The sequence below is a fragment of the Lepus europaeus genome, chromosome 4 (genome assembly GCF_033115175.1).
Source record: "Lepus europaeus isolate LE1 chromosome 4, mLepTim1.pri, whole genome shotgun sequence".
NCBI lineage: Eukaryota > Metazoa > Chordata > Mammalia > Lagomorpha > Leporidae > Lepus > Lepus europaeus.
The window spans coordinates 149,426,460-149,498,548 of NC_084830.1; the positions used below are offsets into that span (position 1 = coordinate 149,426,460).

General features: G+C 43.3%; 1 protein-coding gene across 1 annotated transcript; it reads right to left on the reverse strand.

Moving 5' to 3' along the window:
• Window positions 1–20,447: 20,447 nt before the first annotated feature.
• Window positions 20,448–39,962, reverse strand: ISOC1 (isochorismatase domain containing 1). Its single transcript, XM_062189226.1, has 5 exons — window positions 39,657–39,962; window positions 30,174–30,293; window positions 29,864–30,067; window positions 28,241–28,357; window positions 20,448–21,637 (listed from the first exon to the last, which is right to left on the reverse strand). The coding sequence occupies exons 1-5, from the start codon at window positions 39,960–39,962 to the stop codon at window positions 21,491–21,493; spliced, it is 894 nt and encodes a 297-aa protein (XP_062045210.1). The 3' UTR covers window positions 20,448–21,490.
• Window positions 39,963–72,089: the final 32,127 nt, after the last annotated feature.

Consider the following 72,089-nt stretch of genomic DNA (forward strand, 5'->3'; position numbering starts at 1 on the left):
TTTCTATACTTAATGATCAATCTATAGACAAGGCATACAAGACTCCTCGATGGTACTTCAACATGTGGACTTTTGCTTTCTAATCCAGCAAAATAACCGCCCTCCAGTCTCGAATGTGTAACACAATGGCATGAGTAATTATCTCATGATAATCTCAAGTCCCGCCCTCACTCAAGGTCCACAGACGGCACATTGTATACACATCAGGGGATAGAAAGCTTTCGGAACACCTTACAAGTTTATCATGTGGGGCCCGTGTTGTGGCACAGCAGGCTAAGCCTCCACCTGGGATGCTAGCATCCCATATGGGCACTGATACGAGTCCTGGCTGCTCCACTTCTGACCCAGCTCCCTGGTCACACACCTGAGAAAGCAGTGCAAGATGGCCCTAAGTGCTTGAGCCCCTGCACCCACATGGGAGACCTCAAAGAATCTCCTGCCTTTGGCCTAGTGCAGTCCTGACTATTGCAACCATTTGAGGAGTGAACCAGTGGATAGTCTGTCTCTCCTCCTCTCTCTGTAACTCTGCCTTTAAAAATAAATGAAAAAAAAATCAATATTTGTAAAAACACAGTTCATCACATGACATCAATGTGGGTGTGGGCTGTAGCTACGGAACAGGGTTTGGCAGGGGAATAGTGTTACTTTACACATGAGAAGACCTTCCAACGTCACCTTAACAAAATGATGAAGATGCGTATTATCAGAGCAGTCATGTGCCTACCCTGTCACATGAAAGACACATCCTCTCTGTAACCTTCTTCCTCAAATCCCATAATGTCCAGTAGAATCAGAAGGAAAATTAGGAGACAATCTCCACAACACCAGATGAGGACAAAAAACAATCAAAGTCACTGAAAACAATGAGACTGAGAGCCTGCTGTAGGCCAAAGGAGAATATGGAAATACGGTGATCCAATGAACCCTAGCATCCGGAATTACAATCTGGTATAGAGGAGCTGGCGCCACGGCACAGCAGCTTAAGCTGCAGTCTGCAGCACCAGCATCCCTTAGGTGCCAGATCAAGTCCTGGCTGCCCCACTTCCCATCCAGCTCCCTGCTAATGCACCTGGGAAAGCAGTGGAGGATGGCCCAAGTCTCTGGGCCCCTGCAACCATGAGACCCAGAAGAAGCTCCTGGCTTCAGCTTGGCCCAGTCCTGGCTGTTGCAGCCCTTAGGGGAGTGAACCAGCAGATGAGAATTTCTCTGTCTCTCCCTCTTCATTTAATTTTGTCTTTCAAGTAAGTAAATACTTATTTATAAAATAAGTATGTAAATTTGTATATAATATAAAATATTTACAAATATATACAAGCATATACTTATTCTGTATAATATATAGATCTATATATTATATTTATATAAATACATTATATTTATATGTATTTTACATATTTATATTTTATATATAAAAAATAACAAAAAAGCAAGAATCTGGTATAGAACAAAAATGGACCATAGCAGGAAAACTAGTGAAATATAAACACAAATAATGTCTACAGTGTAGTTAATATTTTACCAGTGCTGGTTGCTTAGTTTTAACAAATGTACCACAGGAAAGCTGCACTATCTTTCTAGTGTTTCTATAAATCTAAAACTTTAGTAACCTTTTTTAAAGATAGTTTTTACTATTTGGCATTACTGAGAGCAGGCATTGTGGTACAGCTGATTAAGATGCTGCCTGGGAAACCCACATCCCGTGTTCAAGTGCCTGGGATTCAGTCCAGCCTCTGCTTCTGATCCAACTTCCTGTTAATGTGACTGGAAGGTAGGAAACAATGGGCCAACTACTTGGAGTCTTGCCATCTCCATGGGAGACCAGATGAAGTTCCTGGCTCTTTGCTTCAGCCTGGTCCAGCACTGGCTATTGGGGAGTGAACCCACAGATTGGATGGAAGACCCCCCTCTCACCTCCTCTCCCCCTCCAACTTTCAAATAAATAATTTTTTAAAATGCTGATGTTACTGATAATAGATGCTAAGGGCAAGGACAAGTAATCACCTGCATTTACAGCTAACACAGTAGAAAATTCAGGGAAATAGTTTAAAGCTAACAAAGCCAGAGGACAGACATAAGCAATACTATCTTTAGTTACAAATACAACCAGCAGAATATCTTATTTAATTATACTTTTTGAAGGGAGATAAAAGGTAATTTGGGGGACAGAGTAACTACTTGCAGCAAGACACCAGTAGTTATTTCAGAGGATGAATAGAGAGATACCATTTAAAGCAGTTAACTACCCGAAGTGAACACAGAAACAGTTCAGAGCTGTTTCTGATAGTATGATTGCTTTGGAAATCCATCTGGCCTATGTATAACTATGGATGACCCACAGTCATACTCTTATAAATGTGTAAATACATTCACCAAAAGCAACAGATGAGACTGGACGTCGCAACGTAAAATTCATTACAGCCCAAAGCTGAGATCATCACACAAACGCCCAATAGCAGAGCAGGAAAATACCCATCAAGCTCAAAAACAGTCCAAACTCAAGCATGGCATCCCAAGTCAGGGCAGAATTTACAACTGCAAAGACAGAGAGCTGAAAAGAAAACAGGTGAGATTTCTGAAGAACTGGTTATATTTCACCTCTTTTGCTGGCTACCTTTCTTTGATCACTCAGAATTAACTCAGAGATTCACATATAATTTGCAGACCTTTCTCTACAGATATAGTAACACACAAGCATACTGCCTTTTTTTTTTTTTTTTGAAGGTCTGGCACTTAGGAATTGAGATCATCAACTGGGGGCAGCATGTTGCTGCTTTACTTCATAGATGTGTTTTAAAAATCCATATGTAACACATCTATAATCTGATGCCAGGGATGATCTGGTATACTGAATTTCAAGTAAAAAATGAGGTGCCCACCATGTGAACACATCCAGAATGACTCAGTGGATGTGTTGACCAAATGTCAACCCGGGCGTTACTGCAGACTCTGCAAAGAGAGAGCTGGGCAAAGACCATGATAAGATATCTAGACAGAGTCCAAAATTCTATGTACACAATTAACCTGCAAAGCGAACAGTCGTGTTGGACATGAGGGAAACCAAAAAGACTCTCAAGCATCAACTTAACAGAATCAATGGTGCAAAGCATCTTTACTTAAATGATCACTCAGGCTTAAATCTTATCCTGTGATGTTCTGGCTTTTTTTTTTTTTTTTACATTTATTTATGTGAATGACAGAATTAGAGAGAGGGAGAGAGAAAGAGAGAAAGAGAGAAAGAGAGAGAGAGAGAAAGAGAGAGAGAGAGAGAGAGAGAGAGAGAGATCTTCCATCTGCTGGTTCACTCCCCAAATGACTGCAGTGGCCAGAGCCTGGCCAATCCAAAGCCCGGCGCTTCCTCTGGGTCTCCAATATGGGTGCAGGGACCCAAGCATTTGAGCCATCTTCTACTGCTTTCCCAGGCACATTAACAGGGTGCTGGGTTGGAAGTGGATCAGGCGGGACTCGAATCTGCGGCCATATGGGATGCCAGCACTGACTTTACCGTCTAGTCCATCACCAGCCTGATGTTTTGGTTTTAAAAGTTTCAATGTTTGATCTCACAGAAATTTTAGAATCAAAGATGATTCCTCTCCAAGGATATTTTAAAAGGACAGAAATTCCTTCTTGCCACCAGTGGTATAAAAGTGGCCTCGACTGGGGCTAGTGTAGTGGTGTACTTGGGCAAGCTGCCCCTTACAATGATAGCATTCGGTAACAGAGCATCGGGTAAGTCATGGCTGCTCTGTTACTGAACCAGCTTCCTTACGATGTATCAGGGAAGCACTGGAAGATGGCCTGACACCTGTGGTCCCTCCTACTCATGTGGGAGACCCACATGGAGTCTCAGGCTTCGAACTGACCCAGCTCCAGCCATTTCTCCCATTTTGGGTGTGAACAGTAGAGAAGATACCCTCTCCTCCCCTCTGTAACTGCGCCTTTCAATTAAGCAAACAAGATTTAAAAATGAGTAAAAGTAGCCCCAGTTCCCTAGGTAAATGGACTACAGTGACTCCATGTTACATTTCCGTAAGTCAGCTCCATTTCATCTAAAAATCTTTTTGCAGACTTTTTGTTCCATTTACCCTAAACACTGTCACACTTGCTGTTCCTGTAGCAGGCTCATTAGCTGTGTAGATGGAAAATCCCACCTTCATTCTCCAGGTTTCTTTAGAGGTACATCTTGTTCTAATGAACATAAATGGCATCTATGTCTTGGTTAATCATACAAGGGTACTTTCAAAAGACTGTGGAACGTTGAATTAAAAGAACAATTTACTTCGGTACAGAAAGTTTGAAATCTACATATACAGAGGGTCTTCAAAATATTAATAAAAAATGCATTGTATGAAAAAACTATAACTGGATTTCAAAATTATTTAAACCAAAATACACCTTTTAATACCACTTTTCCACAAACTTTTAAAACCTTCCTCATATATTCATGATGTTTGGCATAAACACAGTTTTGTCTAGGCCGCACATGTCCCATATGAAAATCTGCCAGACATTTGCTCACTACTTACTGTTAAGATTATCGATGTGCACAATTTATTTTAGACAGGGACCTGGGAAGCAACCCAGGATGGGCAGTGGCTTGGCACCTCTGCTTCCTAAGCCTTTATTTCCCCAGAAGTAAAATCGAGGTATTGATTCAATTCCTCCTTTCCTTAGTCCAAGTTACATGGAATATATTTAGATTACAAGTAATGAAATATGGTCTTTGTTCTGTCTCGGTATCACAATGTAATTACCTTAAGCCCTACTTTTCATGTTAAACAAATTGTTATGAATTGCTAGGAAATAATTTCTGCTTTGTCTTTTGGTAGCTAGGAGCAGGGGGATGTGCAATGCTGACTCCCTTCCCGGGCTGTCTGGCTACTTCTGGGTTTCTATTTCCTCACTAAGACCTATACTCCCTCCATGCATCTTGTGGAAGGGAAGAAAAAATTATTTTCTGAAGCTATGAATCCACCTCAATGGATCAATTAACATAAATTCATAAATTAACAAGCAGATTAAGAGCACACATGCACACACTCTCACACAAACACACACACAGAGGAGACAGAGACGAGGGGGACAACTCTTTTGTCCTCTGGCTCACTCCCCAAATGCCCACAACAGGCAGGGCTAGGCCAGACTGAAGCCAGGAACTTGAAACTCAATGCAGGTCTTCTACTTAAGTACCAAGGACCCAAGTTCTATTGTTACCATCTACTGCCTCCCAGACTAGCAAGAAGCTGGAATCAGAAATGGAGCTGGTACTGGAAACCCAGGTCCTCACCTAAGAGCTGGGGACATCCTAAGTGCTGGACCAGTGCTTGCTCCTAGTTACACCTGAAGAGCTGACCTCCTTCCAACATTCTGTTCTGTGAAATCTGGCCTGTATTTTGAAAATTCTCTCTCCTTTTCATTCTTCCAAGTGATCACAGTTTTAAAAATCACGTAAAATTTATCAACTTTTTGTCTATGTAAAGACACTAATGGTTTATACACAGACTACATGAGAGATTCTGAGGTAGACCTTGTGGCATAGGGGTTAACCTGTTGTTTGGGATGTCCACATCCCATATGGTAGTGCCTTGGAGGGATTGGGTTCCTCCTCTTCTGATCCCACTTCTTGCTAATGTGCCTGGGAGGCAGCTGATGACCAAATAGTTGAGGTCTTGGCCACCCATGTGTGAAACCCAGATGGAGTTTTTGGCCCAGAGCAATTGTTGAAGGCACCTGGGGAGTGAGAGCAGACTAAAGATTGATCTTTCTTGTGCACGTGTACACATGCACACAGACTTTCACTCTTTCAAATAAATATTTCTTTAAAACGTCAGGTTCTAAGAATGCCAGAATGGTAAAGTTTTAAGTACTAGGAATATGTGTTTATCTTTTTTGTTCTCATTTAGTCAATAGGCTTTAATTAAGTGACCCCTCAAATTCTCAGAACCAGATGGAAGTTCAGACTCATAGAATGACAGATGTTCTAAACAGCACTCTGGCCTCAGAATCAGCCCTTAAGCCATTTGGATCTGGCTGAAGAGCCCATGAGAGTATTTTAGGCATGGAAAGCCAAGACACTCTGACAAAAAAAAAACAAAAAACCCTTAAATGAAAGATCTCTGCGAGTGAGATCCCAGTAGAAAGAATGGGCCATCAAAGGAGGAGGTACCTTTCTCTGAAGGGAGGAGAGAACTTCCACTTTGACTATGACCTTGTCTAAATAATATCGAAGACAGCGAACTCAAGAGGCTTCCATAGCCTTGGAAACTCATGACTAGAGCCTAGGGAGATTACTGACGCCATAAACAAGAGTGTCAAATTGTTAAGTCAACAACAGGAGTCACTGTGTACTTACTCCTCATGTGGGATCGCTGTCCTTAATGTGTTGTCCAATGTGAAGTAATGCTATAACTAGTACTGAAACAGTATTTTACACTTTATGTTCTGTGTAGGTGCAAACTGATGAAATTTTTACTTAATATATACTACATTGATCTTCTGTATATAAAGATAATTGAAAATGAATCAATGTGAATGGAATGGGAGAGGGAGTGGGAGATGGGAGGGGTGCGGGTGGGAGGGAAGTTATGGGGGGGAAATAGCCATTGTAATCCATAAACTGTACTTTGGAAATTTATATTTACTAAATGAAAGTTTAAAAAAAAAACTCAAAGTCTAAACATTTGCCAACAGTGCAACCTTAACCGGACTTCAAACTACAGCCCAATGTGCACCACTCACTCAATGAGATGCCACACCCTCAGCAGCAAGGGAAAAATGTTTTTCTTCCTACGAAACACATGTCACATGTGTTAAAGGGGCATCAGGAAACTCTGTGCAGGGGGTTGTTTTTGGGGAATACCATGTGAGTTCACAAATATCACCACCATGTTCCATGTTGCAGAAATGCGAGGGCTGTAGGAACAGCCTCCGACTGGCAGCTGGGTTGAGGAGCAGGGGCCTCGTTTTGCTCCTAGTTATTGATGGCAAGTTTCCAGGCGTCTCTGGGCCTCAGGTTCCTCATCTTTAAGGGCTGTAGTTAACAGTAAGTAAATTCTCTATTGACAATAAGACTGGATGACTGAATAATTCTAAGTTGGGAAGAGTAAAGATTTGCTAAGAATTCAAGTTTGGGTGCAATGACTGATTTAATTTGGCTCAGAAATTAATCCCATCTACTCTCCCCCAGCCCACATTGGACATCAACAAATTGCTATTCTGCGTCTACTACATGCCAGGCAGTATGTTAAGCTCTGAATAAAGACCAATTGTTTTTATTTTATTTCTCATCAATTCTCATATTAATGTGATAGTAATACAAAAAGAAGAGATTCCATGTAGTGTTTCGATTCAGTTCTAAGAATGTCATCACACTTCCTTTCCACCCTCCCACTCTCCTCCTTCCTTCTTTCCAAAAACTTCCTCAAAGTGATTTATACCTTCCGCTGGTCCACAGAAACTTTCAACATAAAACAAAAGCCCAATTGTTTGAAATATAAAAATCATAAAGTACATTTAAGTACACCAAAACTGACCAAGCTACAAATTAAATTTCTGGTGTTTCATGAACTTGAACAGCTGTTTTCTTGCTGTTTTACTCAAACACATTTTTTCAAACTTGACACGTCTCCACTGTCCTGCACAGAAAGAACAAATGTTGCATTGTAATTTTAATAATCTGTAAAAATGAGGACTTCAGGCCGGCGCCGCGGCTCACTAGGCTAATCCTCCGCCTTGCGGCGCCGGCACACCGGGTTCTAGTCCCGGTCGGGGCACCGATCCTGTCCCGGTTGCCCCTCTTCCAGGCCAGCTCTCTGCTGTGGCCAGGGAGTGCAGTGGAGGATGGCCCAAGTGCTTGGGCCCTGCACCCCATGGGAGACCAGGAGAAGCACCTGGCTCCTGCCATCGGCTCAGCGCGGTGCGCCGGCCGCAGCGCGCCTACCGCGGCGGCCATTGGAGGGTGAACCAACGGCAAAAGGAAGACCTTTCTCTCTGTCTCTCTCACTGTCCACTCTGCCTGTCAAAAAAAAAAAAAAAAAATGAGGACTTCAAATTAATCTCCAATTTTTTAACACACACGTAACACCTGTTCATATAAACGTATATTCATGTTTTTAAGAAACTCTAAGTGAGAAAATACTTTATTTAGATAAATTCTATTATCGATACTCTCACAATAATAAATATTAAAAATCAGTGTAAATTTCACAGTGCCAAAAATAGGCACAAGAAGGACCAGTGTTAAGGCTCCCCTAATGGAGTGCCAGCTTGAATCCCAGCTGTTCTGCATCTGATCCAGCCGCCTGCTAATGTGCCTGGGAAGGCAGAAGAAAATGGCCCGAGTGCTTGGGCCCCTGCCACTCCTGTGGGAGACTAAGTTGGAGTTCCAGTCTCCTGGCTTCAGCCTAGATCAGTGCTAGCATTTGCAACCATTTGGGAAATGAACACATAGAGAAAAGTTTTCTTTCTGTCTCTCCCTCTCTGTCACTATGCTTTACAAGCATATGGAATACACCTTCAAAAAAAAAAAAAAATAGGCGCAGAGCCAGCATTGTGGTATAGCAAACAAATCGCCACCTGCAAAGCCAGCATCTCTTACGGGCAGAGATTTGTGTCCTTGCTGCTTAACTCCCCAGTCCAGCTCTCTGCTCACAGCCTGGGAAAAACAACACAAGATGTCTCGGAGCCTGGGCCCTGCCACCCACGTGGGAGACCTGGAAGAAGCTCCTGGCTCCTGGTTTCAATCTGGCCCAGCTCTGCTCATTGTGATCATCTGGGGAGTCCATCAGCGGATGGAAGATTCTGTGCCTATAAAATAAATAACTAGGCACAGGTGGCTTGATTGCAAATAAAACCCATTGATCCTCCACAAATATTTTCTCAACTCCAGCTAGTAACTGCATCCCTCTGAACAAAACGAAACTGTCCATCTATAAGGCGAGTAATTCCCAGAAAAAAAGCAAGCATCTACTTCTACTTGGAAGTTGCTGTCAGCAGCAAAGTAGGACAGGGTTGAGAGCAGACAGCAACCGGAGACAGCACCCAAACACCGTGTTCCAAAGGAAGGTGGAAGTGGACAGTGTGCCAGGAAGAGCAGCATCGGGAAACAGAGGCCAGTGTTCACGTTTAGCTCATGAACACAGCTGATGCATCACCATCTAAGACTTAAAATGTACCTTAAACTGGTATTTCAGGGTTCATAAATGTCTGCACACCCACAATCAGCAGTCCTGGAAGTACTGAAAAACGTTTTAATTTTCATCTTTTTGATAATGAACACAGAGAATGTGTGTTGCTGACTGGGAGGTCAGCAGCTGTGTGTCGCAGGGGCCGTCCCAATAGGAGACATTTTCAGAGACTAAGGGGCCAGCCTCTCTGTGTGGATTTGTCAAACAGGGCTATTTGGAAATCTGTAAACAGCCTGAAAGGTTTTTCCTGGAGAGCACAGATCATTCAAGTGTGAAAAATGAGTAAGAAATAGGAAAGCCTCCCAAATATGGAGCTTCTAGAGGGGCCCGTCGTTTTCAAGTTCAGTTTAAATCTAGGAGACTCAGCCAGGAGAGCAGCCAAGGGCTCCCAAAGCTCCCCAAGCCGAACTTCAGGAAGTGCTCGGCTCACGTTCGTACAGAAGACTAAGATCCACAACACAAACGTGGACTGCATCCGAAACCTGGGCTGGAGGAAGCGCTTCTCGGCAGACAGCAACTGCACAGCCTAAAGCTTCAAGACCCAAAGGTGTTTTTTTTTTTTTTTTCTCCTCAGCATTTTCTCTTTTCAAAGATTTATTTTATGTATTTGCAAGGCAGAGAAAGAGACACAGAAAGACAGGTATCTGCCATCCACTGGTTCATTCCCCAAATGGTTGCTGAAGTCGGGGCTGTGCCAGGCAGAAGTCAAGAGCCTGAAACTCCACCCTGCTCTCCCAGAACTGTGGCAGAGGCCAAAGTGCCTGAGCCATCTTCTGTTGCTGTCCCAAGAGTATTAGCAAAGAGCTGGATCAGAAGTACGACAACTGGGATTCCAACCAAACCAGCACTCAGATACGGGACGCAGGCATCGCAGGCAGTGGCTCTACCCACTGCACCACAACACTGCGGCCTATTCTTGATGTACTCTAGCATGAAAGCCCTGCCATCAGAATAACTAGAGGAGCTAGGGAATAAAACACAGGGGCTTGGGGGTCGGCGTCTGACCTAGCATTTAAGATGCCCACATCCCACATGAGAGTGCCTGTGTTCAAAAGGTAGATGCAGATCCTGACTCCAGCTTCCCGCAGGTCAGTCTTCAGGGATAGCAGTGATGGCTCCAGTAGTTCAGTTCCTCAAACCCACATGGAAGGCCTGGACTGACTTCCTGGGTCCTGGCTTTGTTTGCTTGGCTATTGTGGGCATCTGTTAGGTGAACCAGCAGTTGGTAGCACTGACATATTCTCTCCCTCCCTCTCAATCTTTCTCCCTCTCCAAGTAAATAAATTATATATATAACCTGCAGACCAATATCCCTGATATTATAGATACAAAAATTCTTGACAAAAATAGCAAACCAAATGTAATAGAAACCTAACTACACAAGGATAGTTCAACATGTGCAAATCAAAAAGAGAACACAAATTATTTGCTGAACAAAATTAACAAAAACCCTATAATCATCAATACATATGGAAAAACAAATTCATCAAATTCAGTTCCCTTCCTGATAAAACCTGTTAGCAAATTAGAACAAAGTGCTTTAACATATGAAGAACTTCTATGACAGATTCATAGTAGCACACAGAAGGCACACAAGCTAAAAGCCTTTCCTCTATGATCAAGAATATACCAAGGATTCCCACTTTGACCACTCTCATTCAACATAGCACTGGAAGTCTACCAGAACAATTAGATAAGAGAAACAAAGGGTGTCGAAGTTGTAAAGGAAGAAGTCAAACTGTCACTGTTTGCATAGCACATGATACCACAGACACGCACACACCCTTAAGACTAAATCAAGAAAAGCAAATCAAGAAAGCAATCCCACTCAAAATATTTCTAAGAATAAATTTAACTGGGAAGTTAAGCATCTCTCTGGAGAAAGTTTTAAAAACACTGATCAAAGAAATTAAAGAGGTCATGCATACACAAAAAATGATACTCCATTTTGATAGGGTAGAAGCACATTTTATTAAAATATCCATATTATCTAAGTGACCCATTGTCCTTTATGGTTTGGCCCAAAGTCATCCGATTAAATTTAGAGTACCTAAAGCTAAGAAAAAAATTTAGTTTTACTCCAAGTTTTTTTTTGAATTCTTAAATGGATTATAATTTCCTTGCAGAGGCATGCCCTAAATTAGAGCCGTTCTTCATTACATCTTTGCATCCTCAGAATCTGTGAAACACATGGGAAACACCCACACACACACATCAATGTGAGCAAATAACCGTATCTAGAGACAGAACACATCCACAGGAAAAAAGTTAGGCCAGTGCAGTGCAGTGTGTCGGATTTCTGACTAGTTACAATAGAGGGAAATGAATGCCGAGGCTCGTGTGAACCACTGCATACCAGCAGCATACTCTGGTCAGCCAAACTCTCAGCAGAAGCATGTGATCTTGTCACAGCTGCTCATTTACTTGCCTGTTCCTCTCCCGTACAACACAAACTCCAAATTCAGGCCTCACTATACTCACAGTGCAGGGTAGTAAATAAATATAAACGTTCATCAGATTGAAGCATTCATAAAAACAAAACAAAAAGGCACAGATGAGTAATCAAAGATCCTTTCAGGACCTTGTATCAAACAGTATTCCTTTAAGCTAAAAACAACAGGCATACTAGTTCAAAACCAATCATTTCCTGCTTCATAAATGCACATTTTTGAGTAAGTGACAAGCAATGGCTCCTCACTTTTCTCTCCTGCACCAGCTGTTCTCTATGCGATGCTGCCAGGTCTCACAGGCTAAGTTACCAGGTCAACAGTTCCGCCTCAAAGGTGCAAGGGGATTCGCAAGGCTTTCACGGGGCAAGGCAAGCAAGACACTGAAGCCAACTGAACAGGCTGCTGGCTTAGAATGGCGACTCCAGGTCTCAGAACCTCATCTGTAAAGGAAACTGACAGAGGTAACTCATAGGGAGGTTTCTCACCATTACCAGCAAAGGCAACCTTCAGTATTCACAATCCCTCAATATATCTCACCAACTAAGGCTTCCAAGATACAAATAACTTTTGTCTTTCCGTGAACAAAAAAATCAGCAGAAAACTTGGATGATGGTGGGGAATTCCTAAGAATCTATTATTAAAACAGATTCCAGGATGTTGGAAATACCACAGGGAGACAAGATCCAGCATTTTTATTTTTCCTCTCAAGGCTTCTACAATCCCTAAACCGTTTTTATAAAGAAATCTAAGCTACCACCAGCAGGTAAGTTCCGCAAGCGCCAGGAGTGCATTTTTCTACAAATGAAGAGTTATGCGGAGGTGATGAAACCTCACTGCTGACCTGCTCTGGCTCAGGCAGTGTGGACAGTCTTATTACTACCCTGTGCCCAGAGGGGGCGCCCTGGATCTCCAGTCACAGGCACTCCATGAGTAGGGTACACGTGGGCCTGTGTACAGGTGTTCTTGCACTGGGCAATGGATCTTTCCGGTAGCCATATATAGGATCTCGCTGCCTCCACTGTGACAGACTCTGCATTTTGATTCCCAAATACCCTACGGATGTTGGCTTTTCTATTTCTGCTATGATGAAAAGATAGGAAACCACAGTAGCACGCAACACAGATCAAGAAGCCTGATTAACGTAACAGGTTTGACTTGCTGGCTACTCCATGCAAAGAACCTGAGTAATAACATAAGGCACATCTCATGGCAGGTTCATCCACATTAACTCTCTACGCAGCTTACCCCGAAAGCGTGAATAAGTTAAACTGCTTAGTTGCACGGGTCTTAAAAAAAGTCTCAATTTTCACAATACTTAGAATCAATGGGCTTATTGGGGTAACCCTTCTGGTTCTTGACTGTACACAATGTGGTTCATCTGATAAGGTATTTTTCCTTTTCATACAACTGAAAAGCATTTAACAATTATAAAACAAAAACAAAACCGTTGGAATTTGGGTACACACCAAAGAAAGGGAGAGTCAATTTCTTTGGTCTCTACCACTTGAAATCATTATCTGTGTCGGGAAAAGACCTGCTCTATCCCATTAGACTTCAGGTATTGATAACTGGCACTGTGCTAACAAACACTGCCTGAATTCTTTTCACAAAGAATAACACAGAGCTGTTATTTATCCTTTTACAGGTGAAGAAACTGGAGTTTACAGGATTAACTTGACACCATTTGCTTTATTGCAGTGGTCTCCCAGTTCCCTCCCTGAGACACCTGTTTGAGCCACTCCCGCAGCACGATGTGGGGCTGTGTGTGGGAACCTCAGCAGCAGTAATGCTTTACCACAACCACCTCTTCAGCTCTGAGAATGTAGCACATGGCGACGCATGCACGTATCTTCGCTTTTGAACAGATGCCATGATAATGTGCTTTTCCAGCAGTCTACACTACACCAAGGGAAGGGCTGCCTGCCTAAACCTGAAGTCCATCTTCCACAGTAACAGCTCACGAGTGCATCACTAACAACCCAGGCAGATATTACTCAACAGTTTTGGACATCCAGTAACCATCAGATGACTCCATAGGAGAAGACTGGGGGAAGACAACTTCACCGAACAACAGGATGAGGACAATTTAACAAAGGGAAGAACAATATGTTAAAATTTAACTGTCCAGGACTTAGCACAGCTCCATTCAATCAGCCTCTCCAATAGGACTAGAGGCGTCCATTTTTTCAAGCTCTCTAGGGATTCTGTTATGTACCGCTGATCGATATTCACTCTGCTACTCAAGTTTCAAGTGGGGTTCCAACTGTCTCTGGCTGCTACATGATGCTTCTCAAGTGTCCCCATGTGGAGCGATTACCTAGAACTCTTGCTGCACATCGAACTGCTCAGGGAGCGATGGGATGGGGCTGGAGATTCACCCTAGGTGTTTAAAGACAGACCTACACCCATGGAAATGGAATGCTAGGGTATACTTGTTACACTGTGTTTGGCTATGGCATTTTAAAACCTTCAGGTGATCATTACCACAGAGCAAACCTTGAAGACACTGGCTTCCACTTAGTAAACTATGAAGGAGAAGCAGTAAGCACAGCAGCACGTGTGGCTGAGGGCCCCCATCTACGGAGTCTGTATCCCTTTACGACAGCAGCCAGGCAGCGCCGAGCAGGGCCTGCCCCTTTAGAAGGTGTGCCCGTCACTACCTGCCTCCTTCCACTCATCTGTATTGCTTGCCTTGCTCTACGGGCAACTGAGTGTGCGCAGGGGGTTATGCAATGCCGATGGCACAAGGCTTCCAGGTCACCTGGTGTGGATGGCAACTCCCTGGTATCAGTGTACTTCATCAACACTGGCTGCACATATGCTCACTCATTTGCCTCGAGTTCCATGACACTGCCCTGGCAGGCCATTCGACGAGCTGCCCTTTCCACAGCTGGTATTCAGGAAGATTCCAGGCCACACAGCGAGTAACACCCATGAAACAAGTTCCTGTATTACAACTGCCAGCCCAAGACTCCGGGTATTCAACGTCTGTGTTTGAGGTGAACAGGATCTGACAAGATTATGAGCACTGAATTAGATAATAACGTGGCAATCGTGCCCAAGTGCCTGGCAATGCTAAGTTGCTATTACCTATTTTGTACCGTGCCCCTTCCTGAAGCATGCCCAGGCACAGAGAGCAGCCCTTCTTTAGGATAACTAGACTGTGAACTCCTCCTCCAGACTATAAACTTGGAGTAAAATTTCCTTTCCTGTTAAGAAATAGGCCAGAAAATGTGCTGTACACCAGCAAACAACACATAAAATGAAAACGGAAAGGCTCCATCCCTGCACTGGCTTCCCTGTGGCCCCCGTTTCGTCTCTCTAACCAGGCTTGCCCTCTTCTCTGGCCTCTTCCAGCAGAGGGGCCTTCATTACAGAGGGAATCGAGAAAGACAACAAATGAACCCAAATACACTTACTCCGCAGAACTGGTAGCTAAGTTGAATCCTTTAAACTCTGTGCCCCTGAAATCTGTCAGTGACAGAACATCCTGTGTTGCTCGGTACTGTTAACATGAATAAGTCCTTGTGCACCTGCAGTCACATCTTGCCACATTGCAATCAGCCAAAATAGGATGCAAGAATAGCAGGCTTGTTGGTTTTTTCTAGAATTATAGTTTGCAATGTTGTAACTTCGCATGGATTGAAATCATTCAATGCTTCATCTTCCCAAACATCCCTTTTATCTTTCTTAGGCCTTTCAATGCAGGGTTTTCAGCATGAAAGAGAAGATCAATCTATTCTGAGACTTGTTAAACAGCCAAACTGATCAATATTGCACTGTTTTGCGTATTTATATTTCATTAAAAGTTATTCCAATATTTCATAAAAGCTATACTGTGCTTTTAAAAAATGGGCATTCATTTGTTCATAGCAAGTTATTTGAAATTCTTCTGACAGTCTACCTCTAAGCTAGCTGAGACATTCTAACAATCTATTTTTAAAATGCTCAAAAAACCATCATGCCTTATCTAATCATGGGTTTTTTCATGACTATCAAAATAAAAGGTGGTACAATTTCTTGATATATTTACAACTATATTTGCATTTTCTAAAATATTCTGTTTCTCTTACAATTATAGAGAGAATCCTTCATTGAGTAACTATAATAATTTATTTCCCAAGAAACCTGTAACACTTCAGAGAGATCAGTGATATAGGATTTGCATTGTTTTGTTATGCAAAGATTATCAGGTCTGGGTTTTTAGCCCTAGGCAAGCTCTCAGTCTTATTTTAAATGATGTTTTCCAAAGAGTATAACCATGTTTTTAGACAAAAAGATGGATTTGTTTGTTATCCCATCCACTTCCTGTATTACAATGCTTAGAGATCTTTCTAAATAGCCTGTGGCAGGCTGCTAGAGGGAGAGCCGCACAAGCTTCAGAAAGGGCGCCTTTCCCCACAAGCGCTGCACCTGTCAGAAGACTGCCTCCCACCTGTCAGAAGACTGCCTCCCTTGGGTTCCCTCTACTTGAACTTGTCTTGCCAAGTGTGCCAAAACTTCAAGGTTCTGAACCTCTCCTACTCAAGCCATTTCTCAATGTTGTTACCACAAGGTTAACAGTTCCTTTTTGACAAACTGCAAGGTTGCTGACTGCTTGCTACAACAGCTCAGTGGGAAGTGAGCTTAGTATCCATTGGGTACACACTGCCCAAATTCCCTGTGGGACTTGGGTTCAGCTGGAGTCAGAGCTAACGGCTGAAGCTCATGCAGCTTGCAATGTTCTAACAAAATCCTTGGTTTCTGATCCAGGAATTTCACGTTGGGCCCTATTACTTAATTCTAACAAATGAAGGCTCATTTTGGTCACCATCATTCATGTCACAGAAGAATTTGTATTTCACTGACCTCCAAGTTACTGAAGTCTAGTTAGTTTATATGTTAAACTAAAATATGCAGAAACGAGTCCATCAATGATTTCTCAGCACAGACGGAATACAGAGGCTGGGCAAGTATACAATGTTCTATTTAAACCATGCTGTCTACCTGCAGAAATGTCGTATCATGGATTATAGGATACTTCAAGGAGGTTAAGTTTTGCCATGACCAAAGAAATGCTAACATTCCGATAATGATCAGATGTTGTTAGTTCTGTTCTTCATTCATGTTTCATGAGTTCTTTTCAGGGTCTTAATTTCCTGGAAAAATAGCATTTCCAGTGTCTTGTAGGTGGGGCTGCCTAACAGGCTGTTTTGAAGATCACAACATGCCTTCTCCAGAGGCTCAGTTCAAAGCTGTGTACGCAACATACATTAACAATGAGTGCCTGTGTATTAACTATAGGTTCTGAGACACATCACCTCTCATTTCTTCTTTCTACTGTCTCAAGTGGGAGGATTGATTTAGCAAGGAAGCAGCTGCAAGAACAATGAACAAATCTGAAGCCAAGTGACTTCTACAGTTGAGTAGAAAAATATACTGTGTAACTAACCATTATATCATGAAATGGGCCTCCGATATGACAGGTGTGTAGTGAAAAATACAAAAACATCCCTTATTATTAACACAGAAGACCACAGGACATGAATTTTTCCCTCTCCACACAACTTTCTGGAAACAAATTAGGAGCTAACTGGGATGTCCAAGAGACACTTCTGTTACTCTCTTGATAGCAGCCCAGTTCTTGTTTCCTTCCTGTTTTTTTCCTTGTTACACAATGACATCAAGGACATCAATACGATGTTATTACACTCATGAGCCAATCTGCTTGGCTTTTCTTATGTCAGTGATTCCATGAATAGCATGGTGGATGGTCTTAAAATAACCACTCATCACTGGCTAAGAAAACTAAGAAAGCATAGTTTTAATTTAATAAATTTGGCACATAACTCATTAGCACCAGGGTAAAAAATGCAGGTCAGTATTTTTTTGATGCAGAATCAGAGATAGCATCTTTCTATAATTGGACACAAGCCATTTAGCACAAAACTCTTTCCTTTCTTCCTTCTCTATGACTTAATGGGTATTTAGGGAAAACCTGTAATTAAATGCTCTTCATCACTAAAAAACAAAACAAAAAAAACAAAAACAAAAACTTGGACACTTTTTAAAATCCAAGAAGCAAAACAGCCAGCCAAAGCCCACCCGTAATTCTCCATTCACACAAGCAAAGGTACTAAGGGGCACCTTCATGAAAAATACCAAGTTCTAGAAGCTCAGAATATAGTAGACACAGTAAACAAAATCGGCACCCACACAAAGCTGACTTGGCAGGCAGAAATTTTTAAGATAAAATAAATATGCAAAATGTTAAACATTACCAAATGGTATAGGGGATTAGAGGGAAGGAGACAGGGACTGTACTCACATGCAGTGGTCCTGTGTCTTTAAGGTCTGCCCCTGGGGGCTGCCTTCTTAGGGGCCTCCATCCTCCTCCAGAGCAGTGGGGTGCCTCTCCTTTCTCTGGGAGGGCCCTGTCCCAAATAAGTGCTCTCCTGACTCGGTAGGGGCCTCCAATGCAACCTCCCGGCTTGCAGGCCAACTGCTTTGGTCTTTTAATACTGTCTGCAAAGCCTTACAGGTGCACGGAAGGACCTCGATTAGGGTTTGATTGCGGACCTGGGAGAAAACACGTTCCCACCTGGGAAGAGGGAATCTCGGGGCTATTCAGAATCACTCCCCACAGCAGGCCAATCTCTTGAAACAAAGTAAGAGCTGATCTACATCCCACAGGTTAAAAATCTTTAAGCATGTAAGTGCAAGCCTGAATTTCTTTCTTGCTTTATTCTAATTGACAAGTAAACATTATCTATATTTAGGATGTGCAGTATGCTGTTTTGCTGTATGTGCACAATGTGAAATAATTACCACAGCGAGGCTAATGACCACAACCATCATCTCCTACTTGTTTGTGTGTGTGTGTGTGTCTGCAGGTGCGGTGAGAATATTGAAGATCCACACGTCCAGATTTCAAATATCCTGTCTTCTAAACTTTCTTGGTAAGATGCTCTGCTCTTCAGGAACAGTTAGGAAAAGTTGGGAACAACTTACATGATGAAGAAAAGCATCATGGACTTCAGAATCAGAGAGCAGCAATGGACTGTGGAGACCATGATCTTTCGAGGGCCTTCCAGCTCCCGTCACATTTTCCCAAACATCAACTTTTTAAAAGGGAAACAGCCCACCTAAATGGATAAACGGGATACCCGACCGATACAACAGGGTGTTTGGTTTGCTGGTTAGAATTTCTAGAGATGTTTTAGCATTTCAGTAAATGAAGCTGCTCAGTTCTGTTCCTAGGCTCCATGCAGTTCAATATATTACACTGTTCTTTTGCTTATGTTCTTTATTTACACCAATTAAAAGAATTTCATTATCTTTCAAGGTTATAGATGCTTCCAATTTCAAGGCCTAATGTATTAAAATCAATTCAGTGTTCCTGTAATAATAAGGCTTTGTCAACTTGCTTGGCATGATCCACAATTAAGAAGAGAGAAAGCAGAATGCACAATGACATTATGCTGAATTTTAATGTTGCACTGACATTCCTGGACCTTTCATCTCACTTAATTCAGTTCCTATTTACTGAGAGGTTATGCCGTGTCTCATCTTGTGCCACACTGCAAGTTTCCTAAGGGCACCTTTGTATTCCGAGCACAGAGTTCGATGTTCAGTACTTGGGAGGTTCTCAACTCTTTTCCAGAATGGTCTAGCACATTTCCTGCTGTGTAGTTGCAAGGATGGAAATGTGACAAATGGCAGAGTGAAATAAAGGACTAACTCAGTCGGCAGTATCTGTGTTACACAGAAAGACCTCCAGAGATCTAAACCCTGGAACCAAAGACTATGCTGTTGCGTGGAATAGGAATTAAGGTAAGAGATGGAATAAGGTTACGGACCAGTGCACCTTAAATCACAAAAGCCTGCAAGACAGGAAGAGGAAGGCAGCAGAGGCAGATGTAACACAAAGACCAGATCTAGAATCACCCACGCGAGAGCAAGGAAGCTGCCAGAAAACACAGCCCTGTGCTCTCCTTGCTATCAGCTCAGTGAAACGGATTTCAGGTGGGCAGCCTGCGGAACTGCAAGGAACAGGTTTGTGGTAATTGGTCAGAGCAGCCACAGGAAATTAACTCAAGGTGACAGAATTGGCTTCAGCTGGGAAAAAGCTTCACCGTGGCGGCGTTTGACCGAGATGGGAATGGCCCACGTGCAGTGGAGGAAGCCCACTGTGAGCTCAATTCCGTTCTCCAGTGTGGTCCCCTCAGTGCAGCACTGGCGGAACTGCTTTTTCTTGGAAATGCATCAAGTCGGGGCCCGCCACTGAGTGACCCAGCCAGAACCAGTGCTTGACCGATGTCCCGGAACTGTCTGCCTCTGTGTGACAGCTGCAGAAGCAGGCTACCTTGATAACACCCACTTCAAAATGTGGAGAAATCCTTCATTCCTTTTTGACACTCAAATATCTCTAAAAGGTTACTCACACACACACAGGAGGCTAGGTTGCAGGTGGTTCCCACAGACAAAAGGAAAAAAGGAAAATATTTCTACTGCTCTTAGATCATGAAAAGGTGCTTTAAGTGGAGACCAGTGGGCCTGCGGCTGGCAACGGGGGCCAGGGGCAGAGGCGCCTTTGGAATTACTGATTTCTGAAATTAATAAAGTCATTGCATTTAAAAAAAAAAAGAAAAAAAGAAAAGGTGCTTTAGTCAATCCATTCGCGTTCATCCACGAAGAATCTTCCCTCTTTGAAAACTGTCATGAGCCGAAGGATTATAAATGTCAAAATCTTATTACCTTTAAATAAATATTAGAATCCCTGGAACAGTACTCATACAGCCATCTTGTGGGGGACATAATAATTTCATTCACATAATACATTTCTTCAATCACTTTAATATAAAAGACAGCAATGTTTCCACATTTCACATAATATTTTTAAAAATTTTTAAAACCCTCTAATAAGTATTTAATGAAAATAAATTTATTAAAGGTTAACAATGGCCACAGAATTAATACTACCAAATCATCAGTGATGCCTTTTACATTAACAATCGTATCTGGAGGACAAGTGCGGAAAACAGAACAGAATTCCTACATTTCTGCCCAGCCTTTCTGGACTGGCTAAATCCTGAGCATTCCAGAAGACACATTCCATCTGTCTGCAAAGATATTCAACTGGAGTCACACTTAAAGGTATGAAAACACCCCTCCATCAAGTCATCCCACCTGCTACAAAATGACTAAGCCACAATCCAATGAGTTTCTAGGAAAAAGATCCAGCTAAAAAGGAGAACATTAACAGAGAGATAGTAACATTGATCAGAGTAAGTGAATCAGTATAATCAAGAAAGATAGATAATTATTCAACATAATTTGGTTTGGTTAGATCAATGCAACTCACTTTATCTATGGACAACACTGTGAGGGAAATGGGGCACATGAGCCAGAGCCCTCCTTGTAAATGCACAACTAATAATCCTATTCCAACCAACCTGTAACGTAAAAGCACTGAATCCACATTAACATATAACAGTACATCTCACGATAATATAGATGTCAAATCATTATGGCTACACTTTTTTTCATTAAGGTACACAATTTAAGAAAACTTCACAAGACTGTTCCTTTCGACAGTTGTGATGTGTATACAGGATCGACAAAACAGGCACCTCTATTGTAATTTTTTTTTTAATAAATAAAAGCACATTAAGACAAAAAGAAGGTAAGCAGCACCTGAAGCCGTTGACATTTGTCACTAAATGCTGGTACCAGATGGTCTAGCCGGTTAAGTGTCACTACGAGGCGCAGAAAGGAACCATTTTGGATTTAACATGTTAATTCTAGTAGAGATAAGAGCTTCTCCGGGCTCACAGTCCAGCCCCCCGCAGCGAGCAGGAGAGCAGTCCTTCAAACGTCCTATACTTTGGAAAGCAGGCCTGACTCTGGAGCACTCGCCTTAATTAGATTCTGAATCTCCTTGAATTTGGGATGGTCTTTATCAGCCACCAGCTGCAGCAGGACAGCCTCGCTCGTGGTCACTATGATGCCAGTTCGGGCGAGACGCTTGGAGAGGGAAGATAAGAGAACAGAGAAGTCAGCCTGAGAATGAACACTATCTCAAAGCAGCCAAAGTATAATGAGACACAGTAATTAACGTCCTCTACAAAACCAAGGTCACAGCATCAAATTCACTTAGTAAAACAGACTGGAAACAAACAAAAAACAAACAAAAATCCAACAAAACAGGCAGTCAATGTTATGATCCAGTCACACAGGCCAGGGGCAGGAGGGTGAGCCAGGGTCCTGACCCCAGAGAGAGCAGGGGATGCTATAACCAGCCTCCCCACCCCCCACCCCGCCTCTGGACGCCTCTCACATGCACTCTCCTAAATGCGACCTACAGACATCTGCTTCATCCCTCACTCATTGATTCACTCACTCAAATAAGGGCTGCTTTGGACTTATGCTGGAATTGATTAAACTCTTCGACTATTGTTTCTCTGATTGAGATTAAAAAATCTAGTGACTCACATCTCCCTCTCAGCAGTTTAACTGATGTATTATACAAGCCTGTGGTATACAAGCTCATACCTGGCCCTGAGTGGTTATGTATTTAAAAGAAACAGGGAAGGACTAGCCCTACTAAAGCTCCAAGAGCTGTTCTATGGATAGAACTCAATTAGTATTCCATTACTAATTTATTATCCAATAGTTCATATCATAACATTTTTCACGTATTAAAACTACTGTCAAAATTAAAAGGATTCTTCACCTCTCCTTCCTGTCCCCAGCCATCTAACACACAGTCCGTGAGTCCCTCTCACGAGGCTCAGTGAGTTCCTGTCTCTGTGAATGGTGGTGGTTGAGCTGCCCGTCAACCAGTGACAATGGACCCACCACTGGTGCCACCTTCAACTTCAGAATCACGAAACCAGAGTGCAAACTTCAAGGTTGCGTAAAGTCTCCCTGACAGGTCAAAGGACGTCTTGGCCAAAGTGCTGCAGGGGAGTTCCAATGACCAAGAGCTCAAGCAGGGGAAGAGGAGCCAGAGACTGGGGGGGGCTGGAGGCGGGGAGAGGAGGCACGGGGGGAGGGAGGCAGGACGGGGAAGGGGAAGAGACCTCCATAGCAGAGAAGCCTCGACTGTAAGAGGAAGGGGTCAGGAAAATTCCCTGGCGGTCAGCGGAGACCCAGGGTGAGCTCGGGCAGCCCACCCTTGAACAGGGAGGCACGGCCACTGTTCCGTCAGACCCAGTCTTCCCAATGCACACGCTTTCTTCATGCCCCAGGAACAGAGGGGAGCAGAAGCCATCAGCACCCACCAGAAAGCAGGCAAGGGCGCAGAGCCACTGGACAGCACTCCGCAGCAAACACCAGGGAGTGGTGGAGCAAGAAGGGATAGGGAGCAGGCTGGCTGGTGCCCCAGGGGTTCCAACAAGTGCCCAAGGTACTTATCTCAGGTGGTCTTCCCTTTCATTAAAGACTTCTGGGGGCCAGCATTGTGGCGTACTGAGTTAAGACGCCACCTGCAGCACCAGCATTCCATATGGGTGCCAGTTCAAGTCCTGGCTGCTCCATTTCCGATCCAGCTCCCTGCTAACGTACTTGGGAAAGCTGAGGAGGATGGGGCCCCTGCATCCATGTGAGAGATCCAGATGATGTTCCTGGCTCCTGGCTTCAGCCTGGCTCAGTCCCAGCCAGCGTAGCCATTTGGAGAGGGAACTGGCAGAGAGAAGAAGATCTCTGTCTTTCCCTCTTGCTTTTTTTTTTTTTTTTTTAAGATTTATTTATTTATTTGAAAGTCAGAGTTACACAGAGAGAGGAGAGGCAGAGAGAGAGAGGTCTTCCATCTGATGGTTCACTCCCCAACTGGCTACAACAGCAGGAGCTCTGCCAATCCGAAGCCAGGAAACAGGAGCTTCTTCCAGGTTTCCCATGCGGCTGCAGGGGCCCATGGACTTGGGCCATCTTCTACTGCTTTCCCAGGCCATAGCGGAGAGCTGGATCAGAAGAGGAGCAGCTGGGTCTCGAACCAGAGCCTATATGGGATGCTGGTACCCCAGGCCAGGGCGTTAACCCACTGAGCCACAGTGCTGGTCCCTCCCTCCTGCTCTTCCAAATAAATAAAATTAATCTTAGAAAGAAAAAGAAATCTGGAAATTCGGCTTCCACCTCCTTGTTTAGTCAACTGATTATAATACTGAAAACCTTCTAAATGTCAGAAGGCCTTGTGCCTGCTCCAGACAGAAAGGAACGGAATCAAAATAAATCTCACTTCAGATGAGAGTCATGAAAACAGCACCGAATGTCCCGCTGTCCAAACCTGGTTCACCCTCACCACTGCCTGCCCTGCCCTACACTCCTAACTGCTGCTCGCTGTTGTATTTGTCTGTTTATTTATCTATCTGAGAGGGAGAGGGAGGGGGAGAGACAGAGAGAGAGAGATCTTCCATTCACTTGTTCCTTCCCCAGATGCTCTCAAGGCTGGGCTGAGCCAGACAGAAGCTGGGAGCCAGGAACTCAATCCGGATCCCCAACATGGGTGGCAGGGCTTCAGTAACCTAAGCCATATCACTGTCTCACGTGGTCTGAGTTAGCCGGAAGCTGGAGTCAGGAGCAGGAACCAGGGATTCAGTGTCTTCACCGCCCGCCCCTTCACTGCTCACTGTTGCCTCCGTGGCCTTGCTGTGACTCAACCCGAGTCACACAACCAGTGTCTGTCAAGTGCGATCCTCACTCCAACAAGGCAGCAAAGCTCTGGTCTCACTGAGCTTCCCAGGTGCTTAGTGAGGCAGGAAGGGGAGAAAACTGTTTCCGAGTCTCGGGAAGCAATCTGTGGCAAGGAACAAGCCCATCTACGATGTCTGCCTTGCCCTGGTGCTCCAGGTCCATTCTGCCCCACGAGGCTGAGTGAGGACGAGAGTTCAGTCACAGAGGCAGGGGCAGGCTGGGACACTGCTCACAGAAACAGCTTCTTGTGAAGTGACCGCTACACAGGACTACCTAGCTTCCAGAGTGTGATGTGACCAATATTGAGTTTAAAATAATCCAGCCTGTTAGGGAAAGGTGTGGTTTAGCAAAATGCAAGGTTTTTGAATCTGGCTCGCAGACCCGTCCCTAGTGCCTGCCCCAACCTGCAGAGGAATCTGAGCAGACAGCAACAGCAGTGGCCTTTCCAGACATACCTGGCAGGTCTCTGCCCCCCTGACAGGGGGTCCCAAGCCCGCTTTTGCTCTTAGGTTAAAAAGAGGGCACTGAAAATCCCACTGTTTAAAGCATACCTAGGTGCATGGGGGTTAGGCTTCTGAAGCTCTCCCCTTACACATGGAAACCCAGTCCAACTAGGCCAACGGAAAGGAAGGGTGCTCTGACCTGGAAACCTTCACATGGAAGAGCACAAAGGCACGAGGAGGGCCAAAAGAGGAAGCCCACTCGGTTTCCAAGCATCACACAATACTCTCTGGAAGCACCAGACATCAAGTTCAGGAGAGAGTGCGTCTCCTGTACCTTGAGTGCTGTAGAGCTGTACAAACCTGCCTGACAGATGCTCAGTGCCCAGGAAACACTGAGCAAAGCATGCACCACAGACCCCAGTAAAGTTCAAATCGTGCTCTCCATGCAGACCATGAGTCTAATAATCTCAACAGGATATTTTCAGCAAATAGGCTACGTTCTCCACTAAGGTAATAGAGGAGGAGGAAGCAGGACACACGACTAGTTTAACTTCCAGTTATTCAAGAAAGAAAAACCATTTCTCCTAAAATTCTGGGACAAACTAAACCACCTGTATATCAAATTAAAACTAAGAAGTGGCTAGCATTGTGGTGTCACAGGTAAAGCTCCCATCTGTGATGCCGGCATCCCTTATGGGCAACGCTTTCATTCCCAGATGCTCCACTTCCTGTTCAGCTCCCTGCTACTGTGCCTGGGAAAGCAGTGAAGACGGCCCAAGTAGTTGGGTCTCTGCACCTATGTGGGAGACCTGGAAGGAGTCTCTGACCCCTGGCTTTGGCCTGGCCCAGCCCCAGCCATTGTGGCCATTTGGGGAATGAATCAGCAGATGAAAGATCTCTCTCTGTCTCTCCCTCTCTGTCTGTGTAACTCTTTCAAATAAATGAAATGAGTCTAGATAGTAGGTTCTTCCCTTCCCTTCTCAGATAAGTCCCTTCTCAGTCTGAGAACTTATATAAGTGTACATTTCTGGTGATATTAACTTTATGAAAAAAACAACAAATAATCAAAACAATTTTAAAAACCCAGTAGCTAATTGGAGCATTTACTATTCAGGCATGCTACCACTTGCTATGAATACATTATCTTATTTAATCCTTGAAAATTTCCTATGACACAGATGCAATTATTATTTCCATTTCACCAACAAGAAACCTGAGGGACAGAGGTTACATCATTTGTTCAAGAACCCAATATACAAACACCAGCTCTGCACTCAGGTCCAAGTTATGCCCCCACTGTGTGGGCTGCTCATCACGGAGACGACAGGCAGCCTCTCCGAGGACGAGGTTCAGGCGCTAATAAGCTATGCTTTTCATCTCCGTCTCGTGGGAAGGCAGAATTGCCAGCAATCAAAATGTTCTGAGATAAATGCCATGGGAAGAGAAGTTGGAGAAACTTAGGAATGTAGGAAAAAAGCCCTTGAAATTTCAATACAGGCAAGAAAGGTTGTTTTTTGTTTTTTGTTTTTTTTGTATTTGTTTGCCTTTCGCTTTCTCATCCTTGGAAATACGTCCAGGTCTGTGCCTCAGCATCACAGTGAAGGTCGTGCAGGATGGAGAGAGCTGCTGCAGGAGATGAAGAGGAGCTGAGAGTGTCAGGGTTTAAACGCCTGTTCCCAGCGGGCAGTGGATGTGGTCACTCTCCTCCTTCTGCTGAGCAGAAGCAACCTTAGCACCGGACTACCACAGATGGCAACAGCCCACGGGGACTTGACAACAGGCGGACACAATCCCTCAAGCTGTTCCCAGTGGCGATCTCAGCACAGGACTCTGCTTAGGAAAACAGAGAAGGGCTGGCCAGCCAGGGCCTCAGCACAGCTGCCGCCACCCACTGCCTGCCTGCTTCCAGTCAGCCGGCCCCACTGCCCTGGGTTTCTCCTTTCTCTGCCTGCCCCTTCTTCCTCATTTGCTCCTCCTCACCAGCTTGGAAAACTCTCCAGGCTGAAGAGCAACTGGAACAAATCCTACGGAAGAAGTGGGGCCTAGGCCGGCTGGAACACCTGAGGGTCTAAAAAAAAAGACTATTTCCTATTCTTATTATAAAAAACAAACAGGGGCCAGTGCTGTGGTACAGCAGGTTAAAGCCTTGGCCTGCAGTGCTGGCATCCCATATGGGTGCCAGCTCAAGTCCTGGCTGCTCTACTTTTTTTTTTTTTTTTTTTTGACAGGCAGAGTGGACAGTGAGAGAGAGACAGAGAGAAAGGTCTTCCTTTTGCCGTTGGTTCACCCTCCAATGGCCGCCGTGGTAGCGCGCTGCGGCCGGCGCACCGCGCTGTTCCAATGGCAGGAGCCAGGTGCTTATCCTGGTCTCCCATGGGGTGCAGAGCCCAAGCACTTGGGCCATCCTCCACTGCACTCCCGGGCCACAGCAGAGAGCTGGCCTGGAAGAGGGGCAACCGGGACAGGATCGGTGCCCCGACCGGGACTAGAACCCGGTGTGCCGGTGCCGCAAGGCGGAGGATTAGCCTGTTGAGCCACGGCGCCGGCCTGCTCTACTTCTAACCCAGCTCCTTGCTAATGCACCAGGGAAGGCAGCAGAGGATGGCTCAATTCCTTGGGCCCCTGCAACCATGCGGGAGACCCGGAAGAAGTTCCAGGCTCCTCACTTCAGATCAGCTGAGCTCCAGCCATTGTGGCCTTTTGAGGAGTGAACCAGCGGATAGAAGTCCTCTCTGTCTCTACCTCTTTCTGTAACTCTTTCAAATAAATAAAACAAATCTTTTAAAAAATCTTTAAAAAATAACCAATAACATAACTCAACAATGAAATCCAAAGACACATCATGAGTCTAAAATTATTACAAGATCAGAATTAAATTTAAAAGCAAGAGAGGGATTGACAAACTACAGTGCATATTTCCCAGAATTACAGGACAGTCTGCTCTTCAACAGACTTGGAACAGAAGAGGAACATTGGGCAATGTTGACAAAGAGTTGCTTATTCCTGTCTCTGTGGGACACTGTGACATTCTAGAGCCAGCCAGCCACAATACATCGTGTGGTATCCTCAGTCAGGGACGCTTCCTCGTCCCGGACACTCAAGTCGGAGAAGTGGAATGTAAGGCTGAACCAGGCTTCGCTACACTCTGCCTCGGCTAGATCTTGACTGAGTGAAACCCAGGTGACTTGTTCTTAATTGGAAAATCTCTCAACAGATCAGCTTAGGCTTCTAGAAATTTCTTTTAGTCTACATATTAAACTAGAGAACAGTTACAACAAAAGACGTCCAGGAGCTTAGGGCATCACAAGAATCTAGCCAAGGAAGGGTCAAGATACAAAACAGGATGTGGTGGTGACAACTTACAAGTCAGGGTAGCCTCAAGTCCCTGGAAATCAGTGAGAGGTCCATCTTTTATTGGAGTTGGATATTCAACGCTCTTCTCACTTACTTGGCAAACTGGATAAACAATCTATTTTTCAAGGTGGACAATTACCTCCAGAGCAAACATCCTGTCCATCATGCTCCTCGATGAGGTGGCGTCAGCAACGATATGAACCTCGATGCCGCGGCCAACGAGCTCCAAGGCCGTTTGCTGGATGCACACATGAGTCTTGTAGGAAAGCAAAGACCACAGGTAAGAATACAGTAAGCAGAAAGCGTTTTACATACATACAGCAGCATGAAAAAGCAGAAGCGCACTACAAGTCTAACGACTTCCTTCTACATCTGGTTTTGCCTCTAATTGGCGAAGTAATCTTGAGTGTGAAATAGCACCTCGGGCTTTGGTTACTCATCTGTAAGGTCAGGAACTGGACAACATCACTGCTTCTCAGCCTGGGAGCCTGGAGCACATTCCTCAGGTTCTGGGCACATTTCCTGCACCATCGCGATGACCTCCCCATGGCTGACTGTGATCACTTAGTTTAGATCCCACCTGCATCTGAGTTTACCTCTGGATTCAGACCAAGGGCCCAACACAAAGGTTGAGTCTGCAAGGTAAGAATGTAGTGGGGAAAACTGAGCCGTGACAAGGCACCCCATGCTAAAGGCAGGCCACGCTAAAATTAGCCTACGGACCAGGCAAAAGTCACCCAGTTTCCATCCCCACAACTGTAACATACATATCGTAGCTCTGAAAATACTAACTCATAACCACATAGCAGCAGGGCATTCAGAGGGAAAGCATGCTCCAACAAAAACTGAATTTATACAGTCAACGGAGGCAGATCTCAGGAACGTCACAATGCCATCTTTATCTTTCCATGACAAGACAGCTTTGGAGAGTCATCAACTGACAATTCATTAAAATTAGCACAGGAGGACTGCTTACAGATCTTTCTGAATAAGCATGAGATCTAATTATGGTGAACAAGCAAAAAAAGGGCAAAAGTAGCATTTGGTATGTATATAAACGGGCATCTTCCACAATGTCATTTTTGAATTCAATATACAGAAAAACATAATGTACATCTAGCTAGAGACTACATCCTTCTACAAGTAAGACCTGCTACTTTAAAACCTATTTTCAAAGTATCACAAGTACAGTAAACAGATTCCCTTGTCTTCATAGTCTTTCTCTCAATCTCTTCAACTTCAATACAACAGCTGTCTAAAGTCTAGGAATAAATCAATGGAAATCACAAGCAAGTGAATTTTTGTCCTTGCTACATGACCTTTATAGTTTTTCTAGCATAAAAATATGACAAAAGTGAAATCCTACAACACACACATACAATGACTGTGCTGAACAAGTGTTCAAAAGCTTAGGTTAAAAGCTGAGCCAAGAAGCAGTTGGTCTACCTTCAAATCCAGCTCTAATCCTGACCTGACCAGGTACATGACGTTGGGCAAGTTGTATTTTGTTTCTTCATCTGTAATATGGGAAGTACTGGCTTCAGACTTCAAACTTAGTTCATAAAGTTGCTGTGAGGGGTTGATGAGTGAGTGGCAATACAGGGTCTGGATCAGTGCCACGCCAGCAGAGAACATGCAATTCACAGTGTGAATTCTCATTGTGAGGATGACCCACACAGCATTCCACACACAAAACTGCTGTCTAGAAACACCAAGACTTATCCAAATGCTATTGTCCCCAAATCATAATAAATGTACTCACTTCCACTCCAAAGAGCACAACACTCCTGACTCCAGGAATCTCTGCTAATGCTGCTTCCACTTCTGGTAACACCATGGAAAACTTGGTCTTGGGAAGAACCAGTTTTACCCCTGTTAAATCAATTTCTTGAACGGTGCTTCCAAGACCCTTAGGATACTGTTCTGTTACAATAACTGGAATTCCTAAAATCCGGGCCCCTTGCAACTGAAAAAAAAAAAATAATCAAACACAAAAACCATCAGCAGTATGCACGGTGTATGTAAGAAAATATGTCATGTTTCAGCACACTAGAACTCAGAAGAAAACATACCAGTCTCTGTCCAACACTAATAATATCCCCAAAATACTTGATGGCTGGTCTGAACCTTTCCTGCATATCACAGCAGAAAAACACAGTGCTTGAAGGTGTAAGATTTCCCAGGGTGGTGAGCTGAGGAAAAAAGAAGAAGAAGAAGAAAAAAAAAAGATTTAGTGCTTGTTATACAATGGTATTTATTTTCAGTGGAGGCCAATAAAGGAAAAAACAAATGCTCCTACTGTTTAATCCAGTAAGCTAATTTCCTTTTCTTTTTTTTTTTTTTTTGTAAGATTTATTTATTTACTTGTTTGGCAGAGTTACAGAGAGGCAGAGGCAGGGAGAAAAAGAGATCTTCCATCTGCTGGTTCACTCCCCAGATGGCCAATCCGAACCCAGAAGACTGGAGCCTCTCCCGGGTCTCTCACACAGGTACAGGGGCCCAAGCACCTGGGCCATCTTCTGTTACTTTCCCAGACCATAGAAAAGAAATCTGGATGGGAAGCAGAGCACCCAGGACCTAAACCGGAGCCCATGTGGGATGCCGGCACTGCAGATGGCAGCTTTCCCACCATGCCACAGCACCAGCCCTGCAGTAAGGCTAATTTCTACAAACATTATCAAAAATAAATTATTTGAATTATGGTGGGGGGGGGAAGGCCCACAGAAATACCTTCAGAATTGTTTTCAATAGTAAAAATTAGAAATAAACCAAGGGCCAATAATACAGAAATGGGTGAAGAAAATTAACACATTCACAAAATATTCTTGACCATATAAAAACCACAGACACACACACACACACACACGTACACATCAAAGAATCTGTTCCAAAGGAAAGGCTCACTCTAGAATGTTAACTATAAAATAAGCACAACTCAATAGGATTTAAATAACAAAATATGAATTGAAAAGTCAAATGAAATATATGAAAAATTAACAAGTGATCATCTAATTAGGAGTAGTAAACATTCTCTTCTTATAGATTGCTTGTGTGCTCCAAATGTATTTAAAAATATTTCCTGAAATTTATTTACAAATATGTTACCTGGCCTAGCAGTTCAAAACACCCACATCTCATATCAAGAGACCCTGAGAGGCAGCAGGTGATCGTTCAAGTAGCTGGATCCCTGATACTCACACAGGAGACCCAGATGAGTTCCCGCTCCCAGCTTGGACTTGTCCATGACCCAGATGTGGCAGGCCTTTGGGAAGTGAACCACTGGATAGAAGATCTCTCTCTCTCTCTTTCTTTCTCTCTCTCTCTCACACATACAAATAAATTAATTAATTTAATAAATAATAAAATAAAATAAATAAAATTCTTAAAAGAAGGAACTTCAAAAATGTTAGTGAGAATATGTTAATGAGAAAACAAAATAGACGATGGTTTTACTTACAAGCACAAAAGGTCAAATTTAAAATCATCTGTAGCAGAAAGCATGAAACATAAAAAAAGCATAAATTCAGAATTCCTGCTACCATCGAACTAGAGATATTAAGATGCTATTTTCAGGAATAACTTACAGTTTTTTTAAAATGCAACGGAATAAAGCCAAGCATGCAGTGTTAAATGAACTGCCCGGTGCTCGGCGAGAACAGACCGGAGGCTGAGAGCTGCATTTCATGGCTCTCATCATCAGAAAAGACAGTGACTTAACACAGAAACTGGGCATCAGATCACCAAGCCTGACACGAATCTCCATACCTGGTCTGCTCTAACAGCTTGGGCTCAATACACATCTACCAACAACAAAAACAGAAATCACTTCTGAATTCAAGAATTTAACAACCCCAAATTCTGGAAAAATCCACACTGCTTCTCTTCCCTTCTTGTAAACTACAGAATTCTCTGTAAATGATGACCCCTGGTTCTGAATAAACAAAGACCACAACTCTTCTCAGCCACACCTTAAAATTTTCCTCTCATTACCTGGCTTTCTCCCCATAAAAGCACCCCCAGATAACAATGATTAATAATTTTCTAGAAGAGTTCATGTCCAAGCGCACAGTGGCGGCTTCACCACCAGCGTGGCCCAGACTCTCCCTCATGAATTAACTGCATCGCCCAAATAAATCTCTTATCCTTGATGATATTAGCTGTTCTAAGTGGCTTGCACTTTATGTTATCCAGAGCCTGGCTGAGGGACTCTGGTACCTCAATCTCCCCTTGGTACTGCCTATTGTTGGATCACCTATAATCCAACACCAAATCCATGCTGGAATTTCAGAGCCATCTGTCATTCTAACACGATGCAGAGGGTTTTTCTATTTTTCCTATAAAATATAACGTTGACGTGTAACTGACTATACATTCTAGCTTTGGCTGTTTCCTTACTTAATTTTGTATATGCCTCCATTTTGGTCATGTTCACAAGTAGTGAGTATGAACTGTGGATATAAGCACTGCGAAGAAGGCCAATTTTTGTGCATTGAGGATGCTGATTTTAGAAAGATTTATTTATTTGAAAGTCGAAGTTAAAGACAGTGTCAGAATGATCTTCCATCTACTGGTTCATTTCCTAAATGACAGCAACGGCTAGGGCTGGGCCACGCCAAAGCCAAGAGCTTTTTCTGGGTCTCCCACATGGGTGCAGAGCTCCACGCACGTCCTCTGCTACTTTCCCAGGCACATTAATAGGGAGCTGTATTGGAAGCGCAGCAGCCAGGACTCGAACCGGCGTCCATGATGCCAGCATTGCAGGTGGCAGTTCTACTTGCTACGCTATAACACTGGCCCTAAGGATATTATTTTAAAAAGAACAATCACTGTTTATAACTAGGGATTTTTAATTCCCAGTAAATATGAAATCCTGGCTCAAAGGGCTCAGTGTAAACCATGGGTTCCCAGCGTTCCACAAATGTGTAAGTATACCCTCTATACAAAGCAGCTGGCCTGCCACAGGCCTGTGTGACAGGAAAGCAACACAATGCTGCCAGTGCAGCCACTCCACAACAGATGAGAAGCAACACATACGCAAAACAATACTTCCGGGCAGTTACACAGGTGCAAGAGCATCAAGGCACGAATGAGATTCCCGTGCCAGCCTGCACTCAGCCTGTGCACATTTGCAAGTCTGGTTGTGTAGATACTAAATTTACAGATGTTAGAAACAGCAAATCAGAAAGCAAACGGCTGGAGGCAGACCAACGGACAGCAGTAGGAACAACGGCTGACAGAGCGAAGATGCAAAAAACACTAGGCTTGTTAGGCTAAAGGCCTAACTAGCTGCTGTAACTCAGGAAAATATCAAACAAGCCATTCATTAGGAAATTGTTGAATTATATAATGTTTCAGAAGAGCTACAAGATATAATAGCCACAATATTTTTATGTTGGAAATTTTAAAGAAGTCAATCTAGCCAAAAAGCCCAAATAGTCAGAGAGCTGTGGTTCCTGTCACCTGATGCTTCCCTGTGCCTCATTTCAGCAGTGAGGCACTGTTTCTGCACAGAAACCACATCAGCTGTTTATCATATTAGAGCCAGACAGTGGTGGGCAGAGAACACGGCCCTGAAATTCTCACTGGCCGGCAAAACCTTTCTAGGAAAGGAACTCACCCATAAGCTTTCAATAAACAAAGAAACCTCAGGGAAGACAGTGGCAAGGCTGTTAGAGAATACGACAAAAGCAGAGAACACAGGATCAAGTCATCTAGGATGACAGGTGATCATTCTGTCAATCAGCACATCCCCCCATACTGAGATCTGGCCACATGCCCTTGAACGTGGTGGCATCCTTAACAGTGAAATCCGAAGCAAGAGAGCACCAGCACACAGACCTCAGCTAGGGAATGGTGATTACTGTGATTAATTATGTCGCACTGATATAGCGCACCCCTGCTGGAATGGGAGAATGACCTTCACGATGTTCCTTGCAACATCCCACAAGCCCAATGCCATCAGACAGACCAGCGTGGAGGGACCCTCAACCAGCATGCCTCAGACCTGCCAAGGTGATTAAAACAGTGAGAGTCTGAGACATTGTCACAGCCCACCGGAGTCAAAGGGAGCGTGGCAACTAAAATGCAATCTCGGACTGGATTCTAGAAAAGGCTATCAGGGAAAAACTAGTGAAATCCAGAGAAAGTGCGGAGTTCAGTTATTCCTAACACAGCAGTGTTGGTCCCCAGATTGTAACAAATGGACTGCAGAGAAACCCAAGGTGTTCACAACAGAGGAATCTCGGACCAGGAACACAGGCACTTTTAACTTTGCTGGAAATCTAAAACCATTCTTAAATTAAAAGCCTATTCAAAAAATAAACAAAAGGCATCCCTAGCTACACTTCGTGAATAACCTCCATAGCTCACAAGCCAGGAAAAAGGCTATGAGGCTACCAAAAACAAACCAGAAACCTCTCACGGTGGCCAACCAATCCTCTCCTGCCCCCACTCCAAATTCATGGACCTTCCAATCACCTGTTTTGAAAATGACACAATTCTATGTAATTCAGAAATTTTTTTAACTGTCATTCATGAATTTCTCTTACATCAAAATCTTTTGGAGAACTAAAAATACTGCCAGCTGTCACAAATTTACATATTGCAACTATGTTGCATCAATCCTGGCACAGCAAATTCAACATGGGTAACAAAGGGTTACCCAGTATCATCACAAATAAAAGTGTAGCAATTATAGATCAATGTATATGCAAGAAGCATGAAGAAATCACATGTAATACAGATGAGAAGTAAACTACTTAGAAATGTCCCTGGGAACATAAAATTAAAAGCATGAGTTTGATATAATTTTTTCAGAATACATGGAAAATACATATTATGAAAAAACTATGCATGGATTTCAAAGATTTTTTTGCAATAAAGTAAACTCAGACTTTGAACTCATGTTTCCATGAACTTCTGGAGGCACTCTTATGTGTGTACACATAGTCACACCTTCATATACCCTTAGGTTTATTCAGACACACACTCAAATACACAACGTTTACCATGTGCATTGGCTTTCTTAAGTCAAGAGATTGGACTCAAGAATACACTTTCTGTCACTTTCTGAAAAACTGTCACAACTGAGCTGTGACCTCAGATTTCATAATCCATCAGTGGATCATCCCCAAGTTCCAGCATTACGGTGCTCATGAGGATGGTTCCCCTTCTCCAGCACAAAAGGGCTCTGATGTAAGTGGTTTTCAATGACTGTGACGTCTGCAAGAACCTGAGCTGGCCCTGGTACAGGAGAGTGGTGTGGCCTTCACCAAGTCCATTGCCACCACGAAAACAACGCATGCTGAGTACAGTGTTGAGCCATGCCTAACCCCAGTACCTCAGAAAGCGACCCAGTGTGAGTGATGTCATTACAAAAAGAAACAACCTGGGTGGAGGGACACAGGGCAAAGGTTCTGAGGCCATGGAGGCAGAGACTGGGTGCCAGGTCTGCATGCCAACAACCACAGAAGCCAGGAGAGAAGCAAGGAGTCGTTTCTTCCTCACCCCCTTGGAAGGAACCGACCACACAGACAACTTATCTCTACCCTCCAGCCTCTGAGGGTAGTGGCCACCCCCAGCAGGCCACACAGGAGTCACCTATCTTCAGCAGGGACACAAAGCCTGCATGATCTGCCAGCCAGAGACAAGGCAGGGCATCACTGAGATCCTTATTTCCCTGCCACGTGCCTCCCAGAAGTGTGAGGACCACAGCCATGGAAGGTATTGCTCCAACACTGGCTCACTGAAAACTATCTGCTGTGGCTTCCTCAAGGGACAAGGAACTGCTACACAGCGGAGACCAGCAGACATTAGTATCTGAGTCCAAATCTCAATTTCAGTCACATAAATGAGATCAACCGTCAACATCTCCAAACGTAAGGACAAATACTGTGACAAGGTAAGAGAAACAGTATCGCCCTCAAAGGACCATTTCAGCAATAAAAGCTCCATGTCATCAAGCAGGAAATGTCTTGGCTTTCTGTGATATCCCTCATATAAAGTACAGCTCAGTGCATGTAAAAAAAAATGTACTCTCTAATGAAGTTAAATATCATTTACTATCAAGATCTTAGAAAGCTACTTCATCAACAACATTGAATCTACACTAGGGTTCCCCTTCACCAGCACCATGAAAGGGAGAAAATCCTCCAAATGCAGATCCCAGCTGCCACCCTCAGATACATTTTACTGCCAAGTAGCCTCTAACGTACTCACAGAGGTGGTCAGGACAACACCCTCCCAAGAAACCACGAGGGTGACCCAGCACCACCAACTCAGGATCCCCGACTGCACACCTGCTCCTTAGTCCAAGGAGCCTGTCTGCTTCTCACTCAGGGCCTGAGCCCAGCCATCTACCTACTCTAACTTTCACGCTCCTGGACAAAGGCCCTATCATGTTCAAAGGAGCAAACCAAAGGCAGACCGGATGCCTCTCCCGCTGCTTCTCCAATCCCATGGTTCCTCCCTTCCAGGGTCTCCCAGCTATACCCACGGCCACGCCTCCATTTCAAAGGATGGCAGTAATAAACGCCCACTCAAGGAAAAAGCGGCAGTCCAATCCCCTGCCAATTAACTGTCTCAGGAAGAGGGTCAGAATAACCTTCCCAGGGAAGCCCTTATCTTCTGCCCACACAAAGCTGCCAAAGTCCCCGCCCGGGTCCATTAGCTCTTCTCTCCAGCTCAGGCTGCCCTCCCCAGTTGCAGGCTGGTGGTATCATCAAATCTACCTGTTTCCAGGGTTAAATGTCTCCCTTACTCAGAATTCGAAAAATACCTTATGAAAAATTAAAACGTGTAAGCCACAAAAATGACCTAGATTCCCACCCTCCTCGTATAATCCTCTATTTACATTCTTGCTCATGTGTCTCCAGATTCACCGGACTTCAAGCACTGGACAAAGCTGCGGACATACACGCCATGCAGGAAACAGGAGCTGTGCCTTCAGCTGCCTGAGCTGTCAGCAGGCATCCAGGTACGTTGACAGGATATTTACGACTGATACCAAGAAGGCAACACAGCACGACACTGGCAATGGGGGTGGGTCATAAAGAGGAGTTCCCACGGCACCACCAACGGCAGGTGCAGCGTGCAGGCCCCACTGCCTGCTCCAGCTCACTGCCCTGAGCAGTCAGAGGGGAGCGTCCAGGTGAGCCCAGGCCCTGTGCCAATGAAGACCACCTGTATAGAAAACCAGTGCATAAGCTGGGGCCCAGAGGCCCCAGGGTCTATCGCTGGCAAAATAATAAGTCCCCATATTTAGGCAAAGGGACTCCCATTGGAGCAGAATTCACGCTCTTTGTCCTAACCTTAGGGAAGGGAACTGCCACCCCCAGCAGCATAGCTGCACCAGGAGCCATCCTAGTGACAGCCACAAATGCCAAAGATCAATGAGCAGCAGCAAGATAAATGAACAGACAAAAGCTCCGGCGTGTGACTTGTTTTCTACCCTGCTCAGCGTTCTCCTTCAGCACAAAATGGAAACAGGAATGCAATGGGGGCCCTGGCGAGCTCTGCCTCCCAGGGCCGTGTAATCTCCATCACCTTCCCACCGCTCTACTTCTTGATGTTCTGCTCTTCCGCAAAATGGAGGAGTTGGATCACAGGGTGAGGAGCAAGAACTGAATCCAGGTTTGCATCCAAGCAACGATGCACTGAAAGCTGCCACTCAAATGTTTGTGGAATGAACTCTAGGCTTTTCTGCAGGACAGAACATCCTGTCACCAAGATTAAACAGCTGGATTCCCAAAAGCACAGCCTGTGCAGGAGTCATGAAAAGAAGTGTCCTTCTCTTCCAAGTGTGTGTGTGTGTGTGCGCGCGCATACACATCTCACCTCACACAGATACAATTAAGTATGAGAAGTACATATGCCCCATAGATGGGGCGTGGTGTTCACCTCTCTCTATTCCTTCATGTTATCTCTGCTAAGCTGGGAGCTGGGCCTGCCTCAAGCAAAGCACAAAACAAGATAACATGGAAGTATCTTTAACACTTCAACATATATAAAGTACATAAAATCTAAAAACAGATCAACGATGCTTAAGAATGCTTGGCCTATTCAGTGAGAAAAATTAGATTTTAAAAGGTGGACCACAGGAATGCTATCGCCATAATTATTATTTCAAACATCATCACAAAAAATAAGCTGTACATAAACTCCTACACGTAGCAAAATATTTCAGAAGCCACAAGTGACCTGAATTATACCATGCCTGGTGAGGAGATATGAGCCGTGCCGGGCATTGCCATTTCCATTATTAATTTCCAGGAGGTTTAATTACAAAGAGTCGTCAGTCTGCGGCCTGCAATTTTCAAAACGCAGACAGGCCGCCCCGGGAGGGCAGCTTAGTGTAGCCAAGTCCTCGGAGGCCTCCCCTCACCCCTCCTCTCAGGAACAGCAGCTGCCTCAGGAGGCCGTCAGCATCCTCGGGACAGCTCCAGCCCTCCTGCCTTAGTATCTGGAACCTGGCCTCTGCAAATGGACTTGTCAACGCCGCATCCAGCATCCTGGGTATTCTGGCAGAGTCGTCCAAACACAGCCTGACCGCCACGGGCGGTCAGGGCAGCCGTCGACCACGGCCAGCGCCTGAAGATGTAGAAACTGCGGAGTTTCAAGTGCGCAAGGACGGCGGTTCCCCATCGCGGGAAGCAGAGTCCTGGGGAGTGGGCTCTCTCTTCGGCCCCCTCAGGCTCTCCAGGGGGCGGCCAGCGTTCTCTGTGGCTTCATCCAGGTCCCACCTGCTGCCTGGAACACTTCTGCACGGGTGCTGTGGGAGCAAGAAACACGGATCCGGCCGGCAACTACAGTGGCAAGAAAACGGGAATAACCCTGGAAAACCACACCTGCGTGTGCAAAGCCCTCGCTACCCCCAACCCACAAGAAAACAGCTCCTTCTCGGGTTCCCCCTTGCTCCCTTCCAAACGACAAACCTTCCAGTGGATCCTTTACAAAGCAGGCAGGAGTCCTAACACCAGAACAGCTTTAACAAATACAAGGAGACACTAAAAACAACATGAAGGCGCCCTCAAGTTCTGGGAACTGCTGGTCTATCTACCTGAGCCGGGCACCGCACTCCTGAGCCCGGCGGAGGCTGCCCAAGTGGGGTGGCCAGGACCTGGCGGCCCCGGGCTGGGACGAGGGGAGCACAGGAGCCGGCCCGAGAGGTCGGCCGGGGGCCGGGAGAGAATGGCGAAGGGTCCGATGGCTGAAGTTTGGGGTTCCGCAAGTGGCTAACTCAACTCCGGGGAGCACACGCGCCAAGCCCCGCGCGTCCCGCAAGCTCCCGTGTCCCGCCCCCCCGCCCCCCCACAAGGGGCTCCCGCACGCAGGCGGCCGCCACCGGCGCAGGGCACCCGCAGCGGAGGCGGCCGGCCCAGGACCACACACGTGGGGGCACGGCGGGCGCGGCGGCCGGCGGCGGAGGCCCACGCCCCCGGCCCGGCGGGCGGCCGTCCGCTTCCGACAGGCGCCGGCCCTTCCCGGCCGGGCGGCTCCGGGCACCTGAGGAGCGCGGGCGGGGCGGGGACGGCGCGCGGGCCTCCCGCGGGACCCACCTGGATCTGCAGCGGCACGAGGCGCACCTTGCAGCGCTCGCTCACCGCGAAGCCCTTGGGCAGGTCCACGTACTGGCCCCACTCCTCGGCGAAGAGCTGCACCACGAATTTGCGGTGCATGTCGATCTGGTCGCCGTACAGGCTGAGGAACTTCTGGATGAGCAGCTCGTAGCCCGCGCCGTGCGGCACCGACGAGGGCCGCGCGAAAACCGAGAAGCAGAAGAGCACCGGCACCGCGCCCGACGGCGGCCCCGTCCCCGCGCCGCCGCCGGGGAGCGCCGGGACAGCCGGCTCCGCCGCCGCCATGTTCCCCCGAGCGTGTGCGAGCGCCGAGCCGCCGAGGCGCAGGCACCGCCGGCCGCCGCGGCCCCGCCCCCGCGCGCCGCCCGCCGCCCGCCGGCTGCCTCGCGCGCCGCGGCTGAGGGGCGGGCCCTGGCGGCTCCGCGGCGGAGGGCGGGCGGCGCCGGGGCCGGGGTCGCGCGGCGGGGGCGGGGGGCGAGCGCCCGCTGCGGCGGCCCCGCGCCCTCAGAGCCGCCCGGCCCCGGCGCCGCCCGCCGCCGAGCGCCTGCTTCCGCTCGTCTGAGGGACCCGTGCGCCCGGCGCTGAGGTGAGCCTGACGGGGCGAGTGCCCCTCCGCCTTCTCCCGCTGCACCCCGCCGGGCCCTCCGGCTCTCGGACCGGGCAGTGGAGGGTCGGGGCTGCGGGATCCTGGGGCTGCTGGCCCCGTGCGGAAGGTGCAGTCCCGCTCCGGAATGGCAGCTGCTGTCCTAAGACCAACAGGGCTGACAGGTGCACTGACGAGAGCCTGGGACTTGAATGCTTCCCTTGGAAGACCAGCCACGGCTGGGCGTGCTGTGGTGTTTCAGTCCCGTAGGACGCAGGAAACCATGAAGAGCGTTAGGAGCAAAAATGTGAGCTTGGTGCTAAGATTGCAAACGGGATCGCCGTCGAATAAAGCAGCCTTCTGGGTATGCATTATAGCTAACAGGGTCCCTAGCGTCGGGTCCTGCGGCGACAGGCTGTTGGTTGCAAACGTAAAAAATTAGGTGATCCGTGGTAGGGATGTCGTCTTCTTAGAGAGTAGTGACCTTCGGGGCGCTGTGCTGGCGCAGCATCCCGCACAACTCCCTGCTGGTGCCCCTGAGGAGGCTGGGAAGATGGCTCTAGCGCTAGGGATCCCTGCCCCTCACGTGGGGGACCTGGATGGAGTTCCCGGCTCCTGGGTTCATCTGACCCAGCTCCTGTTGGTGGAGCCGTTTTGGGGAGTGAACCAGCTGATACAAGAGCGAGCTCGCTCTGTCTCTCCCTCAGCTCTGTAACTCTGCCTTTCAGATAAATAATAATTTTTAAGTAAGTAATGAGCTATAAGGCAGGGTTCTCGGCTGGCACTGTGGACATTTGCCTGGGAGATCTGCTTTTCCTAGGGCTCTGTCTTGCGCATCCTTAGGATCTTTAGTGGCATCCCTGGCTTCTACTACAACAGGAAGCCTGGAGTCCCACCCCTCTTTAGTCCTGGCAATCAAATAACTCCCGGGGCAAGTTTGCCCCTGTCAAAACCTACACTGTGGTAAAGTGATGCTAAAACCACTCTCTGGCCTTTCTTATTCATTTGAACCCAAGCTGCTAGAAATTTCTGAGTTCTCATTAAACTTTGAAAGAGCCTGTATAACACTTGTCATCAGGCCCGAAATGATATTTCTGCAGCTGTCATACGACTGTAAGACCTTCCATATGCACTTGTGCCTGAATGTGTCAGTTTGTGCTGTTGAGAGAAATTTACCTTCTCCAGGCTGACTGATGATGAAAAGGAAACTATTCTGGATACACTGCTTATGAGAGTGTTCCTTCCACTCCCACTAAGGCTTTCTGCAACTCAGCAGGTTGGAGACCAGCCTAGGCGATTGGCCTGGGCTTCAGACCCTCTCAGCAAGGACCTTTGTATCTGCACATGCCTCTTGATGATGCTGAGAGTGAACATCCTTCATTCTACTCAGCTTTTGAAAATTGGTTTTGACTTTTGGAAACCAGTTTTCACATTCATTGTGCTATCCCAGACCTGCCTAATTGAAGGGTGCGGTTTCTCTGGCCATAGCATATCAAGGAGCACTGGTGAAACAGGTGTGTGTCAGGCACGTTCACCTTTGTTGAGTGCCAGCAAATGTCAAGCATTGAGTGCAACACAGTACCAAAAAAGGACACGAGTGCTTATTTAGCTAACGAAGACTCTTCTCAGGAACCTAATTATGAGAGTAATAATGCGAGCAACCTTATAAATGTTATTAGAAGGAATCAGTGAGTAAGGACTCATAAAAGGACATGCCAATGACAAGTGGAAAATCACTAACCTAATTGACAGAATCACAGTTATGGGTGAAATGCCCAGAATGATCTTACACAGGACTCTCAGGAGCTCTCCTAGTTAAAGCTGAACATTTGCTTTTGGAATTTTAAATTCCAAGCAATTCAAGAAGTGAGATTATACAGTATTGATTAATATGTTAATATACTGCAAAAAACAAACTCAGAAATCTCAGTGGGTTAACAAAATAAAGGCTCAATTCTCATTTTGCCCTGTTAACAGCAAAATGGACAAGCTGATGACTCTCTTTGAGATGCAATTTCTACTTTATATTAAGGCTACCACTCTCATTTCTCCTTCCTCTCTGTGTTCTGCCTCCTTTCCTGTGTCCCCCTGTTTCTCCACACCTCTAAACATTTGAGTGCACCTGGGCTCAGTCCTCAGCGGTCTTCTCTTCAAAACCTTGGCTTGAAATACCGCCTGTGTATCTTTGACTTACAAACTGATGTTAGCTAGGACCTCACCTTTGAAGTCTAGACTCATACAAAGGATTCAGAAGAACTTCATGGAAAATGCTTACAATGAAAAAAAAACATGGATTTCAAAATTTTTTTGCACCAAAAAACATTTATCTTTTAATTACATTGTCCAAAATTTTTTGAAGTATGCTACTGTCTATTCCACATATCTACTTTGCCATTTTATAGATATCTCCTATTTAACAAGACCAAACAAAACTCTTGGTTTTTCCCCCTTCGCAAACATTTTCCCTTTCTGGTTAACATCTAAGCAAGTGGCAACTGCATTTCAGTCACTGAACAAAATACCCATGAGTTTAAACCAACTAATAGAAGTTATCTTATGTGAAGAGCAGAAGCAGATTTTAAAACTATGAAGACAGTTTTAGCAACTTGTAGGAGACTATCAAGATGGAGAAGTGAGACAGCATAGGGCAGAATGAATCCTTGGAGAAATGATGGCCCAAAATTGAATGTCTAGTAAATCTTCAGCATGCTAATTTTTATCTCAGAAACCAACTTGTGACATTTGGTGCTAGGAATGAACCAAGACAGCCAATGCAGATGAGATTTTGTTGTTGGATCGTCCACTAGCAAGCTATGAATACCCAACCACCAATATCTGTGGAGCACAGATAGTCCCTGGCAATTGTTAAAACTCTCATCAGTGGTGAATTGCGATCATACACTAGTGGCAATGCCTAGTTGTCTCAAGCATTTGAAAAATAGGGAGAAACAAACGCTAGTTGTAAGAAAAAGCAATTGCCGAGTTTACTGATGCACCAGAAAAAGATAATGAAACTATAATTAGCAATTAAAAGCTAAGTGTCCAATCCAGAATGCTTTTTTTTTTTTTTTGACAGCATTGAGATAGTCTTTCAGTTCTTGTAATGAGAAGACAAAATGTTGAGGACCAACAACAGGAAGAGCAGTACATTTCCAAAGGTTAAACTCTTCTTTAAAAATGCATATCTCTATGGCAAGATCATGGCCCAGCTGAGAAATGTTTTCATGACACTCGAGATGGGGTTGATGATGCTGTAAATCATAAGGCTTCAGGTTCCTCTAACTGATTCGGTCTACATAAGTGACCAGTGCTCTTCAACCACCTCTCCCTAATGCTTTTGAAGATAATCTAGAGACTTTTTCCCAGGAAAACATGAGCTCACCCAGGATCTTTCCTAAACTCCTCTCCTGCTATCTAGGTCCATATAAGTCAGTTTAAGCAACAGCAAAACCTGGTCCTACAAAGGCTGAACCTGGTAAGAAAAAGGGACTATGGTTTAAGGGCACTGCAGAATCAAGGCTACATGTTGGAACAGGAGCTGAGAAATGATGCATGGTGCTGCATTTTGAGGGTGTATAACCAGGAATGTGGAAAATACAGTTGTCAGTTGGGAAACCACCTGAACCAAGGATTTAATACCCTGGTGAGGACCTTGTGAAACAACTGAACACAGTGCTCCTACGGCCCTTCTGCAATAGCCATAAACACACATTCTCACCCCAAGGCTGTGTTACTACTACACCTTCTGTCATAACATACTCTGAAGGGATATAAACTACTGGACATCTTGCAGAATGTCACCTTCGTCTATAGCAATAATGTCATGCAAATTGGGCAAAATGAGCAAAAAGTGACTACCCAAGACAGGCCTTACTCTGGAGGAAAGAGAATCTCTTAAGTAAAGTTTCCAACAATTTACACATTTCGAAATTTAGGGCCCCGTGTCCTGGGCATTCAAAGACATTCTCTCTAAAGTACTGGACAAATGACTACTTCTTACCTTTGTACTTCCTACCACCAGAAAGGAAGCAGAGAGGTTTAGGGAACCTCTCTGGATCGTAGAAGCGGGAACACTGTAACAGAGAATAATGTTAGGACTCATTCTGAGGCACATGCAACACAATCAGCTCTGAGAAGGGATCAGGGCAGTGGAAAACATTTCCCAGAAGATCCAGGTGATAGTACAAGCATCTTTACCTCAGGGACCATCTATCCTGACAGATCTTATAGTATTAGAAATGCTAGTGGGGGCCGGCACTGTCGCCTGCAGTGCTGGCATCCCATGTGGGCGCCGATTTGAGTCCCAGCTGCTCCACTTCCAATCCAGCTCTCTGCTATGGCCTAGGGAAGCAGTAGTGTATGGTCCAAGGACTTGGGCCTCTGCACCTACATGGGAGATCTGGAAGAAGCTCCTGGCTCCTTGCTTTGGATCGACGTAGCTCCAGCCGTTGTGACCATCTTGGGAGTGAATCAGCAGATGGAAGACCTCTCTCTCTCCTCTCCCTCTTCTCTCTCTCTCTCTTCTCTCTGTCTGTCTCTCTCTCTCTCTCTCTCTGCTTTTGCCTCTCTGAAACTCTGCCTTTCAAATAAATAAATAAAATAAAACAAGATATTGTATATCTTGTTATGTCTAACCTTTAAAAAAAAAAAGAAATGCTAGTGATACAAAAAGATGTCATTAAGCTTATGGCAAACCTTCATACAATAATTACAAGGCAGACAGTATCTGTTTTGGAACAAGGCCATGCCATGGCCAGCAGAAATTTAGTTTGTTTTGAAAGGCCATGTTGATGGCATCACCCACCCGAAACTGACTTGTGTCAGACCCATCAAGAAATACGGTTGAGCAGGCCCATAAGAAACCCACAGGAATATGTAAGTGGTACAGCTGGGGTCAACCCTGACAAGACAAAACAGAACATGCAATCTATAAGACCAGTAGCCTAGAGAACTCTTTCCCCCAAGACTGTTCCACCAGTGTCTCCATCAGGTCACATGAGGAATTCATTATCACCAGCAGGCGGCGGCAGAGAAGCGGCTTGACCTTGGTTGACAAATGGATCCATTCAGCACTTCTGTGGGGAAATCCTTCCTGCGGGAGTACTTTTGGGAAGTGACTTGGTCATCCACTTTGTGTGCCAAGAGAAATTACCTGAGCTGAGATTGGAAAATATGGAAAAAGATTGGAAAATACTCATAAAGAGTGGCAAACAACTTAGCCAGCTGATCAAGAACATAGACACAGAGGAAAGACTAGAAGATCAGAAGCAAGAAGATCTGGGTTAGAGACATGTCAGTGTACATGTGGGAACTAGCACCGAGTATGACATCTTCATATCACATGGTAGTGCTCAACAAAGAGGAACCACTGGAGTAGAGGCACTGTAGCACCAGGAAGATGGCCAGAATATATGAAGAACTCCTATTCATCAACAGTGAAAAGACAAACAACTCCATTAGGATGGGATGTTTCAAATAGACACTTCCAAAAAGGAGATTAATATATGTCTGATAAGCACCTGAGAAAGTGTTTAACATCTTTGGCCATTAGAAAATTGAATATACAAAAACAATACTACTCTATACTCACTATAACAGCTAAAATTTAGACAATAAACACTATGGAACTAAAACTTTAATTTCTTGCAGTGGGTATGTAAAATGATATACCTATTTTGGAAAATTGATATCACAGCTTTTTACATGATTAAACATGCAATGTCTTTTCATCACAAAATCTCAACCATATTTATGCAAGAGAAATGGAAACACATGTCCACAAAAAAAACTTACACATGAATGTTCATGACAATTCAAGTCATGATATCCAAAAACTGGAAATAACCCATATATCAAGCAAATAAAGTAATAGTGTCACATAATGAAATAATATGGAAGTAAAAAAGTATGAATACCCTATACACACAACCTGGACGAATCTGAATAAAGCACTAAGAATCTGCATTGCATACTGCAATATACTACATACTGCATATATATGAAAGTAAAGAACTCCCATTACTATGAAGCTCAAAACAGACAAAACAAATCTCTGTTGATCAAATCAGAACAACAGTTGCCTCTGGGGTAATTTGGAATGATTGGAAGGGGTCACAGGGGAATTTCCTTGATGATGTAAATGTTCTGTATTTCATTTGCATACTTATTATCTGTTCATTTTGCTGTATATAAGTTTTTGCCTTGCAAAGTACAGATCAGTTCTATCGCTCTGATCCCAATTTCTGCCACTTACTCTCTCTCATCCAGCCCCACTGACTCCTTGATATTCTATATCTTTACACCTGCCATTCTTTCTGCATGAAGGCATCCTTTTACCAGATAGCCATACAGTTTTTGCTCCCTCATTTCAATTAGAACTCTACTCAAATATAAACATCAAATCAAAGAGGTTCATCCTGACAGCCTCATATAACTGTAATCATGATCTAAATCTATTTCCTGCTTCATTTTTCTCCACCTCCTTAACAGTCATCATTATTTGTATATATTACACAAACAGAGACTTCTTTCTTTTCTTCAATGCTGAATCAAAACCCTTAGATGTTTACTTAAGGGTTATTATACTGAATATATCTTCAAGCTAACTATTACTAAAAGATCAAAGGAATATCCAGTTAAAGGTGCTAGGTCTTAGGTGAATTCTTTGTCTTCATTGTAATTGAATCCTGGGATAGCTCTTATACTAGATTTACCTAGCAGGATTCAAACAAGGGTATCTGACCCCATTTGTATTTTATGAAACTTTGGGATAGCGAGGGAAAAGAAAGCCAAGCATCAAAACAGCTTTTATACCGTTCTCTGTGGGGGATTCTGGCAATATTTTTCAAAGGAAAGGAAGAGTGTCAAGTGGGATTTTATACATAGATAGAATGTGATGCAACCAAGTAATCTGAAGGGCTGTCAGATGCATTTGAGCACCAGAAAAGAGTATCATCTAGAAAAGATCATTTGGCAGAAAATCATTTTTATTATTTTACTGTGATTTCATCAAAGATCTTACAGTTGATTGCTGGTCCATCCAGCTGTGACTCTCACCGAATATGTCTTTCAAACTTGTATTAGCATAAAAGTGACTTGCTTGAATTGGTCATTTTAGTCCTTCAGTAACTAAGTATGTGCACTAAAGATTCTGTGGTAATCAAGGAGGATAATGCTCTTGCTCCTGTGAGGGTCATCATCTACTTGGAGTAGGCAGATAGTAAACATGTAATTAAATCAAAGGATGAGATAGCCGGGTCCGTGACCAGGCCAAGAAGAAACTGTTAAAGAACACAGATGGAGTAAAATATATTAAATAGGTTGTCTGTGATATCTTTTCTTTAGAAGGAAACATAAGAGCTGTTTGAGACCTCAATGGGAAGAAAGATTCCAGGCAGAGATGCTTCATAACAAGTTTAGTGTGCCTGAGCAAGGGCGTGCTTGGAACATGGGGAGCTGAATGAGAAGAGATAGGAGATGTGAGCAATGTCTATATCATGCAGGGCCTGGAAGGGCTCATAAGGAATTTGTTGTATCCAGAGTGACATGTTTTAATTAGGAAAATGACAAAAAGTGATTTCTGAGTTTAAAAGACTCATCTTTCTACCATGTAGATAATGGAGTGAGAAAGAGTGAGATCTGCTTGGGTTGCTGTGACAGCAATGCAGACAAGCTGGGATGGAGGACAGTTGTAGGGCAGTGGTTCTCAGCCAGGGCGGAGTTTGCTCTTGGAGGCATTTGGTACTGCCTTGGAGAACTTTTTGGTTGTCACAACCACAACAGGGGCTGCTGCTGTAGCCCAACATGACAAGGGTTGTGCTAAACTCCTGACAGTACATTGGATAGTTCCTTACGATGAAAATGATTTTGCTCAACATGTTGATTGTGTCAAGGTTGAGGACACCTATTCTAGGAAATTAGTACCACAAATCAAAATGAGTGAATGAGCATACTCTTATTTCAGAAGCAAAGTTAGTAAGAGGACTTCCTGTAGATGTGGAAGATCTAGGAAAGGCAGAAATTCAGAATGACTCTGAGTTTTTGTGTCTGAGTATCTGACAATGCCATGGCACTACCACTGAGGTTAAAAAAAAAAAAAAGAGGAAGAAGAAAGAAAAGAAAAAAAGAGCATCTGAGGGTGAAAATCAGAAATTCTGTTCCAGCCATACTCTTTGACATGCTCATAAGGTACCAAAAGGTAGGGATTGCATATGTGAATCTAGAACTCACAGGGGAGTCTCAAGATAAAAATATAAGACACATCACCATAAATAAGGCATTCATACATTTTTATTTATTTCCATTTTATTTAAAAAGCAGAGTGACAAAGAGGAAGGAGGGAGTGAGGGAGGGAGAAAGAGAATGAATTAGAATATGAATCATCTGATGCACTTCCCCAGGTACCTGCAACAGCTGGGACTAGGCCAGGCTGAAGCCAGAATCATGAAACTCAATCCAGGTCTCCCATGTGGGTGGCAGGGATCCAGTTACTTGAATATTCCATTACCTTTTTTTTTTCTTAATATTTTACTTATTTATCTGAGAGAGAGAGTTACAGACAGACAGAGGGAGAGACAGATGGTTTTCCATCTGCTGGTTCATTCCCCAAATGGCCTCAATGGCTGGAGCTGGGCAGATCCAAAGCCAGCAGCCATGAGCTTCTTCCAGGTCTCCCACGTGGGTGCAGGGGCCCAAGCACTTGGGCCATCTTTTACTGCTTTCCCAGGCACATTAGCAGTAGAGTAGCTGGGAGAGGCAAAGGCTTAGCCTACTAGGCCACAGCGCCAGCCCCACGACTATCTTCTAGGATACACATTAACAGAAAGGTAGAATTAGAAGCAGAGCTGAGACTTGGACCCAGGCATTCCAATATGGGATGTGGACAACTCAAGCAGCATCTTAACAAGTATGCCACGTACTGGCTCCACAAAGAAGACAGATTGTAAAAACAGGCGAGATCACTTAGAGGGAGACTAGAACTAGAACGAAAAATCGGACCCAAGATGGAGAGCTAAGTTGACTACAGGGAGTGAAGGCAGGAACAACAGAGAAAGGAACCAGTACTGAGGAAGGAAAAACACCCAGACAGTGCTGGAACCATGGAATTTAAGAAGAAAAAAAAAAAAACTACATTGACCCAAACTAAAACATCTAAATAATTTGAGACCTACAAAAACATAAATTTTGTATGTTCAATGTAAGGGAAAGGAAGAATTGTTAGCATAACAAATGCTGCTGAGACATTGAGTACAGTGTGAATGACCATAGATAATGGTGACATAAAGGCAGTTCCAGTGGACTATAGGGCATAAAAGCCTGGTTTTATTGAGTTCAAAAAAACTGCTAGTGAAAAACAAGCCAATTTCTTCTATGCCGAAGCACATGGGTTTAGAAGAGTGTCTTTAAAGACAGGAAGTGCTAGGGGTGTTAGGTTATCATTCCATGCTGAGATCTAACCAAAAGAAAGGGTTTATGGTACACAGGAAGAAAGGAAAATTGAAAGAGTACAGTCTTTGAATGATAAAAAGAATGGAATTCAGAGCACAGAATTATTACAAGTGCAAAAACATTTGTTCTACTGAGAGTAAATAAACATGCCAGTTGGTCATAATTTTTAATAACAACATTTTCTTCTTATTATATGTAATTTTCTATACTCTTTTAAATGTCTACTTTCTTAGTATAGTTTCAATTTGCAAACCATAATAAAGGAAGTCATAATTTAGACGTGGTCCATTAGTCCTGTCTCAGTCTTAGTTTCTTCTCAAAGAATATACTCTCCGAGTTCTATTTTAGTACTTTCTCTTCACCATGATCATTTCTTGAGGAGTCAAAGATGTTTATAATTCATTATATTTTGTGTTTCAGAATTTCTGTGTGTATCTCCTCAGGAAGCTTCTGTCAGAGGTTGACTCTATTTTTTAATAAATGGACGCCTGGAGTGGAAAGATAAAAAGCAAAATTATAAACTGTTTTCCAAACCCAGAACTCCCACAGTCTGAAAAATTTATCTTAAGATCTCAAAATCCTACAGCCTAGGGTTCCTTTCCTTAAGTTTAGCCATGGCTGGTTTGGAATCCTTCATCACATCGCTGCCCTCCCCACCACCCTGCGGAAGGTTGTCATGTGACCTGTGGCAAATGCAGCCTTGCTGTTTGTTGTTGCCTGCCTGAGAGTGGCAGAGCCTTGAGGTCATCACAGAATTTAGCATTGCCACATTTGAGCCTTGAGGTCATCACAGAATTTAGCATTGCCACGTTCCCTCCTCAGGAGCTGGAGGAAGCATTCTTGCTCCTACATAAGGCGCACGTGGACTCTTGATCTCCCATCCTTCCAAGGCTTCTGCTCAGCACTTATCCCCTCCCTCCCTCCTGTATGACCAATGTTTCCCTCGCCACCAGATCTTCCTCATCAGATCTCATTTCTCAATTAAGGATAAAATAGAGAGCTTTCCCTCTCCCCCTACAGATATAAGAGTTCTTCAAAACTTTGTGGAAAACAGCAAAGTGGAATTAAGATGTTTACTTTGGAAGAAAAAAACTTTGAAATCTGCATATTTTTTCCATAATACTCAGCATGAACTTTTTTAGACTCCAAATACCTGTTTCTCTATTCCCTAGAGAAAATCTGCTTGAAAACGGTGACTCAACTTCTCTTTCCACCTACTTTTTAACTCAAACTCGGCCAGCGCTGTGGCTTAACAGGCTAATCCTCCACCTTGCAGCGCCGGCACACCGGGTTCTAGTCCCGGTTGGGGCGCCGGATTCTATCCCGGTTGCCCCTCTTCCAGGCCAGCTCTCTGCTATGGACCAGGAAGGCAGTGGAGGATGGCCCAAGTGCTTGGGCCCTGCACCCCATGGGAGACCAGGAGAAGCACCTGGCTCCTGGCTTCGGATCAGCGAGATGCGCCGGCCGCAGCGGCCATTGGAGGGTGAACCAACAGCAAAAAGGAAGACCTTTCTCTCTGTCTCTCTCTCTCACTATCCACTCTGCCTGTCAAAAACAAAACAAAACGAACAAACAAAAAAACTCAAACTGGTATGGCTTCTACCTTTCTTGGTCTATTAAAATTGCTCTTGTCAAAGTCACCAATGATGTTCTTATCACCAGATCCCATGACCAAGCCTATGGTATGAAACACATCTTTCACTCAATATACTAAACTTCATAAACATGTTCAACACATCTCTGATCATTCTCTACCTATAAAATCCTCATGTCCTGGTTGCTATTATATTATAGTCCCTTGGTTTTCCTTCTAATTACAATTCTCACTTGTTCTTCCATTATCTGCCTGCCTTTTGAATGTCAGAATTCACAGGCTCCAGGCTGAGCCTCTTGTCTTCTTCCTTTACCCACTTCCCATAAGCGACATGATTTATTCACATAGTTGTCTTTCTACACCACCAAATTGATGTCTCCAGTGCTGATTCCCACTTTAGTTTCAGATTCATGTGTCAAACTGCCTACTTGACCTCTCTTCTTGAATATCTCCAGGACTTTTTGACTATACCACAAAGAAAGCACAACTCTTGCTTTTTGTCCTGCAGACGTTTTTCTTCAAAGTTACCTCCCATGACAAAGTGGCACCACCTTCAGCCCAAGAATCAAACTGGAGACCTGTGAGTCATTCTTGATTTACTGCCACAGCATCCATTTCCTCAGCAAAGTCCATCGCTGCTACCACCTAGTTATTCCCAGCTCACTGCTTGTTCTCTGCCCTACCACAGCTACCCTTCTTGAAGCCCAACAGCTCTCACTTGGATCATTGCTAGGTAGTTTCCTGCTTGTCCACATTCCACACACCAGACCAAATAAATGGTTGAAAATATAGCTGAGAACTTATCACTTCTCCACTTAAAACCTCTCCTTATTTTCCTAATGTATTGGAAACAAAGGTAAACCCATTTCCTTACCCTACACCTCCAAGATCTTACAGAGCTGACTTCTGCTTTTCCTCTCCTGTTTCATCTCTTATCTTTCCATTCTCGGCTCCTACTGCTTGCTCCAGCCACACTGGGTTCCCTAAGAATTGCCCTGTTTCAGTCTTGCATTTTCTCTGCTTGTGAGGCTGTTTCTCAAACTTCTCCCAGGTGGACTCTTTCTCATCTTTCAGATCTCTCTAGAGTAGATTCCCTTCAGTCAAATCCTTCACTTTTATCCCCTTACTGTCTTTATTTTTTCCTACTGCTTCCTATTCAGCATTAACATTGTTATAAGTTTGCTTATAAAGTGAACACACTACATGAAAGCAGAGATGTTTGTCCAATTCTGATTACTCACAGTAGTGTAAATAATACAAACTCAGTGAAGAGTTGTTGAATAAATCAATAATCATTTAAATTTAATCGATTTCTCCTTCACATTGTTTGTATTCCGTGCTTGGGTAGTTTGAAATAATTTCTTATCCTCTTCCCAAAGATACTGTAGTATAGATACACCGTACTGTGCTCAAGGGACCCCAATCCCAAATTACTGGTGATCTTAATTTGTATATATTACAGTAACTGGAAGTATTTTTACTTGCATGAAGCAGGATGTCTGACAAATTGGAGTGTATAATTTGCACATAACCAGAAGTCCCATTGAGAGCAGTGGCTGCAGTGGGGTCAGGTCCTGACAGCATGTTCTCAGGCTGACATCTCCTTAATCCTACAAATCCTCCTTCTCAGGGCCATGGCAGCCACTGCAGTTCCAAGTGCCATACAACTGTACTCTTGGAGGCCGGTAGTCAGGGCAACACAAGGCAGAGAAATTTTCTCTGTGTTCTTGCCTTTGTTGATGTGAAAATATCTTTTCCAGAAGCCACTCCAAACTTCTCCTGGCATGGCATTGGCCAGAGGTGGGTCACATTCACACCTTGAGACTGAAAAGTATATACAAGTATCAGGGAAGAAGACTGGAAAGGCTTCAGAGTGGAAAACACAGAATCAGGGCTGCAAATCATCACAAGGTTACATTTTTCCTCTTTGGTTTTGTCTTGTACATGGCACTTGCCCTAACCTTTACCTCACTACACTATACACAGTTCTGGCATTTTTTTTTTTAAGACATGAACACTGTGAATGAAGCAGAAGTGGAGGCCTAGCACTTTCCCTGCTGAGATAATACAAGTCTATCTTTTCTATGTAGCTCATGTAGCCAGTTTATACTGTCAATTCTCTACCTCCATTAAATTTTAAGTTTAGCCCTGAAGAGCTTTTATAATTTCTTATCATCTCCTTTCTGGAGCTTAAACCTGGAAAAACAGGATTTCTGTAATTAATGCTGCTTTGATGCCAGCATCTATATTCATAGGCACAATTTTTTCCCAAATTAAATTTACTTAAAAATTGATTGTACCTGGAAATGCAAATCAAAACAACCATGAGGTTTCACCTCAACCCAGTTAAAATGGCTCTCATACAGAAATCAATAAACAACAAATGCTGGCGAGGATGTGGGGGAAAATGATATCCTAATCCATTGCTGGTGGAAATGTAAGCTGGTGCAGCCACTGTGGAAGGCAGTATGGAGATATCTTAGAAAACTGAGCACAGACCCACCATATGACCCAGCCATCCTGCTCCTGAGAATTTACCCAAGCAAAGTGAAGTCAGCATCTGAAGGGGTTATCTGTACCCCTATGGTTCACTGCAGGTCAGTTCACAATAGCTAAGATACGGAAGCAAAGCAGATGTCTATCAACTGTTGACTGGTAAAGAAGTTACACTATATATACACTATGGAGTACTACTTAACTGTAAAGAAAATGAAATCCTTTCTTTTGCAACAAAATGGAAACCATTATACTTAGAGAAATAAGCAAGTCCCCAAAAAACAGATACCATGTTTTCCCTGATCTGAGGTAACTAATAGAGTTCCTAAAATGTAATGTATTGGAGTGAAACGGACATTACAGCCCTTGTCTCTAACTGTTGAGGCACAAGGTTTTTTTTTTTTCTTCGTACTATCTGTTAAACTCTTTTACTTAGTGCAGAGTTAACTTTATAATCATTAAATAAACTGAAAGTAGATCTTTGTAAAAACGAGTGATAATGGGACGGCTGGCACCATGGCTCACTTGGCTAATCCTCCACCTGCGGTGCCAGCACTCCGGGTTCTAGTCCCGGCTGGGGCACCAGATTCTGTCCCGGTTACTCCTCTTCCAGTCCAGCTCTCTGTTGTGACCCGGGAAGGCAGTGGAGGATGGCCCAGGTCCTTGGGCCCTGCACCTGCATGGGAGACCAGGAGGAAGCACCTGGCTCCTGGCTTCAGATCAGCACAGCGCGCCGGCCGTAGTAGCCACTTGGGGGGTGAACCAACGGAAAAAGGAAGACCTTTCTCTCTGTCTCTCTCTCTCACTGTCTAACTCTGCCTGTCAAAAAAAAAATGAGTGGTAATGGGAGAGGGAGTAGAAGTAGGGTAGGATGGGAGGTATCACTATGTTCCTAAATCTATATATATATAAAATTTATGAAATTTGTGTAACTTAAATTTTTTTAAAAATCTCATCAAAAAAGATTAAGAACCATATGTGTATATATAATATATAAATGATTATAATATCTTGATGTCCCATCAATTCTAAACCACTCCAGCTCTACCATGTTACCCACAAATATCGAACTACTAGACTATGAAGTTTTAAAGAATAAAGGGAAAAATAATTTGGGGTAAAACAAAAACAAAAAACTAAGAGCAACAACAGCAATAAGAAAAATAAAAAATAACCAAAGACTCTAATGGGACTTTCTGTGCTAGATTTTCCCTTCACCTTCTAAACCAATTGTCCACCTAATATTGTATATTTCTGAATGAAATTCGTGCTTTGGAGCCCTACTCTTTAATGGATATTTACTACTAAGGACCAGCCCCTAAAGCTGTAGTATTTAATTTGATTCATAAAATAATCCAAGGAGGCCATAATGTTACTTTCCCTCCCTCAACACACACACACAGACACACACTTCGAGAGAGAGACAGAGGGAGAGGGAGAGACAGTGAGTTTACAAAGACTGAGGCTCAGAGAGGTGAAGCGACCTTTTTGGAGAACTCATAACTACAATGGAGAGATGAGGATGTCCTGACTCCAAAGGCTCTTAAATCATTGTGGTAGAACATCTCTTACATGCATTTCTTAACATTCCTTGGGGAGAACATTTAACTCCAGGTCCTGTTTAAGGCCATTGTTCTCGTGGCTTTGACTTTACATACCCTTCCAGGGAATACTGTTGCTTGGACTGTAAGACATCTTAATTAAGCAGGAGAAGGCCTTGGAGGTGGCTGGTGTCCCCTGTAAAGCAGCAGAGGTCCTGCTACTCTTTTTCATTTGATTAAAGATAAGCTGGTGAAGGTGGGCTGACAGATGGCACGCCCTCTTCACCACCTCAGCAGACACAAGCTCTCTGCCAAGATACAGTTAATGGTCCTTCAGTGGTCAAAGTTCTCAGTATGTAACACATGAACATGAACTTCTAGCCATGCTCTTAAACTACTCCTGGTAGACAATTTTATAGTGCTCATATTATTACAGGGGTCGAAGTATCTGTATTGGTTTCTTGTGAGTGCATTAAAAAATTACCATAAACTGTGTGACTTAAAACAATAGAATGAGCAGATATTTGGCACAGTGGTTAACTCGCCACCTGGGACTCCTGTATCCCATATTGGAGTGCGCGGTTCCAGTCCTAGCTCCTCTGCTTCTGATCCAGCTTCCTGCTCATGTGGAGGCATCAGATGATGGCAGCCATGTGGGAGATGCAGACTGGGTTTCTGATCTCTGGCTCCATCTGAGCCCAGCTCTGGATGTTGTTGGCATTTGGGAAGTGCATCAGCAGATGGGAGATCTTTGTCTCTCTGCCTTTCTCCATCTTTCAGTCTTTGAAATAAAATGAAGATGATGATGACAGATGGATAGAAAGATGATAGATAGATAAAATGAAGCAGAAAATTTTTCTCTCAGTTTTGGGAGCCAGAATCCCCCAAATCACTATCATTGAATCAAAATCAAGCTGTTAGCAGAGCTGTTTTCCCTCAGAAGTTCTAGGGATGATCTGTCCCTTCTCTTCTAGCTTCCAGTGGCTGTGGGCATTCCTTGGCCTGAATTCACATCAGTGCACTCTGCATGTCTATCTCCACATCACCTTCTTCCTTATCTGTGTTTGAATCGGTCTCTGCCTCCCCCTTACACAGACACATGTGAGTGCTTGGGGGTCACTCCGGAAGCTCAAGATCCTTGGCTGCATCACAGCTACAAAGCCCCTGTTAACCACTTCTAGCCACACTTACAGGTTCCAGAGCTTGGGACTGCATGTCTTCATGAGCTGTGATTCACCCCACTATTGTGTGTAACACTCACTCAGCCACACGGCCTCTGAGATAAGGGTTGTGATCATCCCACTTACTAAAGAAGAAACTGAGGCACAGAGAGATTATATAATAACACTATAATAATGATATAATAACAAGGTCAAATGGCCACCACGTACTGGTATCTGGATTTGAACTTAGGAAGTTTTGTGACCATAAAAACTAGCTGCCCACTGGAAGGAAATGACAAATCAATTCACACAGAAGGATTGTCCACACACAACACTCCAAGATGGGAGTCCAATGGACAGAGGATTCTCCTTTAAAGGGACTCCTGGTGGGTTGCGGAACTTTCTCTTCCTCATCTTTGTCGTCATCTTACACACACAAAGTCACTTTAAGTGCTGGGTGTTTAGAGTAACAGGGAGAAATGTGCTGTATAAACTGTACGCCGCTGAGGCATGTGCTGAACGGATGGACTCTGAATCAACCATCAAAAGAACACTGTGTCTGAGTTGGAAATAAGCAGTAAATGGGCCTTTCTAGGCATTCCTTTTTGTTTTTATTTAAAACGCAGACCCTTGGGGAACAGGTTGTAGCCTCTCATACCCAGCCTTCTCCTGCAACCCTTGCCTCCAAGGGAACGGTCTGCTAAACTGAGCATCTCACAGCCCCAGACCTTGGGCAAGGCGTCCTCTCTGTTTCTTGTTCAGGAAAGATGGCTTCAGTCAAGCAGGCCAGCTCTGCAGGTGTGTGCTGGAGTCTTTTCCTCCCAGCTCTCTGTATATCCTTTTCTAGTTCCGCTCTCTACAGCTCCTTCTCAGCAGTTCATTCTCTTTTTCTTCTTCATGGCCCCATATTCTTAGGGTTCAGTCACGTGGCCTGAAGGTCAGACTGTACTTCTTTGTGAACCTCATGTGACCACAGTAGCTCACATGTACCTTAGGACGTGAGCCTTCAGCTTCCTACCAGTGCTAGGACGCCACAGATACTGCTATTTTACAAAACACCACTAAGATACACTTGAAGTATAATACCTACTCAAAGAAGAAAAACACTAAAAATAACTGATAGTGAAATCAGGTAGCTGCTCCTGCATCTCCAGTGAATATGTCAGTAACACTATCTTTTTAAAAACTGTATCAGGAATACACTCCTAATATTTCACTATGAATTCTTTAGTGTGATTCTGGGTGGTTACTGTGCTGTAACTGGTTGATCCAAACATGAACATGGGTCAAAGCACATCACAAGTTTATTTCTCACTGGCGTCACAGCCCCGGTGGGGGACTTGGCTCAGCACAGTGATTCCAAGACCTGCATTCTTCCTGCTGAGGCACTGTGGTCCGGGCATTCTCGATCTCACCTGGCAAAGGGAAGAGGAGAGAGAGCGTGGGGGAAGCCATCTGTGCTTCAGGCTTTCATCCGGAGGCAGCACCCATCACGCCTTTCCCTGGCACGCCGTTGAAGACGCATCCCATGCCCGACTGCACGAGCGATGCGCGGTGTTGTCCAGATGCTCGCCTTCAAGTGAAAGGAACTCTAGATCTAAAGATGACACCCATACCAGGGGGCAGAGATAAATCGACACAGTCCTGAGCACACGCACGCTTCAGGACAGAGAGGTAGACTCGGGCTGAAGGCTCTCTCTGTGCCTCCCAAACCAGGACTCTGCACCAAGTTACAAACTTCGCATCTTCTCATTCAGATTACCATCTCCAAAGGGCATTTGGTGAAGATTAAATAAGATCTTATATTGAAACCATCTACTAAGCTATTTATTGGACAGTGGTCACTTAATAAATGGTTGTTATTCTATCATTGCTGTTTTAAAATTTTCATATTCAAATATATCTATTATAGCTATTCCTGTCATATCAGAATAAAAATATATCGCTAAGTTAAATGAGGCACATACATTCAGTGAAACAGACTATGGTCATTTAAAAGTGATAATTTCAAAGTATATCATTCTATGGAAACATAAATAATATATTTTAAAAGCAGGAGACATTTATAAAGAGTATAAGAAATATGTTAAAACAGAAAATTAGCCACTGTTACCTTAGATTTTTCACTTTCTTTTAGTTCTGATTTTTTATCAGCTGAATTTTTAGTAGCCATTTTACATTTTAGTAGCCATTTTCTTCTTGTTTCCTTTTTTTACTTTTATCCTAAGACTTCTTTTAAGTAATAAATATTACAAATATAGCTGAAATCCCTTTTAGAATCCTAGCTGATGCCAATCCCTTCATCCGAAAGGAAATCATTTCACAAATCTGTCTATACACTTCCTGATCAGGTTTTTACTATAACTACACAAGTATGTTTGCATGAAAACATCGGATTATTTAGAATTTTTATAATTATATAGTTGGCATCCATCTTTGGTACTATTCATGAAATATTTCGTGTCCAATATACATCCACATTGATTTTATAGATCTAGTTCACTTAACAGCTCCCTAATATTTCACTGAATAAATAAAACAATCCATTTATTCACTCAGTGTAGATGAATTTTAAGTGGTTTCCATTTCTTTCTACTCCAAATAACTATTTCAGAGAACAATATTTTATACGTCTCCTTGTGAAAATGTGTGAATTCCCTAGAGTCAATTATGAGAAATGAAGTCTTCTGAATCATCGGCTATGACAATACTTAGGTTTTTAAAACTTGCCCAATGGAGGAGGCCTAGCCAGCTTGATGCGTCTGTCACAATCATTAAGCTTTGTGCCTGTTGCCTGTCAGAATTCTACGGAAGCACAACGCCCAGCAAGAGAATGCTGGCCTGAAACTCTGGGATGATATGTGCCTATACCACAGATAAAGTGGAGTTGAACAGTGGATGCCAGAATATACAACATCCATCTCCAAATGGTCACAAAACTCTGTCCACATAAGATTCCTCCAGACAAGGCCACCTACAGTTCCCTGAGAACAGAGCAGACGTTTCTGGAGCTGATCACCCCCCCTTCCCTTAGGCTCCACCATGTGCCGGATCCCTACAGCCAGATCAACAGTCATGGGCACAGCCAAAGCAATGCCCACATCAAACATGAAGCAGTTACACAAGATGAGACATTCACCCAAATGCCAAAACTCGTCATTGTTGATTTCTCAGAGCAAATGTACAGGTCACCAGGGCCTCTGGCAATTAGGAAGCTCCTGCAAAAAATCCCCAGCAACAGGGAAATCACTAGCAATGAAAAGTCCCTACCAGGATCATCTGCCTCCGATATGCATCTGCTAGATTGTAATCCACATTGCAGCAGTCACAGGCGAACAGCTGGCCTGCTAGGCCACATCTCCCCAGTAGTACATGCTCTCAGTGGTCGGACCTTACCTGACCTGCCTGCTCGCTGCCCCCTTGCAGACTATTTCAATAAATCTACCGCTACTCCAAAAAAACTGCCCAGTCACTCTCCTACTGGGTTGATATTCCAGTGAGAATATATGGGTTTTGAAATTCCACATCTCTTTGCTAGCTCTTTTGAACAGCTCTTTTTATTGCCAACTGTGTGTTTAATATCTCTCAGTAGTATGAATTCTCCTTTCACTGATGACAAAGGTACACATTTCATATGCTTATTGGACTTTCATTATTTATCTTATAGTAACTGCATATTTTACTTCTTCAATAAATGTGCTTATCTTTTATTCATTGCAAGGTTCTATATATATATACATATGTATATATATATATATATATGTATATACATATATATATCCCCAAGATGAGACTCATTTTAAGATATGCTCTTGCTTATTTTCTGGCTTGATGGGTTGTTTAACAAATGGAAGTTGAAAAATAAGACCTACTTGGTAACTTTCATGGGACATCATAATGCCTCCCAGGTTGTTTTTTTTTTTAATAGTGATTAATACATGTGGCTCACTAAAGGGATTCTGAGCATCAGTGTGTATTCCACAGAGATCAGAGAGCATCACTGGACCTCTTGCAGTCCACCTTCCCGGCAGCTAAAGACAGCAGACTCTATAAACACGCTGACAACTGTAGAGGATTTTCATACTGCTCATCCATGCTGAAATATCTGCTAATTTAGATAATGGCTGCAGCCCATCAGTTAATAGTATTTACAACAAAAACATATGGCCTGTACTTGGAAGTCCAGTCATTAGCTAATGGGAGTCATTTCCAGATGATATGGAGATAACTCACGTTGTTAGTATGAATTCTGTCTGAGTAGTGAGACATCTTCCAGGGTCAACCTTAAGAACAGATGCTGGTAGCTACATATGTGTTGACTGTTAAGGGCTCTACAAAAGCATACTTCCCCTTCACAGGTTATGAAGTACAGACCCCAACAAGGACCAGAGCTTCAGACTGGTAAGGGAGAGAGGAGAAGTAAAGATGCAAAAGTGAGAAAAAACTAAGAGGGCAGACACAAAGTCCATCTTAGGCAGGAGAGGTGTTACACTACCTTGTAATAAAAAGTAACCTCCAGCCATAATGGCTTAACTCAAGGGAAACTTCCCTTGCTTATGGGATATAGTGAGTATAGGTGGGAAGGGGCTCTGTCCAGCACTGTCATTCAGGAAAGAGAACGCTTCCATGATCATCACAAACTCCTCTCCAAACTGGTAAATGCCATTTCAGGTCACACTTGGTTGCTGAAGGCAAATTTCATGACCACCTACAGATTCCCAGGGAACTGACATGCCTTTCATAGTATGCCCAGAAAGAGATGAACTGGAAATATCGGGCATATGGCATGGTGGCCACAAAATTTGGTTGCATTGCTTTGCTCTATCCCTCACACAAAGTACATGTATCCCTCAGCCCCAGGAAAGGAACCCCATATCCTACTCTCTCACGGCATGTAGCTCCATGTGAAGTGCTGTGTTACATTCTACAGTCTCTGCCTCAGATTTGGATGTGAGTACTCTTGATATGGAACTGTGTCAACAACAAAGACAGTAACTTTCGCCACACACACATCACACATGCCCGCACACACACATCACACATGCCTGCACACACACAGGCCTCCAGGGGTTAGTGTACCAGAAACAGGTAACCAGAGGAATGCTCAAAGCAGCTGGGGACTGGTGCAGCGATCCAAAGCCACAGATTTCTCTGTGAGTCTTTGCAATGAGCAGAGTCAGGAGACCACCAAGATTTTCATCAATCATAAGTTAGGACTAAGCTGATACCTGGAAAAGACAGACACAAGAACTTCCCCTATTCAATATTTCATCAAAGTAATATGATGTTAAAACCCCAAAGAACACATAAAAACAGGCACTAGGTATGCCACAGTTTACTTACATCCCAGGCTCGTCTGCCACTTCTTACAACATCACACACACACACACCTCCCCTGTGGGTTATCTAAATTTAAACTCCAAGACTCCTTTAGCAAATGTATGTCTCATCTATTTCCACCTCATTTTCTTCCCGCCTGTGCAATTTGCAGCCCATGGGCTCACTGGGACCGAAGTCTAACATCTGTGCTGCTGGCAGCCAGTTGGTTTTGTCCCAAGTGAGACTTCTTACACAAGACAGATCGGTAAAAAGAAGGGGGGTGGTTCTTATAAAGAGAGGACATTACTTGAAGAAAACCACCATGTGACAACTGGTTTTCCCATAATGATGACAGAATTGGCTGAAAAACAGATTCTAAATGAGAAAGCATGAGCATTTCATTTATTTTCTTACATAGATTAAGACTTCAAGGGGAATAATATCAGGAATAGTGAAATGGACCACAAAGAGGTATAGAATGCCACACGCTAAGCCTTAGGCGTTTTTAAGCACAAGTGAGCACAGGAGGCTCAGCCTTGCCATCAAACTGTGGGCTGTGCACCTGCAGCTCGGTATCATCTGGGAGACTGAGAACACAGACTTTTGGGTCTGGAAACTTACAGAATCTGAGTCTGTATTTTAACAGTAGCATCTGATGATGTGTGTGAGTTAATGTTTGCACTTATCCAAGTTGCAATTATTGAAAGTTATTTTAAAATTAAAAAAATGTAACAGTAAACAAATCTTACATTATGGAAGTAGCACCCAACACAGCACCTGAAAACTAATTGCTATTGATGACTATTTACTATGAAAATTAAACTATCCTTTTTGAACCAGAAAAAAATGTAGATTATTGCTGAGATAAAGTTTATGCCAATGACAGAGCAATAAATACAAAATTTGAAGAAACAAACTTTGGTAGATGAAGGCCTTGCCTCTAATATGTACATATTCCCATATATGTATGCAAATATAATAATGTGCACAAATATATAAGATATAAGCAAAATTTGTAACCTTTGTCACGTAAAATTATTTATCCAATAAAGGATACTTGGGTACAGAGAAACTATCCAAGGTTAGAACTTGTTAAGTGACAGAATGTGAAGAATTCAGTCCTATTGATCATAGCCTTACATTAAATCCAATCATGTTGTGATATCAATGGTTTATTAAGATTAATTACAATATAATCTATAATGATATCAAACAAGAAACAGGCTACAGCTTGAATTATATGGATTTTATACTCATGTTCTTCTGGAATTTTTAAATAGTAAATTTTCATTTTAAGATTAAATATTTTTCATAATTTATAATATTTTAAATTTTCTGTTATTTTTAAATTACAGACTTATTATTACAGTTTCTAAACAAGATAGAGGGGAGTTATTTTGAGCATTAAACTGTTACCTTGGAAGAATTTTAATTTCACTGAAGATTATTACAAATTTTTGGATTTAGACTGTAATTTTGAAAAAAAATACTCCTGAATGTCACACTATTGAAAGATAAAAATCCTAGAAATATAACTATGGAAAAGATAACTTTCAAATTATTTAAAAATATTTATTTACATTTTTAAAAGAGGATTGACTGGGGAACATAAAAACACAACAAAATTCCTAGTTCACTTTGCACACTCAAACTGGCAATAAGACATTAGTTTTTCAAGCAGAAAAACAGGTGTGCTAACCACATCCACATAGGTATAATAGTAATGAGCAGACAAGTCATATTCATACTGGTCGCAAAGCCAAGTGTCTGTACATAATTCATTGTGGTTGGTATCCATGTCCACCCAGCTTTCCAATTGCCACCATCTGAAATACCATGATGGACAACCCAAGCCTTTGGATGAGCTCCATCAAACTCAGCACAGGTCTCTATAGCTTATGTAGTCTTCCAGTGAGTCACAAGCACAAGAAATTACATCCTTTGCAAATGCCTGTGTACAAAAAGAACATTTCTTTATGTACTGGAGAAGTTTCAACATTTTTGTGTGTAGACACATTGCTTATACCTAAAGTAGTGGTTGTAATTATGTCCTTTTGTGGATTCAAATTTGTGAAAAGTACATGAAATTTTAGATCTCTATAAAAGTGTTCACATAATTTATACTTCCAGTATTGGATATAATGCAATGATAAATTCATAGCATAATTCTTTGTAAAAATGAATGCTGATACTTTAAAATACTAGAGGAACACTCTAAAAAATGAAAGAAGGAAATTTTAACCAGTGAACAATATTATAAAGCTGGATTATAGACCACTGCACAACCTAGTCCACAAGAACCAGCAGACTTTCAGAATTAATCCTATTTTGAACCCTTGCATCTCAATGAAGGGCTGCTTTTTTTTTTTTTTTTTTTTTTAGTTCATGACTTTCCACAGAGCATAAGCTCACATTTATTTTCTCTATGCCAGTGCTGTTTTTGAAAACCGGCTATGATTCATACACTGACCTTAGCATTACCAATTAAATTTCCCCATCTTCTGTGCCATGCTACTCTGTTTTTTTAGCTGCACAAAACCCCTTTGGGCATACACTCATCTGCAGACCACAAAGTCATCAGAAACAACCCTGGTGCTCAGACAGCAACACCTTTGCTTCAGCATTTTCTCATTTGTGCATACAATGATTTCAGCCACTTTGCTGGCTTCTTCAGGCAAATATGGCTTTCCTTCAGTAAATCTTCAAGTTTCATCAACTAGGAGAAATGACATCTTAAAACTAAAGTGTGCTCTTGCCGCACTGCATGGTCAATCAACTCCACAGACATCAATTCTACGCCTCATAGCCCTTTGTCTTCACATGGGAATTGTGGTATCAGGGATTTCAGCTTCCAGGATTTGAGCATGGGAGATTTTAGTCTTTTAGGATGGTGATTTTTGAGATTTTAGGCTTCAGGGATTTTGATTTTCTGAGATTTTACATTTAGGTCACATTTATGCCCTTTAGAACTGTGACTAGGCACCACAAAGTTTTAGACCTGAACGTTTTTCTTATACCTAACTGGTTTTAATATCTTTAATTTTTGTAATGGAGACCATAAAGCATATAAAATGGTAAATACTAATTTACTGATTAAATATTTTCCATGAGTCATTCATTCGGGTTTTACTTTTTCTACCAATAAAATTAAATTATATTTGAGTACTATTTTTTCTCTCTTTAAAATACTCATATGAGGCCGGCGCCATGGCTCACTAGGCTAATCCTCTGCCTGCGGCGCCAGCACCCCGGGTTCTAGTCCCAGTTGGGGTGCCAGATTCTGTCCCGGTTGCTCCTCTTCCAGTCCAGCTCTCTGCTGTGGCCCGGGAGTACAGTGGAGGATGGCCCAAGTGCTTGGGCCCTGCACCCGCATGGGAGACCAGGATAAGCACCTGGCTCCTGGCCTTGGATCAGCACGGTGCGCTGGCCACAGCGCACCAGCCACGGTGGCCATTGAAGGGTGAACCAATGGTAAAGGAAGACCTTTCTCTCTGTGTCTCTCTCTCACTCTCTACTCTGCCTGTCAAAAAAAAAAAAATACTTATATGAGCTCCAAATATTGCTACATATAGAGAATAGTTCATTATTTATATATATGGAGACTTTAAAAATAAATAATGTAGAAAACAATAACATTTATGTTATTTTAAGATAGTAGATAATTTGCATGTGTACAATTACAATGTAATTTTTTTTTCTTTTTAGAGGGTAAGCTGCACACTTAAGAAGGCTATTTTGCTAAATAGATCATTGTAGATTTTACCATTCTAGACATTTACTTAAGGTTATTTATTTTTTTTCAATAAAAAGTGATCAATGTCAATGCCACCTCTCTTTGTATTTAATATATACACATACATAATACACACACCTATGACAGATGTTTTTTCATATTCTGTAGCTTGAATTTTAATTTTCTTAATGATGAATCTATATAAATATAGTCAATTTTAATTTAATGAGAGTTATTAATAGTTTCCTTCATATCTAGTGGTTTGACTCTGTTTAAATTTTTCTTATCCTTAGTTCATGAAGATTTTCTACCTTACTTTTTAAGAACATCATTGCTGGGGGCCGGTGCTGTGGCACAGTGGGTTAAAGCCTTGTCCTGCAGTGTCGGCATCCCATATAGGTGCTGGTTTAAGTCCCAGCTGCTCCACTTCTGATCCTGCTCCCTGCTATGGCCTGGGAAAGCAGTGGAGGATAGCCCAAGTCTTTGGGCCCCTGAGCCCTCACGGGAGACCCAGAAAAAGCTCCTGGCTCCTGGATTCAGATCAGCTCATCTCCAGCTGAGCCATTTGGGGAGTGAACCAGAGATGGAAGACCTTTCTCTGTGTCTCTCGCTCTCTCTGTAACTCTTTCAAATAAAAAAAATAAATAAATCTTTTTTTAAAAGAACATCTTGCTCATAGAATGGCAGATCCCCTAAACAGCACTCTGGCCTCAGAATCAGCCCTTAAGGCATTCAGATCCGGCTAAAAAGCCCATGAGAGTTTCTCAGGCATACAAAGTCAAGACACTGTGGCAAAAAAAAAAAAAAAAAAAAAAAAAAAAAAGACATAAATGAAAGATCTCTGTGAGTGAGATCCCAGCAGAAAGAATGGGCCATCAAAGAAGAAGGTACTTTTCTCTGAGGGGAGGAGAGAACTTCTACTTTGATTATGGCCTTGTCTAAATAAGGTCGTAGTTTGTTAACTCAAGAGTCTTCCATAGCCTTGGCAGCTCATGACAAGAGCCTCAGGTGATTACTGACGTCATAAATAAGAGTGTCAATTGTTAAATCAACAACAGGAGTCACTGTGCACTTACTCCTTACACTTACACTTATTTTCATGTAGGATCTCTGTTCTTAATGTGTTGTACTATGTGAATTAATGGTGAAACTAGTATTCAAACAGTACCCTATACTTTGTGTGTCTGTGCGGGTGCAATCTGTTGAAATCTTTACTTAGTATATACTAAGTTGATCTTCTGTATATAAAGATAATTGAAAATGAATCTTGATGAAGAATGGGAAGGGGGAGGGAGTGGAAAATGGGATGGCTGCAGGTGGGAGGGAGGTTATAGGGGGAAAAGCCACTCCAATCCAAAAGTTGTACTTTAGAAATTTATATTTATTAAATAAAAGTTGAAAATAAAAAGAACATCTTGTTTTTATTTCACATTTAGGCTTGTTATCAATTTGATTTTATGACATGATGTTGAAACGTATTTCATTATTTTCTCATATGTTTCTGGGTTCCCTATTCTCATCCTTGTTCTGCTTTTCCCTCACTGAAGCAACATGACAGCATCATAATTATTTTAATTTGTATAATAAGTCTTTAGTTACAGATATACTACTTAATAGAAGAATATTCACATGTGCTATTTCTTTTTGTAGGAATTTAAGTAAGTTGTATCTTTCTAGAAGTTCTAATACACACTTAACTGGAAAAAATGGAAAAGCATGGTACAGAAGGAGCTTATGAGCAGGAAATGGCTAAGAATTCTCTAAAACTGATGAGACTGCAATCCACAGACTTAAGAAATTCGAATTCCAACCAAGGTATAATGTGTGTTAGGTAAGGATAACTGGAAAGAGGGTAAAGTAAGTCTCAGAAACAACAAAGAGGCAGGATTCCTGGTGAGCAAGTGTCAAGATTATGAGTGTTACTTCAAACACTATTCCCGTGAGCTATGAACTCAAACACTAGTGACATTACAGGTCAATGTCATCTATGCCAGAAGTGGGATTTTTCAGAACCTCAGATATTCTCAAAGCAGCTCTCCAAATCTGTAAGAACCTATTCATTGAGATACAGGAGAGCTTGGGTACATAATTTTAAATTCATGAGCTGGAAGCTGCACCTCCTTCCCTCTGTGTTGCCATGTTCATCTACCCGTCAATCAGGGGGCCCTATCCCAGGAAGTGCCTCCTCTAACCTGGGACACAGGGGTAGTACCATATAAACACTTCCGTTTTTATAAACTCATAAGAAGCTAGGAAGAAAGGAAGCACTTTCTCTCCTCATGGACTCAGGACAATCAGAGCAGGGTATAATTCCCTTCCTTTGGCCCACCCTCCCCATATAAAGCCCTACTGAGCCTCACTTTGTAAATAGTTTATCACACTGCATGCCATGTTTGGGCCTCTAGTTAGAATACTTCTCTAAGTAAAAGGCAAGATCCTTGAAAATTATTTTAGGCCCTATCCAGCCCATAACGTAAGTTGTGTACTCTTATTTATTCTTCCTATTTTGATTCCTAATCTAAAGCTCTGTGGATATGCAGGGGCCCTCACTATTGTGGACTGTGGAGTCCAACTTTTGTCTCCAGCCCCTGTCAACACTATCCCTCAGCTTCCTTGCTGCTACTCTGGGTTGACCAGACCCCTAGTGCCTGCAGTGCCTGACCAATTCTCTGCATTTCTATCTTCTCATCTAGTAGCTCTTTATGACCTTGTTAAGATCCTGACCACTTCAAACAATCTTTCACAAGGTATTTTATGCTAGTTTTTCCCAGGGGAAAGACTGGATAAGGGTTATCATTTTACCCCTCAAACCTAGTTAAAATGGCTTCTCCAATTATTAAACTTCCAAACAATTTCAGTAAAACAATATAAAAATCTCATTAAAAGTATGACTTCTAAATAATTAATCTATTTTATATTTATAAGCCAAGAGCTTAACAGATTCATTCTAGACATTGCCTCAGTATTCAACTCCAAAATGATTAAAATGGAAATGCATCCGTGCAAGGATACATCAATTTCCCTTCATTTAGGTAGCCCTAAGGAAAACCATAGTATTACCAAAGTGTCAGGGCTATGAGACAAAAGGACTCCAAATATTTATAACCTGAAAGGTGCAAGAGAGAGAGGAGCACCATGAAGGTGAAAGCAAGTGCAGAAATAAAGGTCAACATGTACAGAAGACAAATTCCACTTTTCCTACAACCAACTATGGCTTCTTTGAGCTGTGCTACAATAGCTGGCAGTTGTACTAACAGGCAAACAATGTTGAACTGGAGGCTCATGTGAATATTCCTCCTGTATCAGTTTTGTAGTTCCCACGCTTCATTATTCTCAATAGAGAAAACAGAGTTAGATGGTAATATACTCTATGAGACAGCCATCAGAACTTAAGATTTAAATAACTCAAAGAGTTTTCACTGCTTTCCTTGGTATGAATAAGAAATATGCACTCAAAGGAGAGAAAGGGATTCAGTAACTTTATGTTAACACTTCAAGCTTTGTTTCCTGCAGTCCTGTTTGGAAACTACTTATGGAATAGGAAGATTTCCTGGCAAATCAAAGTCCCTGACGACTTGAATGATGAGTTTGAATTTGCAGACAACAGTACTGAGGACAGGCAATCAATTCAGGGAGACAATTAAGAAGGATATGTTAAGGTCTCGTCATGTAAGAAGACAGAGCAACTTCTGACTTGGGTGATGTGGATAGATAATGATGACTGTGATCAGAAATACAGGAGGCTGACATCCTGAGATAGATCACTGTCTAAAAAATGAATTGAGAAAGTGGAGCGAAGAACTTCGATATGAACACAGAAGAGAATTAGAATAAAGTGATATCCCAGGAGTTCTAGGGATCAGTCTCAAGAAAAGTCAGTGCTCAAAAATGGCAAATAAAGCCTGTGCATCTAAACAGAAACTACTGAGAAGTCACAGGGCTTCATGACACGTTGATCACTAAGGACTTCTAGGGAGCAATTTTAACATCAGTATCGCATGGAGAAAGACCCAAGATTTTGGTGAACTGAGAAGTAAAGTAGGGAAGGAAATAGCAGCACAAGATCACAGAATCCCCAGATCTCGGCAGTAATGGGATGGGGATGTGACAACAAGGGATGCATTGTCAACGGAGGGCCTTTTTATTCTCAGAAGAGAACGAACTTGCAGAATGAGAAAAAACAAGGGACTAGTGGGATAAATATATTCAAAAAATTCATAAGTGATTGAGAAAATTCCAAGTAAAAAGGAGAATCTTGACAGAAAGCAGAGAGAAGTGATTGGCCATAAAACTATAGGACAGTTACTATAACAGAAAGTGGGCAAAAGTTGCTTAATGAAACTCACATGAATATGCATGTAGAGGGCCGGCGCCGCGGCTCAATAGGCTAATCCTCCGCCTGCAGCGCCGGCACCCCGGGTTCTAGTCCCGGTTGGGGTGCCGGATTCTGTCCCGGTTGCCCCTCTTCCAGGCCAGCCCTCTGCTATGGCCTGAGAGTGCAGTGGAGGATGGCCCAAGTCCTTGGGCCCTGCACCCACATGGGAGACCAGGAGAAGCACCTGGCTCCTGGCTTCCGATCAGCATGGTGTGCCAGCCACAGCGCACCAGCCACAGCAGCCATTGGAGGGTGAACCAACAGCAAAAGGAAGACCTTTCTCTCTGTCTCTCTCTGTCCACTCTGCCTGTGAAAAAAAAATTAAAAAAAAATATGCATGTAGAAAGTTAGCTGTGTACATGAGGCAATATCAACAAGATACAATGATTAAGCTGCACTCTGAAAAGTCAATATTGACTTTTCATACAAATATGATTAAGACAACTTTAACAGTCACCCATATAAGGAAGGCTCTAAATAAGATAAATTATTGTAGAGACTCCAAATAAGATAAACGTGTTTAAACAAACCCAACAAACCTTTGAGAAAAGAATCTTGCATGCAAGATTGCATATGAATTATAATTATGGAATGGAAAAAAGATACTGATGTTCCACAAAGACTACATTTGTATCAGTACAACTGCTGTTAAAATTCAAGGGCATTCAGTTTAGCAACCAAAGAAAATGCCAGGGGACAGGATAGGATGAATTTATTTGAGATGACAGAAGTCAAAGAGGAGGAAGTTCCTAAAAATATGATCTAAATTAACAGAGAAAAGGAGTGTTGAGACATTTGCACAACTCTTTGCGTCTGCCAATCCCTCCTATTTCCACTGGCCTTTGGGATTTAGAGACACCAAGCACCCTTATTTTCCTGGTTTATACCTGTCATCACCTCAGACTCTCCATCTTAGGGCTTGTTATGTGGAGATCCTAGATTTAGACATAACTGGTTGAATTTTAAAACTAAGAAAGAATGTGAACTGGAGTGAAAATGTTGAGTCAGAATAGCTAGGAAAATTTTTATTGTGATATTAATATGAAGAGAACAGAATTCATAGAATTCTAAGAATATACTGATATTTCCTTCCATTCTCCTTCCTTCCCACTTTCTTTCTTTGAATGTTTTTATCGGTGTTTGCATTCATTGGTGTCTGGTAACTATATCATTGCCTTCCAGCACATTTTCTTTAGACAATTTCACTCAGATGATCATGCTTGGTATTATAAATTTAGCTATTCAGACTACAGTAAATTAGCTAAGACTGAACTATTGGCCTGATGATAAAAAATGCTAGGAAATCACAAATGCCTGGAAGCTTTCCCACAGCCCTCCAGGGGTCTTCAGGTCAACAGCCTGTGCTCTAAAAGGAAATCATTATTTGCAACCAAAAATGAGCTGGAAAGGAATCTATTAGTATTTTTTTTTTCAAAGGAAATAGAAAAGGAAGAAAATCCAATTAATGTATCTTTTTTCTGTTAAAATTTGTTTTACATTCCCCCTCTCCTTCCCACCCCCACACCAGCATCACAACTTCTTCGCACTCCTGTAAAACTTACTTCTAAGTTGAATAGTATTTCCTGAATACAAATGCTCTTTAGGCAAATAGGGGCATCCATGGCTCTCAGACATTGCCATGAGAAGCACCTGACCACCCATCCCTGAGCTGTGCCCCCAGAGTTTCTGACTTGGTCTGGAGTGAAGGCTTGGAACCCATGTCTAAATTCCCTGGCGCTGCTTACGCTGCTGGCCCAGGACCACACTGGAAAACCGTCCGTGCACATCTGCTCAGAATGCCCTCTCACTGGGATGGAACCTAAGAAATGCTCATGGATTCTCGCCCCAAACACGCAAGATTCAGTGACAACTCAGGCCTGCGTCAAAATCCCCAATTACCCCTAACTGGTCATGTGCCTCTGGGAACTCTTTTTAACCCTCGGGGGAATCTTGGGAACACAAAGCCAGAACATGTTATGAGAAATGGCTACCCCAATGCCTGATCACAGCCCTGAAAGTCCAGCGGCTCCCCACACAATACCCATGCAATCAGACAAACCCACTAGTGTAACAGAAGCATCCCTCAATTGTTAATCACACGTATCTTAAGTGTGGGCACCTGAGCAGGCCAAACAACACTTGTCTGCAGCCTCAACTGTGA

Coding starts and splice junctions, on each gene's coding strand:
- ISOC1 (XM_062189226.1), bottom strand. CDS start 39,962: ATGGCGGCGGCGGAGCCGGCTGTCCCGGCGCTCCCCGGCGGCGGCGCG. Junction 30,294..39,656: donor TCGTGCCGCTGCAGATCCAG/GTGGGTCCCGCG, acceptor TTTTTTCCTCAG/CTCACCACCCTGGGAAATCT. Junction 21,638..28,240: donor ACAGGATGTTTGCTCTGGAG/GTAATTGTCCAC, acceptor TCCCTCTCCAAG/CGTCTCGCCCGAACTGGCAT.